The sequence below is a fragment of the Alexandromys fortis genome, unplaced genomic scaffold, assembly GCF_014885135.2.
Source record: "Alexandromys fortis isolate MF-2015 unplaced genomic scaffold, M_Fortis_MF-2015_v1.1 scaffold_12, whole genome shotgun sequence".
NCBI classification, from domain to species: domain Eukaryota; kingdom Metazoa; phylum Chordata; class Mammalia; order Rodentia; family Cricetidae; genus Alexandromys; species Alexandromys fortis.
Genome location: NW_026067937.1, coordinates 18,915,924 through 18,987,824, shown reverse-complemented (window position 1 = coordinate 18,987,824; position 71,901 = coordinate 18,915,924). Strand labels below are relative to the sequence as shown.

General features: G+C 47.3%; 1 protein-coding gene and 1 long non-coding RNA gene across 4 annotated transcripts; one reads left to right on the top strand and one right to left on the bottom strand.

Annotated features, from left to right (window-relative positions):
- Positions 1-20,736: 20,736 nt before the first annotated feature.
- On the bottom strand, positions 20,737-67,819 carry LOC126504601 (uncharacterized). 3 transcript variants are annotated; one of them, XR_007592664.1, is made up of 5 exons: positions 67,251-67,819; positions 62,693-62,751; positions 46,601-47,447; positions 37,391-37,568; positions 20,737-34,022 (listed from the first exon to the last, which is right to left on the bottom strand). It is a non-coding gene; the product is annotated as an uncharacterized lncRNA (long non-coding RNA). The 3 variants fall into 3 exon arrangements; XR_007592665.1 differs by lacking the exon at positions 62,693-62,751; XR_007592663.1 differs by lacking the exon at positions 62,693-62,751 and having other exon boundaries at positions 46,601-46,674.
- On the top strand, positions 39,858-46,605 carry Map10 (microtubule associated protein 10). Its single transcript, XM_050146996.1, has one exon. It carries the CDS (start codon positions 40,755-40,757, stop codon positions 43,365-43,367), a length of 2,613 nt encoding a protein of 870 aa, XP_050002953.1. The 5' UTR covers positions 39,858-40,754; the 3' UTR covers positions 43,368-46,605.
- Positions 67,820-71,901: the final 4,082 nt, after the last annotated feature.

Sequence of the window (71,901 nt, the reverse complement as noted above, 5' to 3'; positions counted from 1 at the left end):
TATTTTGGGTAATTGTAGTTTCAGGATATTTATTCTCAGAAGTCTTCAGCCAAATGTCACTGTTGATGTTTGGTTCAGGTACTCTCTGACCTGATAGTCTCAGGTCAGTCATCAAAAAGCCCTAAGTGGATCTGGTATTCTTTTCTAGCCTCTATGGGCACTGCATATGGGGTGCTTAGACACACACGCAGGCAAGACACACACATAAAAAAAAAAAAAACCAACCCAAAGAGCATGATAAAGACAGCAGGAAGCCTGTGGAGAGGCCAGTTCCTCACATCTGCTCTCAATGAAAGAGGGAAGAGTAGAGCGTGAGCTGAATGGATGATCTGTCAGCACCATTCAGGGAATTACTGGAAACACCATGAAAGAGACAAGTTCCCACTGGCACCGAGAGCAATAGCTGGCTGGCAGTGTGGAGAGAAGCGTTCTGCGGTTTGACTGAAAGTGTCAGCTTCCTCTGAGCATGCTCTCCCTTTAGCGAGCCATCCCCATATGCACTGAGCTGCCTCAGGAGCCCCATCGCTCCCAGCACCCAGGAAACTGGAGGTGTCCATGGAGCACGCGCCCAGCTCCAGCCCCACCTGAACTCAGATGCCTTATCTATTCACAGAGAAACACGCCCACTTTTCCCCGTGGGACAATATGGACGGTTCCACAGCTCTGCCCCTCACAGACTGCATGTGACCAGGGAGAAATAGAATGAAATGCTCGGAAATAGTGTCTTAAAAAATGACTGTTGTAGCTGCAGTGGTGACTCAGTCGGTAAGAGTGTCTGGCTGAGCAGTTGGTGGCGCATGCCTTTAATCCCAGCACTCTGGAGGCAGAGGCAGGTGGATCTCTGTGAGTCCAAGGCCAGCCTCCTCTACAAGAGCTAGTTCCAGGACAGGTTCCAAAGCTACAGCAAAATCCTGTCTCGAAAAACAAAACAAAACAAAAACGAGTGTCTGCTGAACAAGCCTAAGGGCCTGAGTTCAGATGCAGCGTTCCTGTAAAAAGCTGGGACAGGGAAGCAAGAGCCACCAGGAAAGGTGCAGAACCCCAGCAGAGTGTGTACGTGAGAGCCAGGATGGGACGGGGTGGGGCGGGGCAGGGGCCGGGAGTGACTGGTGACAGGAAGAAGGCCACCAACCTAGTTCAATATTCAGTGTGAAACTCTGTCGCAAGGGAATAAAGCAGCGGATGAAAGAGCATCATCACACATGTATAAACAAACATGGACCACAACATGCAAAAACAATTAGTGTCATCATAGAAGTTAATTTTATGATTCGAGTGTTCAAAGATGAATTTGGTGACAAAGGCCACCACCTTGGGTATACTAGAAATTCAGGAAATAGAAACAAGACAGATGGAAGGTTCTGGAAATGTTTATGAACAGTTGAGGCAGAGGTAGCCTGACCTGTGTCACAGCTCTTGTCCTGTCTCTAGGGTGTGCATGACCACAGGAACATGGCTTGGCTGTTGTGTGCCTCAGATTCTTACAGAGATGGTTTCCGAGGAGATGTAGGAGGGCAGGCAGCCCGCTTTTGAAAATGTCCCGTCCAGGTCGGGAAGATGAAACCTGTGTGGAAACCGGTGCCTGTGACAGCAGTCAGTCTGGGGCTCTCTCAACCTTTGCACACATTCCAGGAGACTCCAGGGCCAAATATGCAGGGTTTCCCATGCAAGTGAGTCAGCGCCTGACCTGAGCGATGGCCTTTCCGCCTTTCCCCGGTAACTGTCTTGTGCATTTTCCTGCTTCCTGGCAAGGTCACTGTGGAGGGTGCTGGGAGAGAGTTAAGGCCTTCTTCCAGGAAGACTGAGTCACTACAGCCAGGTGTATCCCATGGTGACAGCTGCTGCAGAGAACAGCTGGACCCCACAGGAGGGAGGGGGAGCTCCTGGGCAGGCCAGGCAGGTGAATGGGGAAGGGGGTATCCTCAGTCACCCCAGATGTAGAGGGAGGTTGTTGGGAAGCCTGGGTAGGATGTTCCCATACATCACATTCCAGATGACAACTTACAACCCCACGGAGCATTCTCTTCTCCCACTTTCCAGCATCTGGCTCTGGGCCTCTGAGCTGGAATGGTCCAGCAGCTTACCCCAGCTTCAGCTCAGTAAGGGAGAGTCCATAGGGAAACACCCTGCACTGGGCAAAGCTGTTCGCTCATCACCCTCTAAACACAGAGCCCAGCGCTTCTGACCCATGTCATAAGTCCAGTTCTTACATGGCCCTGAGGAGTCCAACATGAACATTTCATGTGCAGATTAACCACAAACTTCCAGTCCTAGATTTTATTGTATACTGTGGAACAAAGTTATCCCCGTGATAGAAAAACACAGCAAGGGACTTGAAAACACAAACCTCTTCCACTGCGTTCCTTACTTAGTACCACATGCCTGATTTGTCCTTATTGAACCTTTCAGTGTTTTATTTGATCCACTCTAAATTGTCTCCTGGGGATGAAGCAATGGCCACCGTGGTTCACAGCACTGAAATCTCACTTAGGCTTAAGAGAAATGGCTGTGCTGAAATTCAGAGCGTGTGTGCACACGTGTCGTGTGCGCAGGGGTTCACATGCATGTATGTGTGTGTGAAGACGAGAAGACAGCCTTGATTGTTGTTCTTCAGGTACCATCCACCCTGCTGTTTTTAAAAAATATTTATTTATTCCTTCATTTATTTTTATGTATGCACACACATGCATGGCACTCGTGTGCAGGTCAAATGCCAGCTTGTGGGAATTGGTTCTCTCCTTCCACCTTGTGGGTCCTGGGAAGCAAAGGAAACTGAACTCAAGTCATTGGGTTTAGCAGCCTGCACCTTCATGTGCTGGGTCATCTTGTTGGACCCACCTTGTGTTTGGGACAGTCCGTCACTGGCCTGCAGTTTTGTCCTGATGAGCTCCAGGGAGCCTCCGATCTTCACCTTCCCAGCATTGGGATTATAGCCTGTATCACAGAGTCCATCCCCCCCCCCCCCCCCGTAAAGTGGGTTCTGGGGATTGAACTCGGGTCCTCATGCTTACAAGGCAAGTTCTTTATCAACTAAACTATTTCCCCATGCCAGTGTATTTATTCTTTATCTTATCCTTTGTTGAAAAGACTGTCTTCAAATGTCTACTATTATTTGTCTTCCTTTAAGAGCGCAGAATCAAAGGCTGAAGGTTCGGTCTGTTGTGGGTGTGTGTTGGCTGACGAATTTTACTGACAGATAGCCTCATACACAAACTTCACTTCTTCATACAGTGGTCTCAGGATGCCCGCATGTGGCTCTGGCAAAAGTTGGGCACCTAAATGCCCACATCTAGCTCCGGCGGATGTCGGGCACCTGGATGCTTGCATGTGGCTCTGGCGGAGGTCAGGCACCTGGATGACCGCATGTGAAGGTGGCTCTCTTGTATGCTTCCTCTCCCACTTCCATTCTCCATTCCTGTCTTTGGGGTGAGTGTCTTGAGATCCCACTGGGATGGGTGTACTACTGGCTTGCTGTCACACACATAATGCTCTTTGCTAACCTCCCTGGGCTTGATGTGAACTTACTGCGTGTCTCAAGTCCCTGAGTGACCTGGTTCCCATTTGCTTTTAGGTTTTCCTCTCTAAGCTCCTGCAAGTGCTGCCTTCTGACCTCTCAAATGCATTGTCTTTCCCTGCTCCTCAACACTCGTGATCTGTTTCATCTTCCAGGAATGTAGTTCCCTTCCTCTCCTCTCCAGGGAAAGTCACTCAGCCTTCAGACCTCAGATGACTGTTACTTCCTCTGGGAAGTCAACCTGTGTTGACCCTGCCCCTCAAAGCTTTTGTGTTCCCTTCTCAGTAATATTTTATGATTCTATATTAGCCTCTTTTTTGTTGCTGTAACAAAATGCCAGAGGCTGTGTAACTTATTGTTATTATATAGTTCAATATTATAGAGGTTAAAGATCACCATGCTTCTGGTAAGAGTGTTATTACAGAAGAGAAAATGGAAATGAACAAAAGAGAAGCATTATGTGTGATAAAGACAGAGGGTAAATGCTATGCTTCTCTTTTGTTCAACTCTCTGAATATATATGTGCATGTGTAGTGGCATCTGTGGATGGCACACTCATTTAGACCCATGAGTCCCACTATCTGTCATGGTTAATCTTGACTGTCATCTGATGCTACTTAGAATCACCTAGGAGACACACCTCTGGCCTTGTCTGCAGGGGCATTTAAAGCGAGGTTTAACTAAGTGGGATGATCTACCCTACACATGGGTGCCCCATTTCATGGGATGAGCACTGGCGCACATCTCTCTCAGCTTCCTGACTGTGGTGGCCATGAGGCCAGCTATCTCTGCTCTTTCCATTGTGCCTTCCAAGTCACAATGGACTGTTCCCTCAAACTGCGAGCCAACATAAACCCTTTCTTCTTTAAGTGGCGTTTTGGGGGGGGGGGTAATTTGTGCCAACAAGACCAGAACCTAATACAACAAGAAAAATAATCAAGACACCACGTATTGCTCTGTGCTTGTGACTGGCATGTCTTAAAAACATGATTCGGCCCATGGTGTGTGAAAAGCACCAATGAAAGCATATCAAAAATTCTCCTACCTAGTAACTTACAAGGGAAACTGACGAAACAGCCTGTAAAACTTGGACTTGGGGAAGTAGCAAGTGCTATCAAGGCAGGAGAGATGAGTCACTTGACAGCAGGATCAAGGATGAAACACAGAGCAGCAATGAGTGAGTGTAAGAGGCCAGGGGAGGAAGAGAGGGACCGTGGTCAGGTCAGGCCATCCTTCCCTCAGGAGAAGTGGCCTTCTACACACACCTGCCAGGCATTTGTAGGCAGAAGTCCATTGGACTAGGAAGCTAACCGGACAATGAGAAGAAGGTAAGCCAAAGAGACACTGCTGCTGAGGAAACTCCTGTTTCTAGTCACATGCATTTGTCTAAAGGCGCCAATAGAGGCCAGAAGGGGGTGCTGGAGCCCCTGAAGCTGGAGTTATAGGCAGTTGTGAGCTCCAGCATGTGGGCTCTGGAAACGGAGCTTGGCTCCTCTGAAAGAACCACCCCTTTAGCCACGCCCCTTACTCTTTTGAGATAGGGTCTTGTAGTTGAGGCTAACCTCTAACTCTGGGTAGCTCAGGGTGACCATTCCTGATCCTGTTGCTTCTGAAAGCTTCTGAGTGCTGGGATTTACACATGTTCGCTGCCCAGTTTATGCAGTGCTGGGAATGGAACCCAGGGCTTTGCCCATGTTAGGCCAGTGCTCTACCCATTGAGCCATGTCTCCAGTCCTGAGGAGGAAACTCCTCCCGTGGTTGCAGAGGACTGAATCAGGTCAGGATCACTGAATCTGCATGTGCCGGAATTAGAAGGAACACCTGAAGAGAGTCCAAAGCTCCTCAGAGAGTGAGAGGGAGATGTACTTGCTCACACACTTCAGATGCCCTTGGCACAAATGCCGGCCTGGAGTATGCATGCTTGGCATTTGTGCCCCACAGCTGGTACTCAGGCCATGGGAGTGGCAATGTATCTGTCTAGGGCTTGCAAATTTAAAATTCATTGCCCAGTATTTACTTAGCTGTGTATTCCTTCTCCTGGTCTAAAGTGCCAGGTCAAGAATCCATTGGCCTCTGCAGATCCCCCAGTGTCTGGGATTCTTCAAACTCCTTCAAACTGTGTGTGGACCCTTCTGTGTGGGAATTTTGTTTTCCAGAGGTGAGACTTCACAGTGTCCCTGCTGCACTCAGAGAGGCCCGCAGAGCCTAGAGATGGGAAACATATGTTCACTCGGCTCCCTTGTCTTCATGACATCCCACGAGACTCTGCAGCTTCACCCCCAGAAACGAGAATAAGCCCTGTCCGTCTGGGAGTATCGGGAGCGGGGGTGTCTTGTCATACCTAGGCTTGCTGCAGAAGGTACTAGCAGTTCTGCAGCTGGTACAGCACACCCCCACTCGGCATGATTAATGATTTCCAGAAACTTCTGAGGTTTGCTGGGTGGTACCACAAATCATTTTCTGCTTTTACAATAACTGCCTTGATAAGAGAAATCCGTCTGGACCCTGGAGATTTCACAAAGGCTTCCTAAACTCCTCCCCGGTCCTGCCCTACACCCATCCCCATCTGGAAAGGGCAGGACTGTTTCCAGCTGGCAAAGGGACGTGCATCCTGTGAAGGCTTGCTCCGAAGTGTAGGAGAACCCTCTACCTGAACCATGCAGATGGCCGGAGGTAGTGACTACGGAAGACCCTTCACATGACAGCCTCACAGATCAGGTGGCATCTGGCCCCAGTGCCCTCTCCCTACTTTTATTGAGACTTAAATGCCCAACCCGCATTGTAGGACAGTGTCCACTCACCAACACCTCCTCAGTCCAGACCCACGTCTGACTTCGGCTTGATGTCATCTTAGGTATCACTTGGATTTCTAACCAACAAACCATACTCACGCCACCAACGCCCCATCCCCAGATTAATCTCTCTCCTGAATTCTTTGTCTGCATACATGTTGTCCCTCCTTCCAGTGGGTCGCACTAAGAGCCTGGGTCATCCTCCCCCCCCCCCCCGGTCCTCCATGAGCAGAATGTAACTAAGAACCTGGACCATTCTTTCCTCCTCCCCCTGGTCCTCCATGAGCAGAAGGTGTTAGCTGTTTTCACTGCCATCCCAAAACGCCAACAGAGGAATGCAAGGAGGAAGCATCCTTGGGCTTACAGCTTCACAGGGCGGTCTGGCAAGGAAGGCGTGGCAGAGTTCACGATGGTGATGATGCCACCTAGAGCCGCAGGAATGTTCTGCTTTCTCCACAGATTAAAGCATTAAAACTCAGGAAGGAAGAGTCACTGAAGATTGTGAGTCTAAGGGATTATGAGTCTGATCCGGGAATCAGGGTTCCCATCTCTGTGACTCCTTCCCTCTAGCTAGATTCCACCCACTAGAGGTTCTACAACTTCCCCCAAATAGCATCTTCATCATTAGATGGGGACTGCATTCAAACACATGAGCCTAAGGGGACATTTCACACTGTTGTGCAGCCATTGTGTTGAAACTGAAATAGTTCCTTACAGCAGGAAGAGGGGGGTTTAAAATTTATAAGGCCTGGGAAGCACTTGAGAGTCGCAGGATTCACAAGGCCCCTCCCCATGGTTATGACAACCGTAAACAGTCGCCACAGAGGGGAGGGTCTGGTAAAGCCACCTGGCAGTCATGCAGGGAGCCCCAGGGATGCAAGCCTTTAGTGATCACTGGTGCTGGCCTAGGCCTTTCAATCACACAGCTGCTGAGTCATCTACACTCCTAACTGTAACCCCAATAAACTCACTGACTCCCCAAGCTAGACTTGGAACGGGATTGTTTCTTTTGTCTGTAGTTGATGCTGAATCTGGGGAAAATAGATAATAGCTCCTGTCTCCTTAGGGCAAGTCATACAGCCCACACCCAAACCATCCTTGGCACTTCCACAAGCTTTGCAAATGCCTCCACAAATAGACCCTATGTCTGCCTGTCCATCTGTCTGTCTGTCTCTCCGTTTCCCTCCGTTTCACCCCCTGCTTCTCTCATACTGTTCATGTGTGTGTGAAGTGTGCATGTGTGTGCATATGCCAGAGGTTGACTTTGAACATCTTTCTCAATCACTCTCCACTTTATTTATCTTGAGACAACGTCCCTCACTGAACTTAGAACTCACTAATTCAATAGACTGACTGGCCAGCGTGTCCCAGGGTCATCCTGTCTCCGTTTCACTGCAGTCTCAGGCTGTCATGCCCATGTTGTATGTGGGTACTGGGATCCAAACTTAGGTCCTTAGGCTTGTGTCAGGCATGTCACCTTCTGAGCCACCTAGCTCCCTAGCCCCGCTATCTCCAAGAGACTTCTCTTATTTGCAATGTTACATCTCATCCTGTCTATTTCCTGAACAAGTCTGAAGCAATCACTTCTCTAAAAAGAAATTTTTGTTGGTTTGTTTTGGGGTCAATTTTAAGACAGTGTCCTTTTCTTGCCCAGGTTGGTCTTGAAGCTAAGGCTTTTCTGTCTCTACCTCCTAAACGCTGGGAATAGAGGTCTCTGTCACCACACCAGGTTTCCAAGGAGCCTTTGGAAATGAAACCAGGTCACAATCTGGACCCTGCACATGGCACAAGCTCACTGCTTGTCATGGTCACTGTTCTGTTGCTGAGAAGAGACAGCAAAGCCACGGGAACTCATGGAAGGAAGCGCTTAATTGGGGACCTGCTTACAATGTGAGAGCTTACAACTTTAGTCCATTATCAACAAGGCAGGGCACATAGCAATGCACAGAGGGCTGCAGGAGCAGCAGCTGAGATTTTACATATTGATTTGCAGGTAGATGATGTGGGGAGGGGCTTGGCATGGGCTTTTGAAACCTCAAAGTCACTCCCAGTAACATGATTGCTCCAGGAAAGCCACACCTCCTGAACCTTCTAATCCTTTAAGCAGTTCCACTCTTTGGTGGCCAAGCATTCAAATATAGTAGCCTATGGTGGCTGTTCTCATTCAAACCCCCACACTGCCCCTTGGCGTTAGCCCTTTCCCCACTTCAGAGGATAGGGCTACAAACTATGCTTTTTTAAAAAAAAAAAAAAAAAAGAAAAGAAAAAGAAAAAGGAAAGAAAAATCATACCTCATTCTTTCAGGCTTATTCTTTTAGGCCACCAATGAGTTCCCAAATCAGGACACAGAGACTTATTACTTGGTTTCGAGTGCTTGGCCTAGCTTAGGCTAGTTTTTTGGCTAGCTCTTTTAACTTACATTAACCCATTTCTCTTATCTACCTTTTGTCTCAGGGCTTTTGGCCTTTCTTTCTGTGCATCCTATTGTGTCTGTTCGTTGATGGCTGCCTCTCTTCTTCCCTCATTCTCCCTTCTCTTCTCCTTCCTCTTGTTCTACTCTCAAGCCTAACGTTCTCTTCCTATATATTCTCTGTGCCTGCCAGCCCCACCTCTCTCTGCTTAGCTATTGGCTGTTCAGCATTTTTTAGACCAATCAGGTGCCTTAGGCAGGCAAAGTGAAACAGCAACACATCTTTTTGTAATTAAACAAATGCAGCATAAACAAAAGCAACACACCTTTACACAGTTAAAGCACTATTCCGCAGCATAAACAAGCATCATAATCTTTGCCTAGTTAAAATAATATTCCACAACACCCCATGAGTATCATGACATAGTTAATTGAAACAGAAGTTAAGAGTCTGGAGAGATGGCTCAGCAGTTAGGAGTATTTGCTGTTCTCACAGAGGACCTGGGTTTGACTCCCAGCACCCACAAGACAGTTCACAACCATCCATAACTCCAGTTCTGGGGGATCTGATGTGCTCTTCTGACCTTCATGGGCACCAGGCATACACGAGGCACACACACATACATGCAACCAAAACAGGCACATGCATTCAGCAGTGTGGGCCTGCCATGTGTCATGCCTGCTCTAGATATAGAGAGAAAAACAACAGTTAATAAGGGTTTTTCTTTGGCAGGACTTAAGCTCTAGTGAAAGAAAGTCAGTTGATAAATAGGACGGGTGTAGAAAATGGTGGGGTTAGAAAGGCATGATATAAATGGCCTGTTGGGGGGGGGGTGCTGGAGAGATGGCTCAGCGGTTAAGAGCATTGCCTGCTCTTCCAAAGGTCCTGAGTTCAATTCTCAGCAACCACATGGTGGCTCACAACCATCTGTAATGAGGTCTGGTGCCCTCTTCTGGCTTGCAGGCATACGCGCAGAAAGAATATTGTATACATAATAAATAAATAAATAAATAAATAAATAAATAAATAAATAAATAAATAAATAAATAAATAAATATTAAAAAAACCACACTGTACCTTAAAAAAAATGGCCTGTTGGTGGATGGGGCTCACACCCAGTGCTTCTCCTCAGGGCAGGGCCAGCTCTCCAAGGACACACTGTAGACCTGGAGCGAGGAGGAGAGGTGGCAGAGAAGACAAAGTACAAATTGAAGACCAGGAGAATCAACTCACGGAGTCTGAGGGCAGCAAAGGGCCTGCAAGTCCAAGTCTGTCTGCAGGAGCCGGCAGTGAGAAGACACCAAGCCGAATCTCACTGGAGGTTTTACTTGCATCAGTGGGTGCTTCACAGATGGCCTTTAAGGCATGGAAGAGAGTTCATCTTCTGACTATGTGATGCTGTGAAGGAAGGAGCCAAGGACACCAGTGGTAGGTAGTCCAGGGACGCCAGATCACGGCAGTGGCCATGGGGAGATGTGGACAGATGCAAGGGGTAATATGGAGGCAGGACTCATAAAATTTAGGAGTGGACCCAGTGGTGGGGTGTGGTCGGCAGGGTTTGAGTGGCCCCCATGCATTCCCCTATCAATATTTATGCCCTTGTGAAGTCCCTTCTGAATATGGCAGGCCTGCGACTTGCTGCTAAGAACCCCGTGATGGAACGGCAATGGCACGGCCATGATTACATTACATAAGCTCATACTCTGTCTCGCCAGCTGTCTTTCTGTTTGCTGTCACCTTGCTCATTTTCATCAGGGCGGCTGCCATATGGAGAGGCCCTTGTGGCAAGGAGTGGGGTTTGGCCGGTAGCCAGCAAGGAGTCGGTGCTTCAGTCCAATAACCCACAGGGATCTGAACCTTGCCAAGAACCATGGGGAATGGTAGCCTGAGGCTCAGCTGGGCCCTCGGCCAGGCAGGGCCTTGTCTGCAGCTCGTTAAGAGATGGTTTAGCAGAGGAGGACATGGTATGTGTCTGACCCCTGGAGCCTCTCAGGTCAGGAGGTTCCAATAACATCCTCAGGCAGCCGCAGGTAAGCATGGCCCGGGATGAACAGAGAGGAGGGCCCAGGGTGGTGTCTAGGCCTGAGCTGCTAGGTAGAGGTGATACGGCTGTTCACTGAAGTGGGGATGCCTAGGGCAGACAGGGTCACGGATGACCAAGAACAGAGATTTCCAGTAGGTGGCTGGATAGGCATGAGTAGAGTATAATGAGATCTGGTAGCCAGCGCCCTGTGGGCATGGTTCAGTCTACTAAGGTGCTTAACATCAAAAGGTCATCACCAGATCCCCCTTCAGGGGTGCTGTGGCAGTGGGGGATGGACTCTGCTCTTGTGCTTCCTGCTTCCACTTCCTGACTTATCTTCCACGCTGGGTACTCCTCATGGTTCATCCCTAATGGGCCTCGACTTTTTTTTTTTTTTCCATCCTTTTCCTGACATTCTTGTCCAGTCAAAAATACATCCCTAGCCTTCCACCCTGGCTCCTGCAGCTGATGCTACGCATGGTCTGGGAGCTCTTGGGGGAGAAGAAATGGAAGGGGACTGGGATTGAGCTACGGATCTGCAGTTTATCAGCTACAGAGGAGCTGTACCACCTTCATGGTCTCATGAGTTGGCACATTCTAACTGCTGTACAGCCATGGGCTTGATGTGGTCTCTTTCGGTCCCAGATGGATATCTCTAGCCCATTTCCCTGTCATAGAAGTTCTTATTTTGCTGCGCTGGCACCCAGTTGCGAGCTTCGGGCAAGGGGGCTGAAGGTTAAAACACACAGACACACACAGAGAGACAGCAACACGGATCATCCTTGAATTCCCCAAGAATGCCCCCTTTATTGTGTTCAGGGGCAGATTATATAGAGATAGCCACGCCCCAGCCAAACCCACCAGAAACCACTCTCCTGCCATCAGGAACTCCTGAAGGTCTCGTGCTCAGAGCAGCTGTAGGCACTCAGATCAGGGGAAAACAAGTTGTTTACAAGAAATTCAGGATCTGGGGGCTCACTGCTCCTAACATTATTTGATCTTGCATAACCTGCCCCTTTCCTTTCTCTTGATTCAACTCAGGTGACACCACGGCGTGGATATTTTCTGATCTCCACGAAACACCAAGTACTAGCGGTGACTGTCTTACTTACTTATTAATTATAGAAAGATCCCAGTCCTCTGTCTGGACTCCAACATCCACAGGAGGACTCATTTTACTGACTTTGGGTCTTTTAGCCTCATTCTTCATTATTTCCACAGGTCAGAAGATATGCCTGGAGCATGAGGGGTTGTGCTCAGAAAATAAATGAGTATAACTTGGACCTCGGAATGGTGACGTGCCCCTGTGATACCAGCACTTGGGGGGTGGAGGCGGAAGGGTCAGAGTTCAAAGCCAAGCTGGGATACTTGAGACTGGGTTAGAGAGGGAGAGAGAGGAAAGGGCAAGGGACAGAGAGAACGGATGGCTGGAATACATCAGTGAAAGGGGTTGGTGCTCACTAACAAAAAGATGCTTGTGGGGTTAGGTTGGGAAAGAAAGGAATGCATTCATGACTAAGAGAGAGAACTGACATTTATTAGGTATTAAGGAAGGAGAGGAGAGAAACTATGAGAGAGATGCTGAGCTGAACCATCCTTCAGGCAAAGGGTTTTTCAGCACCACAAGCAGTATCTTGGAGGTCTGACGTAAGAATGGGGGGCCATGCTACTCCAAGCAGGTGCCTTCTTTTAAAGGGTCCCAAGGGAAGGGAATGCCTGCCACTCTGAGGAAGCAGGCTCAGTTAATGTGTGATCTGTCTGTGTTGCCTGACCGAGGCAGGAGAGCAGGACACACATGGTTTAGGCTATGTGACAGGGCCACTCTTTCTCTGGGTAGGTGAGCAGGGCTTCATGCAATATGGTGGTAGTCAGGCAGCTTCTGATCCACACTGGTTGGGGAGTGAGGAGTGGGGCATGTTCTTGCCTTGCTTGCCACCTTCTCTGCTTAGGGTCCAGTTTCCTCCAGGGTCTGGGCTCTCACGAAATTCACACCCTACAGTGGGAAAATCCTGACAAGGTCTTAAGGATATAGCAATGGAGGGCAGATAAACACAAAAGAAGCCACATACTAGTGCACTGTCGATATGATTTTTATTAACAATGTGACAATTACTTATACACAATGGATAGGTTGAGACTCAAGCAGAGATTTGCACTGATGTGTAGGCTTTTTATGTTCATGGTTACATCATCAAAAGACAGTTTGCTTTTGGTTTGGAAGGGTCTGTGTTAGTCTATATGCTCTTGAGTATAGACATGTGTGCGTGTGTGTATGTGTGCATGTATAAGCACATACATGTGTTTGTATGTATATGTCAGACTTCTGTCACTGTGTCTACATAACTTATGGAACATACTTCAGGAGAGCAAGACAGCTTCGCTCATGGTTTCAGAAGCGTCAGTCCACAGTGGAAGGGAAGGCATGAGGGCACAGAGCAGCTCCCAAGATGTCAGACAGAAACAGAGTGCAGCCACAACAGCAAGACGCCAGGGCGAGAAGTCCAGCTCTAAGATGCATCTCATGGTCTGCTTCCTCCAAGTAGAATTTTAAACCCATCAGTGAGCTGCCATGATCTCACTCTCTCTGGGAACACCCGCCTGGGCACACACAGAGGCCTGCTTTACAAATTTCTGAGTTGTCTCTCAATCCAACCAGGTGGACAAGATATACAATTATCTGTGTATACAATTATCATAGAATGTTTATAGACTATAAATATAGAATATACCATGTGTGTCTCTTTACCCAACAATGAGGCTGCCAGGAAGAAAAGTCCTATCTGTCAGGGTGCGACTCCTGGTGAATGCTCTTCCATCCAGAGAGAAATTAGGGCCTAGGATCAGCCATGACCTCCACTTGCCTGGACAATTTTATAGAAAAGCACCATCAAGTCGGTCTCTTGTCCCTGGTCTCGGCCGCAATTATCAAAGCATGTATTTCTGTGACAAGCTTTGCCATGTGGTTCCCAATTTCACCAAAATCCAGTGGTGGAGAGCTTCAAAGAAACAAAGATGACATCAGATGCCACTAAATTCAGAGCAGAAAAGCCACTTGATGCAGCTAAAGGAATGGGGGGGGGTGTCAAGCTCACTATTCCCACCCAGAAGGGGACACAGGGAGCTTACAATCCAGTGCCAACACATGGTTAACCGTGTTAAGGACTTTCAATGTAGGAAACGAGAGAAAAGAATAAACACATCTCTATACATGTTTATACCAAAGCAGCTGAGTTATTGAAGCTTTTCCCTTTGACTAGGCAGGATTTAGTTCATCACAAAATTTGCTGGTGGGGGAGAAATACTTGAAACAGAAATGCGAGGGGGATGGGCTGTAGGTCTCCTGGCATGGCCGTGGAAGTGGGCCCTACTCTACCACCCAACTCCTCACGGTACCACGGAGATCCTCAGCGGCCGGAAAAAGGCATCTTTAATAGGCGAAACTCATGGCATCATGGGAAGAGTAGGGGTGACATTGAGATGTCCTGAGATGATGAAGCAGTTTTGGAAGACAGAAAGCAGATGGGATTATGTTGACAGGAACGAAGGAAACCTCAGCCCAACATGTGTTCAGACAATGCCTCAGATGCTAAGATCAGCTGCAGAGAAACCCCCAAGCCCACTGCCAGCCATTACAGAAGCAGAAGGGAGCCCTTTGGCGAAGAGGAAGGCAATTACAGAGCTGCCAACAGAACCGCTGAGCTAGTGGCTATGACTCCGCCGCAGCCCAAGACTAAACCCACACCAGCTACCATGTGATACTCATTAATCAGCGTATTCATTCTGAGGTATAAATGGGCATGCAACGTCCCCAGATATCTGGAGGGAAGCTATTTTAAAATGGGCTAGGGAGACAAGTCAGTTGGTAAAATGCTTGTGTGGCAAGCAAATAGATCCACATCCGATCCCCAGAACCCACCTAAAACGCTGGGCACGGCAGTAGGAACCTGTAATCCCAGCACTGGGATCTCAAGAACAGGAGGATTTGAGAGACTCACTGGTCAGCCTGTCTAGCCAAATCAGTGAACTCTAGGTTCAATGAGAGACTCTGTCCCCAAAATAAGATAGATGGAGCCGAAAAGATGGCTCAGCAGTTAAGAGCGAGCATTGTTTGCTCTTACAGAGGACACAGGTTTAATTCTCAGCACTCACATGGCCGCTCACAACTCCCTATCATTCCAGCTCCAGGGGACCCAATAACCTCTTCCGGCCTCCTGGGTACCAGGGACACAAGTAGAACATACATGTAGACAAAACACCTATTACATAAAATAAAAGGAACAGGCTTAGCAGTTAAAAATATAGACCACAGTTGGGTTGGGTTCCAAGCACTCATGTCGATGGCTAACAACCGCCTGCAGCTCCAGATCCAGGGGATGCAATATCCTTTATTGACCTCTGCACGCATCTGCACTCCCCAAACACATAATTAAAATACAAACAAATCTTTTTTGTTTGTTTCTTGTTTGTTTTTATTTTTCAAGACAAGGTTTCTCTGTGTAGCCTTTGCTGGCCTTGAACTCAGATCTGCTTCACTCTGCCTCTCAAATACTGGGATTAAAGGTATGTGTCACCACCATTTGTGGCAAAACAAATCTTTCTTTAAAACAACAAAAATACCTGCAATTTGTTTTTTGACTTTTCGAGACAGGGTTTCTCTGTGGCTTTGGAGCCTGTCCTGGAACTAGCTCTATAGACCAGGCTGGTCTCAAGCTCACAGAGATCCGCCTGCCTCTGCCTCCCGAGTGCTGGGATTAAAGGCGTGCGCTACCACCACCCAGCTACCTGCAAAATTTTTAATAAAAGTAAGGTAAGGACAGATTGCTTGCGGAAGACACTTGATGTTGCCCTCTGGGATCCACATGCACAGGTCATCTGGTTTGATATTCTACTTTTCAGATTGATCCATTTTCCTGTAGGTTCTATTCATTTTTCTTCAGAGTACTACACAGATGACCTGATATTAGATGCACTCAGCATACACCCCACTTCTCCTCAACAGTCAATCTCCCTCCTCTTACACGTAAACAAGAGGGGACTGGCTTCCCTGCTAATGGTGTCTGCCCAGCTAGAGCTAGTACAGAAAACTAGATTACTGACCTCTGACCTTAAGCTCTGTCTCAGGGTACAAAGTCACACAAGCTCAGGTCAAGGGCATTGTGTGTGAACTTGCCTAAACCCATCCCTGTGTGTGGCACACCTACTCTGATGACGTTCCTTTGTGGACATCATTATGTGTCTTAGTATCTTCTCTTCTGCATTAAGTATCTCAGGACTCTTTCCCCTCATCCAGAGCCCCATTTCAATTCCTGTCTTTTCCCTGGTTGATCTTTGAGTGGATTTGTCAAGGTCAGCTTCTCTGAGTGCCGTGTTTATGTGATACTCCAATGCCAAGGGTGCGGCCCAGGTGCTGTGCTGATCTTCCATCAAACTGACCGTCTGTTTCTGATCACAGGCCAGGAGAAAGGCTAGCAAGGGTGTTGTGTCCTGTGTCTAAGCAGCAGTAGATAGAGGTCCACGTGTAGCTGAGCCGCTGCTAGAGCATCCTGGACCCCTAGGATCCCAGATCATGTGTTCAATGCTGTAACTGCAAACAGTAATTCAGAGACATCTGCCATCCCCCGTGCTTCTGAATTGTATCGCTATGTTTTCTTTCATTGTTTTTAATTTCAAGACATGAGGCAAAAAAGATTATTTTCCACACACAGTTAAATAAGACCTTGGAAAATCCTGCTTATGAAGTTGACAAATATTTGGAAACAGAGCAGATTTTCTTGGTGGATCCCATTCCAACTTAGTCTGTCCTTAATGGAGGAAAATCGTCTTCAGATTCAGGGGTCCAGCTTCCTGCCAGCCACACAGTTAGATTCACCAAAACCCCAATAGCCTCACGGGCTCTAATGGGAATTCCCAATTGGACAACCAGCAAACAGAGCTCTTCTGGGGGCTCAGGCACACCTGCCTGCTGTGTTCAGTTATTGCTTGCTTGGCCTATGTGTCATTTCTGCAAGCTCTGCGAAGGACAGGGAAATGATCAGCATTCTTCCTGCTGTGTGGAGGCAGCAGAGGCATCTGCCAGGACTGGAGAGGGAGCTTGGAGGATTCAGAGTGTTAATGAAGACATCTTCCTGGGGACTTGCACTTAGGGCTGTAAATGTTTCTTCAGAGTAATTTCTAATGTTGATACCTCTCTCTCTCTCTCTCTCTCTCTCTCTCTCTCTCTCTCTCTCTCTCTCNATACCTCTCTCTCTCTCTCTCTCTCTCTCTCTCTCTCTCTCTCTCTCGCCAAAAAAAAAAAAAAAAAAAAACCAGCTATGTCAGGGTCACTTAGGAATTTTTAGTTCTCCAAGCATCTGAACCTGCAGCAACCTCTAAGAAAGACCGTTAATGGCTTGTTAGAAACACTTGTGTCGGTTGTTGGTTCTGGCATGGTGCAGTCCCTGAATGTTGGCATAGTTAAGGGTCACTGAGCTTCTCCTGGTTCAAGAGCTGGCCTCAGCAAGGCAAAGTCATCTGAGATGCAAACAGTCTGAGTTACAGCGGGGTTGTCTACAGCCTTGACTTCAGGGCAGTTACTTCCTGCTCAGCGCGGTGCACAGGTGCCTCCAGGATCACAGGAAGCATGGGAGCTAGGGCCGTGCTTGCTGTAACAGAGAGATCCTTAGAAACACAGACAGCGATAGCATTGGCCACCATCCTCCCCACCACCACCACTGAAACCATCTCTCGAGTTCCTGGACTTCCTGGGCCACCCACCTTCAACCAGCAGCAACCCAACTTCAAAGGGTTTCTTACCGAAACTCTCTCTCAATCTGTTACCCTTCACCGCTGGGGATCAGGACCACATCATGAAGAGGGTAAGGACCGTCAGAGAAAAGAGAAATGATGGTTGCAAGCAGACATTTAGAATACACCCCACAGTGTGCTGATCACATACACTTAATACCCATGAAAGCTCATGAAACGGATGCCTAGTGCGGTCCTGATTTCAGATGAGGAAATGGTTTCCAGGGATGGACATGCGTGAAGCTCTGGGGATGGATACAGCAGATACCTGAATGGCATTTAGCTCCCACACATGCTTCCCAACAGCAGATTCTGGGAAGGACAGAGAGGAGGCTTGTGAGGACTTCAGTTAGGATGGGACTGCACAGACAGCATGTCCCAGGGGTACGGACCACGACTCAAACAGTGGAGATGCTGGGAGAAGGGAGTAGTCAGGTCATGGGAACTGGAGCAGACAGCAGGCTGGGGGTCTGTCTTTGTCTTGGGGGACGACAGCAAGAGCACCTCATCCGATCTGCAGGCAGTCAGCATAAGTCGAATGTGGTGATTTCCCATTCACTGATGTAACAAAGCCAACACAATTCCATACACATTGTTTATCTTGAGCTTAAAAGGTATCAGAGAGTTGGGGATGTGAGTTTGATAATAAGGTGCTTGGCTAACGTCTGGGAAATCCTGGGTTCAGTCTCTAGTACCACATACACCAGGTGAGCTGTTGCACCTGTAATCGCAGCACTCAGGATGGGACACAGGAGGCTCCAAAGTTCAAGGTCATTGTGAGGCTATCTGGGAAGGTTAAGGCCATCCTGGGCTACATGAGACACTGTCTAAAAACAAACAGATAGACAGACAAAATGAATACAAGACATAAAGATAGCACAGAGCTGGGGACGTGGCTTGTTGGGGGAAAGCATGACTACTGTGTGTGATGCCCTACTGTGTGATGCTCTACTGTGTGTGATGCCCTACTGTGTGTGATGCCCTACTGTGTGATGCTCTACTGTATGTGATGTCCTACTGTGTGTGATGCTCTACTGTATGTGATGCCCTACTGTGTGTGATGCCCTACTGTGTGTGATGCCCTGGGTTATACCCCCAGCACTGCAAAATTAAAAATAAAAACAAAGATTCTACACATATTTTCAGTTTCTATTAGATTTAGTTTTTATAGTATCTGTGTAAACATATGTCACGTGTGCACAGACACGCAGGAAAGCACAAGAAGATTCTGGACCTTGGATTTTGCATCCGGTGATTGTAAAATGTCTGATGTGAGAGCTAGGAATCGAGCCCAGGTCCTTTGGAAGAGAAGTGGGTGCTCTTAACTGCTGAGCATCCCTTCAGCCCCTGCAGTTTCTTCTTCCTCCTCTTCTTCCCTCTTCTCCCCCTCTTCCTCCCCTCCTCCCTCTCCTCGGCCTCCCTCCTCTTCCTTCTTGGCAAGAAGTGACTCTGGGTTTAAACTGCTTTTCAGTTTCTTAGTTTCCACCTCGGTCTTTGTACTTGATTCAGCAAATCTTGTAGAGCAGACACATCAAGTTCAACGAAACCACATTTTACTTAAACATCAGTTAGCTCTTGTCTAACTGGAAGAAGATATAGCCCCGTGCAGCCGGCAAGTTTCTACATGTGTTATAGAGAAGTGCTGTACCACTCAGGACATAGCCGGCTCTATCAGGAGGCCGGCGACCCTTAGGAGATGTCCGTCTGCATCAGGGGACGAGACTAGCCTACATTTTCCTCCACTGTTTTCTTTACCAGGAGCCTTTGAAAGGAAAGCAGGATTAGCGTATTGAGGCAACTGCATTCTTGTGGGATGGAAATCCAATTCTCTGTAACTCACCAGGCTTACACGCACCCTCTACAAACGCAACTCCTGTAACAAGCATCCACACGATTCCCAAAGCATGTTAGCACTCTGAAGTTATAGTTTATTATCCATCACGATCTAGGCCTGATCCCTCCTTCACTGCAGCCCCTGTTGCTTCTGGGAGCAATGTCTAGGCACCAGTGTCTGCAGATTCCTCTGGAGCTGGCCCGCCATGCTGGACAGTGGCTGTCCCAGGCTATGTATGATGTTTTGCCTTATCTGCTTTCCATCTTCTGCTTGGCTCAGCCCTAACCCATTTTGCACCTTTTTGGGTCTCTCTGGCTAGTTATGTCCCCATTTTCACAATTCCCTCAACCATTCTATATACTTTCAAGGCAGGGCTGAGGTGCTTAAGAATTGGTTCTTGCCAGGTGGTGGTGGTACATGCCTTTAATCTCAGCACTCGGGAGGCAGAGGCAGGAGGATCTCCAAGAGTTCAAGGCCAGTATGGTCTACAGAGTGAGATCCATGACAGGCTCTAAATCTACAAAGAAACCTTGTCTTGAAAAACCATTAAAAAAAATTGGTTCTCAATCGCCTTAGAAGATGCAGCTCCTCCACCTGCCTTCTGCCTGCTTCCCGGGGTCGATGGGGTTTCTTGATCTCGGGGTGCTGAGCTGAGGGAACTAGCAGACCGGGTGTGCTTAAGGAAAGCATACGCGCTGTGAGTCTTTGGTGCGTCTTCCTGCAAACTCCAGGGCACAGGGATTCAGGATGGTTATGTCAATCATCGTGTCCCTGGTACCTTCTAGAACAGGGCCTGGAAGAGAGTTGGCACGAAATACAAATATGCTGAACAAAGGACTAGGGACATTGCTCGGTTATAGCAAAGGGCTTTGCCACATAAGCACCCTTGTTTATAAAAGGAAAAAGATGGTTGTGAGGGCACAGGCTTGCAATCCCAACCAGCAAGAATATGGGGGAAGGATCCCTGGGCAAGTCAGCCAGCTAGACCAGCCAAATCGGCACACTCTCAGCTTAAATGATATGTTTGTCTTGACATACAATGTAGAAAACAATCAAGGAATGCACATGACATTAACTCTAGCCTCCACATGCATGTGTTTATATGTGCATGTGCACTGGCACACACATACAAAACCACACACACACGTCCAGACAAATCACACACAGACAGACAGACCAAGCACATACATCTCACACACATATCCATATACACAGGCACACACACACATAGATACACAGACAAGTCACACATGCACTATACGCATACACCACAGATACACCGCACACATACATCCCCACATCCATGAGCAGGGGATCAGTAGCTCTCTTAATAAGTCTTAAGTGGCGTATTAACCTTAAACATATTGGGAATACAAATGTTGGGAAAATGTATTTTATTGGGAATATATATATAGGGAATAAACATATAGGAATATATACATACATATGCAAAATATAAATATGTTGGAAAATATATCCTTTTGTACAAGTACAAGGTCACTGACTGCCACGTGCTACAGAATACAGGGGACAAGTTCAAAGCAGTCTCCATGGGAACATGGGGTTCTCTAGCTTCTCCTCACCCCTTGGTGTTCCCTGGGCCCCGAGGGATGGAGCTGGGATTTCAGTCTAAGAAGATGGCTGCCTCCCCTGCGCTGCCTTACAGTGCCCATGTGAAACCTATCTCACGTTTGGATGGGACCAAAGTTTCTCCTTTCTTCCTTCTCCACGGCAACAGGAGAAGAAAACCATGCCAGACCCAACAGTTCACCCGATGGGTCAGCCATTACACCGGAGACACAGAGTGACAACTGGGTTGCTGAGGAGCCCATAAGCAGCAGGTCACCTAGCCGCAGAGCAGGATGGGTCTTCTCGATTGCTGTCCTGATAGGCTTTACTTTGCTCTGGATTCTTCTCATGGAGAGGGGGTAGCTGCTGGGAAGAACGGCTCTAGGGTGGGGCTAAGGCATGGTTTCCACACTTAGTACCCTTCCGTTGGATTTTCATTTTAACATGTACATATCTTGATTCTTAGACGATGAAGATGGTGTAATGCATTTTTGGTACGGGAAGAAAGGTTTCAACATTTTATTAGTTGAAGGAAAATACAGAGAACGGTCTGGGTATGAAGTCACCAGACTGCGGGGCTCGACATTCTTCCAGTAGTACGCACCGCTCTGCCACGTTAGAACACACGCTGGGAGCGGGGCTGGCAGCACAGATGGTGCTTTCATGTTATTTTAGTAACAGTAATACCTATGATTAAAGGGAGCGTGGAATGTGAGAAGTACCCAGAACAAAGGAAGCCCCGCTGCACGTCTGCATCTGCAGCCAGGTCCTATTAACGTTTTATTGGATCATCTAGTAATACTGTGATTTGGGGGGCGGGCTGCTGGGCTCGGTACTAGAGACTGAACCGGACTCACACATGCCTGGCAAGCACTCTACCACGGAATTACCTCCCAGCCCTTTTTTCTACTTTCTAGTCTGAGGCAGATGCTCACCATCCTCCTGTTTCGTTGTGACCACAAGCCTGCTGGAGCAGGCTGGGCAATAGAGCATGTAACCTTCTGGGTCACCTCTCCTCACTCGGTCACACATCAGGAACGTGTTTCAAACACGTCACCACAGTCTGAATCGTGCTGGTCTCATTAATCCAGTGGTTGAATCCCTATAGTGGACTTTACCTGTCCTCATCGGAAGCAACCTGTTTTTCCTTTCTCCCCGTTACTGTAGCGGGTTTTGAGTGGGGGTGGCTGGTGTCTGTCTAACGCATTTGGTACACTTCAGCAAAGCTGAGATAAGAGTTACCCACTAGCTTTGGGGGAGAGGGGTACTGTCAGATGGCCCAGTGGGTTTAAGTACTTGCAGACAAGCCTGACAGCTGAAGTTCTAATCCCAGGACCTGTGTACTGGAAGGAGGAAACTGACTCCCAGAGGTTGTCTTTTGATTTTCACATGCCTGCTCTGGTGGATGCACACCCTGCCCCCCCCCCCAAACAAGAGCAGCCAAACAAAAATACTAGGGGCTGGAGAAAAAATGCACGAACTAATGTGCTTGTCTCGCACTCAGATAAAAAGGCCAGGCGCAGTGGGGCATGCAAAACTCTCAGCTCTGGGGAGTTGGAGACAGGTAGACACAAGAGGGTCCCTGGTCCTCACGGGCCAGCCACACTAGCCTAACTGGTGGGCTCCAGGCCAAGGAGAGACCCTGCCTCAAATGAGGTGGACACATTCCTGGAACTAACACCGAGTTGCCCTCTGAACTTGTACACATGTGCACCCCTGTGCACCCTCATTCTCGTGCACCTGCTCACACATAAGCAAAAGTAGAGTTTTGGAATAGAATAGCAGCTGTCATGTAGAAGCAGTGACTGTAAGTTGGCTGTGTTTTTCAAGAAAACACTGGTGTGAATGTACTCAGATTTCTGGGCAGACTCGCAGTGGGTTTTGTGGTTTGTTTGTTTGTTTGGATGGATGGATGGATGGATGGATGGATGGATGGAATCTTAGATGCACCATAGCTGAATCACAAACAGACTCATAGGCTTGCTCTAGGCATGCTGTCCCTAGGCAATGTCAGCTCTGAGCCACGGCCTGTGGTGCAGCGCCCAAGGTGGGCCTGCTCCCTTTTCCTACCTGCTTTGGGTAATTTATTTTAATTGGCCATTACAGAGAAAGCACAAGCTCACCTTAACTTAGTTCTTTAGTTACCAGTGAGGTCAAATGGCTTGTGTGTGATACAAATATTGCGTCTTTAGTGCCTCTTTTGAGAATTCTTATTTTTCTTTTTTCCCCCTCAGTTGTATTTGTACTCTTTAAACATTTCTAATATTTTCACATCACCAAAAAGTCAGTGTTTTTATAGTTATGTTGAAATTTTTAACCATTAGCTGGAGTGTTTTGGGTGTTTGGGTTGGTGAACTTCATTTTCCTAACTAGTGTATTCTGCAAGGGTCTCTACTACCATGTAGCATGCAGTAGATATGACAAGGTGGGCCCTAAGGGTTTTCAATCCAACTCTAAACACCATGTCACACAGTGGGGTTTAGTCAGTCATCAGAACTGATGTCATAAAAAATAAAATAAATTCCTTTGAGTCTACACTTAACTGAATCAATAGGACAATATTTTTTTTCACTTGGAAACTACTTTTTCAGGTTCTTCAACTCATGAAGGTCAACAAAGAAGTTCCAGGTCCCAGACTTGCAAGTGAGGAAAAAAAACGTTGCTTCTCAAACATAATGTACCATTTAAAAGATTCCAGCACTGATGGCCTCAGGGGCGTAAGGGTGCTTGCTGTCAAGCCTGAAGACACTCCAATCCATGGGTTCACGTGGCATAAGGAGAGGAAGGTCTCCTACAAGTTGTCCTCTGACCTCCACACAAATACATCATCCATATGAATAAATGTAATACAATTTATGAAAAATGTCAACACTGATTGTAGCATTAAAAGATATCTAATTTCTCAGTGACAGGATTAAATTTTATGGGAGGTGACCTGATTGCGGCGAATGATCAGGTCCATCAGTTACGGAGCACAGTATTTTCTTGTGACTGCGGAACTCCGCAGGCAGTCAGGGAACCCTCTTGCTAGTTAAAGGGATGAAATACGCAAGTACGCTTTAGGAACAGCATGTGCACACTTAGGTATCTGATGCATGCATTATTTCTCAAACATTAAGAACCCAGCGCAATATAAGTGCAATAAGTCTGCAAAAGAAGAAATTCATGTGGAAGACAATGACCTCTAAATATCTGAGCCTCACCATCTTAAGATTGTGCTAGCAATTGCTAGTCAGGGCCACCACACCTGGTTAGTTACTGTGTTTTAGAGGGCAGAGTACACACTAAATTGTCAGGGAGAATCAGCATCCTTAGATAAGTTAGTGTCCTGCCTCCTTGCTCCAGTGGGTCATCCGAGCCCTCACAACACACACACACACACACACACACACACACACACGCACGCACGCACGCACGCATGCACGCATGCATGCAAGCATGCACATATGCATGCACGCACGCACACACACATGCAAGCAAGCACACATGCACACACACACACATGCATACACTCACGCACACACACACAGTTTGAAGTAACCCACTTAGAGATTCTGGCTCACTTAGCCATTGTCCTATGAGGCCCAAAACTGCAGCATGGCCACTGTCTAACTCCAGGATGTCATCGCTATGATGTCCTGCTCAAGGTATCCTAGAATGTGGCCAAGGTCAACTGGGCGGATAGTTTCACCCCTGTAAAATCTCATGCTTTGAACTGTCTTATAACCACAAATAAATTAGCTTCAATTAAGGTTAATGTCAAAGTCACATTTGTGCTTAGAATGCTCCAAATTGGCTTCAAGGTTTCATCTGTGGAAAAGTTCCAAATTGTTAATTCCCTGCTTTCTGGTACAACCCTGTCTTAACCCTGCGGTGTATTCTTGGAAAGTCTCCCCACCCCTACCACAGGGCATGGGACCCTTCCTTTAAATTCTAAAATTATCACGCAAAGACATTTAACTTTGTCCTTTTGCTCTTAGAATGGGGAGGGAACTCTAAACCTCATGATTTCAGATAACTGAAAATTTTTACAACCCAACAAAGGAAACTTTTGAGAAGCATCTAATTTGCCAAGCCCAGAGCTCTCCACAGCACAACCATCTAAAATGAAGCCTTCAAACCTGACAAAGAGTCAAGCAGCAGAGAAGCCACCGGTGTCAGGTGCATTGCTTGAGGTGGGTGGACTGTCACAGGCTTCCTTCTACAGGGAAGAGAAGCCTCGTTACAGCTCAGGCTCACCACAGCCACGCGGGCATGCTCAGAGGCCTGTTAGTGCCATGTGTACAACATGGGCCTGTATCTTTGTGGCAATAACAACCCCCAAGACAATCACTTTTCAAGGAGAAGAGTTGGGGGGAATTGCTTCTGTTGTTTGCTTAGTTTTCAGAGACAGGATCTTATGTAGCCCACAATGGTTTTGAACTCACTATGGGGTGAGGATGGCCTTGAACTCCTGATCCTTCTTCCTCCACCGGCTGAGAGCCGGGATCACAGATGTGGGTCACCACATCTAACCAAGGAAAGGCTGTTTTGCTCCACGTTTCTATAGGTTCTGAGCCTTGATCAGGAGGCCCCTGTGCTATGGACCTGAGGTGATGCAGCAGGTCATGAAGGGAGAACATGGGAGGTAGTGTGTGTGTGTGGTGTGTGTGTGTGTGTGTGAGTGTATGTGTATGTGTGTGATGTGAGTGTGTGTGGTGTGTGTGTGCATGTGTGTGTGTGTGGAGTGTGTGTGGTGTGTGTATGTGTGTGTTGGGTGTGGCTAACTCACCGTGTTGGGAAGCAAATGAGAGAAAGAGAAAAAGGTGTGTGAAGAGCAACTATCCTGGGACACACTCCCAATGATGTAACTTCCATCCTCTAGGCTCCACCCCTCAAAGATTTCTTTACCTCCCGGTAGACCTAAGAACCAAGCCATTGACCCCGAGGCATTAGAGAGATATTTAAGATCCAGCTATGGCACCGGAGATGGGTTCGGCTATTTGAGTCTGTGTTGGCTACTTGCTCAGCCACATGGGCAGAAGGAATGAATGTTATGAGGGCCGAGTCTAGAACAGCGGTGGCTGCTTGAGATGGTGAGGGCCTTCTCTTTGTTGCTGGTCACTGCTCAGGAGGTAGAGGACAGTCATTTTATGTGTGTGTGTGGGTGTGTGTGTTTTAGAGTCATGGTCAGTTTTAATGCCAGTTTGACACAATCTACGATTATCTGGGAAGAGAATCTCAGTTGAGGAGTTGCCTAGATCAGACTGGCCTGTGGGTGCATGTGTAAGCATGTGTGTACGTGTATGCATGTGTGTGTTGTGTAGGTTTGTCTTGATTGTTAATTGGTATAGGACAGTGAAGCCCCTGGGCAGCACTATTCCTTAGGCAGGTAGCTGTTTAAGAACGCTAGCTAACTTCTTATTGTTGCCTAGGAAGAACCTGGGTTCAATTCCCAGCACCCACGTGGAGGCCTGTCACCTCCTTGGGCACCAGGTATAAATGTGGTACACAAATATACATGCAGGCAAAACATTCATACACATAAAATGGTAAAAATAAATCCAAAATAAAATCCAAAAAAGCTAGCTGGGTTTAAGCCAGCCTGTGAGCCAGCCAGCAAGGAGCATCCTCAGTGTTCCTGCCACACTTCATTGGCTCTGAAGAGTGACTTCCTTGGTCAGAGGTAAGGCACTGTGTAGCAACAAGCAGGCAGGCATGACTTCCCTCGATAATGGACTGTGACCTAGAATTACAGGTCATCGACTTTCTCCCCCACTGTTGATTTTGGTCAGAGTATCTGTCACAACAACAGAAATGCGCTGAGAACAACCAGCCACAAGGGAATCGGCTCCTTCTGTATCTACGGGCAGAGACGAGAGCAGAACAGACTGTACACACGAGCCATGACTTTGACCTAATGCGTTGCCAGGCAGCGGGCAGGGCGATTCATAATTAAAGACTTCACAGTAGCTGGACCAGGAAGAGTTGTGGCAAAATTTTGGGATCTATCTCATGGCCAAGGAGGTGGCGTGCCAACTTAAGAACAGTGGTTTGCTTGCATCTGTGCCAGGCTCATGCTGTGAACGTGACAGAGAGCTGTCGAGAGCACTGGTATCACAGTAAGTCAAGGCGATGGCGCCGGCTCACATAGACTCTCCCTGTGTTTCATTAATAGAGCCTCATTTCATCTTCGTTTGCTAACCATACACCTCATGTGAGACTTTATGGATTTTACCAATGTAGTAAAACTGTGTTAGGCAATACGGGTGACTCATCGTCTTTTGGGAGGGAGCCACGCAGGCAGCTCGCTCTGAAAACCATGCTGACTTATCTTTCACCCGAACACGGCTCTTCCCTCCTTGGTTCGACACTGGAATTCTTCTGCTTGTTGCACATGATACAGTGCTGAGTCCTTTGGAGAGCAGTTCCCGGATGAGGAGCAGGGTTCTTCAGCAGGGGCATGTCTCTGGTCAGCTCCATCTGTTAAGAAGTATGGACAGGGTGGTCTCTTCAACCCAGAGTATCTGGTGGACTCAAGAGGGCCAGGGCAGAGCGGTGGAGATGGCTCAGTCAGTAAAGTGCTTGCCTTGCAAGCCTGGGGACCTAAATTTAGTCCCGAAAACCTGTTTTGTGTTTTTAAGTGCTTGTAATCCCAGTACCAGTGAAGCAGAGCTGGATACATCCCTGGCCAGCCTAGCCTGCTTGATGGGCATCAAGGTTAAAATAAAAAGATGGGAGGTACCTAAGGAATGACACCCAAAGTTTTTGTTTTCCTGGCCTCAGCACACACACACGCACACACATGCACGCACAGTTGACTATAAGTACACCCCCATAAACATACACATCCATATACTCAAGAGGAACAAGTTGGATAAAAATAAAATCCATGAATCTAGGGGCCGAAGAGATAGTTCAGCACCTGGCTGCCGCTCCACAAGATCCAGATTCAACTCTCAGCACCCACATGGCAGGTCACAATCATCGAACCATGTAACTCTAGTCCCGGGGAGTATGACACCCTCTTCTGCCCTCCATGGACATTATATATGTGTGGTACACACACATACATGCAGGCAAAACACCCATACACACACAATAAAATAAATAAAATTTCAAGAGGTAATTGCTACCGATCCATTGAGTCTTAACATTCCATCCTGAACCAAGGAGGGTCTTTGAGGGCCCATTCTCCTTTGAGAAGCTATTGGCAGTTAACAGATGCTGGGGGAAGGGGAGGCATTTTCTTAGGGGCGCAGCCACTGGCAAATTGCTCTGCTCCAGTCAGTGACCCCTCTCCCCTCTGCATACCCACAACTCCAGTTAAACTCAGTAGGTCCCAAGAAAACAAAAACACAAAGGCATTAAAATAAGAGAGGGACTTGTTGGGAAGAAGGAATTGGGGGGCCATGGGGTAGGGAACGACGTGCGTTATATACATGTACCAAATCATCTAAGAATAATAAACATCAAAAAAGAAAAAAGGATGGTACCAGGATCCAAGAGTGATCTTCGGTGTTTGGTCTGGTTGCTAAAAGGCAAAGAGAAGTCTCCTACCCCATTGGCTCTCCATCTTAGCCACAGCCTTTCTGGGGACTTCCTCTCTCTCTAGTTTGCATCTTCCCATGCTGACTGTAGTAGGCAGGAAGTGAGCCATCCAGATCCTCCTCCAAGGATGAACCGATACCCAACTTACTTAGAAACTGCCTGCCACGTCTCAGAGGCTACCTGGCCTGAGGGCCACGGCCCTCCTGGGGAACTGGCACCTGGTGATCACGGGGCCAGCTGGGGGACACCGATGGGGCTTCCCACTAAGCTGGTGATCCCTGGGTCTACCCTCCAGGCCTGCCACTGCTCCCTCACAGGTGCCGGCCTCTAATCGAATGCCCCTCACCCCAGGCGGCATCTGCTCCTGGATGCCAACTTCAATGCTCCCTTGATCCTGAGACCCAGGGTGCTTTCCAGCTATCCATGCGTGAGAATGCGCCTGACAGGCTGCACAGCTCCGCTGCTCCCCAGCGTCGAGACCCCACTCTGCTGCCTCCGCTGTCACACTCACCAGACGACTCCAAACAGATCCCTTTGACACAGCAGAACAAGATGCAATTCTCAAACATCAACCTCTTGAGCATCGCTTTCACCCTGAAAGTTTCTGAGCCACCACCTCCCTTGCTCACCGTTCAGTGTGCTCACATCGGTGCTGAGTAGCCAATTCCTGCCACGACAAACATTCCCTTATGATGTGGGATTCCTCCCTGGATGCTGTGAATACTGCTGGCTAATCAAGTAACTGCCTTGGCCTGTTGATAGGGTAGAGCAGAGCTAGGTGGGGCGGGGGTGGGGTGGGGCAAACCGAATGCTGGGAGAAAGGAGTCAAAGAGAAGCCGTGTAGCCCCTCCGAGACAGATGCCTGAACTTTACCAAGTAAGCCACTGCCTTGTGGCGATACACAGATTAATAGAAATGGCTTAAATTAATATGTAAGAGTTAGTGGATAAGAAGTTAGAGCTAATAGAGCCAGCAGTGTTTGAAATAATATAGTTTCTGTGTGCTTATTTTGGGGCTGAGCAGCCGAGAACCAACAACTGGCCTCCTTACAATACCATTGAGGTTCTAGATGAAAGTAAATCAAGCCTCAGGAAGGTCCTGAAGCTACAAGACTCACAACGACCCCTCCTGGGGGTCTATAAGCAGTAACAGTTACAATGGGAGATGAGACTATTAGCTAAGCTGCCTGAAAACTCCAGGATGTAGCTGTCCTGAGTTGTCTTCCATGCTAGGATGACCTTTCCAGTGACGTAGCTGCCTTCAAGGCACCATGTTTCTCTAAATAACCCCCATAAACTCTGATTTAGTTGTTATGCCTAAGTTTCTGGTTCCCGAATGAATTCACAGTCGGATTTCCGATGCAAATTACATGAGGGTTTTTTAAAAATAATATCCATAATATTATTTTAATAATATTCTAAACTTGAGTTTAGACTCCACCTCCACCACATCAACGCAGTAACTGAGGGAAGTGCAGCCCTGAGCCCGGGGAAGGGGAGAACTTTTAAAGGGAAATGCCATAGTTAAGGGGGTTCAAGTTTTATCGTCTTGGGATTGGGTGAGGACTACATAGGATAAGGTAGTTTCTGAAACCATTGGTCAGTTTTTGGGCACAAAAAGCTAACAAAGAGTCATAAATTACCGACAAGGTAACTTCAAGGACAGGATGTCTCCCAAGAACATCTGGACCTCATTAAATTTTATGGTCCTGCTCCCTATCTTAATTGGCCATTTTTAGGGTATCTGTTCAAGTTTCTGTTACAGCAGCACATTTCTGGAGCTGAGATCATCCACCCCCAGCTCATTATATGGCTTAGGTGAAGCCCCTTCTTTAAAATGGAGTTTACAAAGTCAGGTCCTCACCTTAGTAAGCTAGACTTGGGTGCATTCACTTTTTGGTCTACTGTGGGTGCCCTGTCATTTGTTTTAATATGTGCATCAATTCATCTAACCCTTTTGTGGGTATTATTTCTCTGGTTCTACAGAAGAAATGGAAACAGAGGAAGGTACCCCATTTGCGAGGTGGGGGGACTGGATTTAGACTTGTGCTTTGCAGCCAGAAAGGAGTTGCTCCCCAAGTTATTTAGGACTAGAATCCCTGGAAGGTCTTCTACAGACCACAGTCCCTACTCAAGGAGTTTCAGATGCAGAAAAGTCAGAGATAGGATTTGAACCCCTGTACCTCCAAAGGCTTCCGTCTGGTACTGAGGCAGCTGCTCCAGGGACGCCTCTTCCTTGGCTATCACTGGGATAAACCACTCAATTCCTAAGTAGAGTTACAGCTGCCACCATGTGAGACACAGCCTGTTTCCCACACATAGAATCTTAAGTTTTCAAACACTGTCTGTAAACAGAGACTGCTCCTTTGTTTCCGGGCCGCCCTGACCCAAATAATCACATAAAACTCTGGCCTTCATAAGTGTGCTATAGGAATGCATGCACCTGTACTCACACAGTGACGGCAAAAATAAAAACTAACAGGAAATCTGCCTGCAGTAAAGTCTGCTAGGAAAGGCTCCACACAGCCTCCCACGGCACTCAGAAGTTGCTAACCAGATATAGAGACGGCACCCACAATTAAAACAGCAGTGACGGTGCCTGTCATCACTTCCAGTATTGAAAAGCATAAAGTAATCTGTTGGAAATGTTTTAGGGTGAATCTTCTATCTGCTCATTAATTCATCGATAATATTTACCTATTTAATATTTAACAGGACCACAGTTTGCACTGGCAGAAACAGACACCATCCTAATTGCTGTAATGTCAATCACTGATGGTTTTACCATCCATCCATTCCCGGGGAACTGCAGTCTTTCCTGCCCGTTTAGCAGTTGGTTTTTGCATCATCTCTGTGAAGTAAGATGATCCAGTGAGCCACTGTGGCCAGGATGGACCCTGGAGCACAAGGACCCGAAGGTCGGCTCTGCCCCAAGCAGAACTCACACCCTGGGCCTCTTCCAAATTGTTCTGTGAAACAGCTTTGTCTCTCAGGGACTGTGTGTTCTAGGCTAATATGGCAAAATACTTACCTGTAATTTTACTTCGCACAGAGAGAAAATAACAATAAGGAAGTTAAAAGTGACTATCTGCTTTGGTTCTCTGAGGATTGCAGACAGGATGTCTGCTGCTCGGACCTGGAGTCTTGAGCAGGGGAGCTGGAATTCGTCTCTAAGGACGCTGGAATAGACGACACCTGGAAGACGATATTCCAGTCTGTGAGTGGTGAGGGGACCGTGTGCACTGTGGGGCTGTAATGCTATCATTCATTTTCCTTAGTGTGCTGAGACTCTGGACTGATGGACAGACCTGTGCTTGGCTTCTTACCAGGACCACCCTTCGGCTGGGCTTGTCCTTGCCCACTCGAGCACTACCGGAGCCAAGGTGGCGCCTGACCTCATGCCAGGTGGATGATGACCTCATGCCAGTTGGAAGGTGTCAATCTACAATTGCATTGACCGTGCTATGGCACTGGTCAGATATCAGAAATGCAGTCTGATCAACAGAAGACAGCACCAAAAACAAATGAAGACAAACAAAACAGGAAACCTAAAAAGAGTAATTTAATCCTATGAGGTTTGTCATAGGTGTTCACAACGCCCAAATTTATGCAAATACAATTCACTTTACACATGCAAACTTTACCTTTTCAACATATTGAATATTCATCTCGCTGCTCAGAGAGCCAGCTTCTGCACTGACTGTCACTTAAATATGAAAAGCCAGTGAAGCCACTATTTGGTGCAGTCTATAAGTTACCTGTTGTGGAGGAGGCTGCCCCAGTTCTAAGTGTGTAGCAGGTTTATGTCGAGCAATTAAGCAGTTTGTAACACGCTGCTTACAAACCCCATTTAAATGCTTGGCCTCCTGAAAGAGCCAGAGCTCATGCTAGCAGTGTGACCCATGGTTGGGAAGCCACCGTTTCAAAGCCACGCATCTTTTATTGCACCTCTTTTAAAGTAGCCCGCCCCTGCTCGCCATGGGCCCATCTAGAAAAAAAAATTGTGGCTACCAAAAGCCATGCTTAACTCTGTTCTTTTGTGTCTAGAATTCCTTTTAAAGCTTTCTTAAAAAAAAAAAAAAAAAAAAAGCTTTCTCAGAGCCTGGCGGTGGTGGCGCACGCCTTTAATCCCAGCACTCGGGAGGCAGAGGCAGGCAGATCTCTGTGAGTTCGAGGCCAGCTTGGTCTACAAGAGCTAGTTCCAGGACAGGAACCAAAAAGCTATGGAGAAACCCTGTCTCGAAAATAAAAAAAAAAAAAGCTTTCTCAGGTTTTATGTGGATGTAGTTACCCATGTTGACAGTGTCAACTTGTTGTGGAGGAGGCTGCTTGTTTTCTTCCTGGCTGCTTAGCCCCGAAATAATCACACAGAAACTGTGAAACTGTGTTAATTAAATCACCACTTGGCCCATTGGCTCTAGCTTCTTAATGGCTAATGCTTACTTATTAATTTAACCCATTTCTATTTATCTGTGTATTGCTACATGTCTGTGGCTTACCAGGTAAAGTTTCGGTGTCTGTCTCCGGTTGGGGTACATGGCTTCTCTCTGACTCCACTTCTCTCTCCTAGCATTCAGTTTAGTTTTCCCCTGCCTAGCTCTGTTCCCCTACAGCTCTGTTATAGGCCGAAAGCAGTTCCTTTATTTACCAGTGGTAATCATAGCATACAGAGGGGAATCCCACATCAGTTACCTAGGGATTGTAGAGAAGCACCAGTTTGGAGAGCCTAACCTTGTGGCTTTGATCCAATTAAGCATCCAGTGTGGTTTATTAGAGATAATAGAAGCAAGAAAGAGAGCAGACAGAACTAATGTCCCAGCATTTGCAAGGCTGAGGTTGGAGGACAGTGATGACTGTAGCCAGCCTGGAATACACAGTGAGTCTGCGTTGAAGAAATAAAGTACCAATGAAATAAAAGCCTGTGGAGGCCCCAAAATGTGAGCCTATTTTCACCTTGTCTGAAGGCCAGAGAGTTTCAGCTTGTTCAAAATCGTGGCTACACATCCTGACCTATGTTGTGGTTATTTGGTCTCTTGATGTTAGCTGACCCATACAGGTAGATCAATGGCTGGGAAAATCAAGCATACTTGCTCTGCTCCTTCTTTTGAGATGGGGGTTTGACCTTGGGAATGGCTGCCTTCAGGATACTTGGTCTAGGGTGGGTTCACTGCCTAAACAACAGAATGCTAATGACTTGACGTCTCAAGGTATTGAAGCAAGTAACTGTGCTGGTTGTCTTTGGTATCATGTTAAAGTAATCCTTTGTCTTCTTCCCCCTGTGGTATGAAATTGTGTGGAAAATTAAATGCGGGGATTTCAGTATTCGTTGGAACTCCCTCCCAATACTATCTTATGTTTCTGTTTTATTATTTTCACTCATGTCTTTGTTTGCTTTATATTTTTCTAATACTCATGCCCCTATCCTGGTAAGTGTTGAAGCATGGTCCCAGAGAAAGCCTAAAAATGGAAATGACAGTTTTCACGTCATCTGTAATTCATCTTGCTTAGAACAAACTTGAATTCCTGATTTGTGCGCCATAAAGTTTGAGAAGTCAGTAAGATCACAGCTGAAATAAAAAAAAAACTGTACAGAACCTAAATTGCAATTCAGATTTATAGTAAACATTTTCATAAGAACATACACACTATTGGGGAAAAGGTGTCTAAAAGTAGGTCATACAAATTTTTCTAGGGAAGATCAGGAAATAAAAAAAACAGAGCAAAATATCTATGCAAAAATATTCATGAGCAATATGACTTCAAGGTGAGGACGGGAAGATCTAGGATGGTGTGAGGAAAGGAAATACGTGAGCTTCATCTCACAGAAGAGGCGTTTGCAAGCTCTTACACATGCTTTGGCTTTTGAGAGGAAGAAGATTTATTCACAAACAAATCAAAAATTAACTACTGTTTACCTAAAAACATTTTAAGAGATTGCTAAAAAAAATTAAGCTAAGAGTGTCTTTAAAAGATACAGGAAAAAGCCGGGCGATGGTGGCACATACCTTTAATTACAGCATGTAGGAGACAGAGGCAGGTAGATCTTCATGAGTTCGAGGCCAGCCTGGCCTACAAGAGTTAGTTCCAGGACAGCTAGGACTGTTACATAGAGAAACCCTGTCTCAAAAACAAACAAACAAAATACAGGAAAGAGAAGAGGCAGATGGAGGAGCATGGTGGAGGGTGACCCATCAGCATGAGGAGCATGGTGGAGGGTGTCCCATCAGTGTAGGGAGGATGGTGAGGAGAGTGTCCCATCAGTGTGGGGAGCATGGTGAAGGGTGTCCCATCAGTGTGAGGAGCTTGGTGGAGAGGGTGACATCATCATAGAAGATCATGGTGAGTTGGGGATCCACCATCATGGAGGAACACAGTGATTGGAAAGATCCACCAGCATGAAGGAAGGAGCATGGTGTGGGGAGGACAGCCATTATTTCTGTGTGTCTTTTGTATGCACGTTATTCTTCTATCCTCCATTGAAGCCAATCCTTACACTATTCTTATACACTAATTACCTTTAACTTCCAAATACCTTCCCACTGGCCCCTCCCCCTGTACTCCAATGTATGGATTCTAGAAGGACAAAATTCAGCCCCTGCAGCTAATTCATCTCCACAGCAGTGGCAGCATTTCAAACTCCCACCAGAACGCCAACTTCTCTACATCTTGTCAGTTGTTATTGGTGTTTTGAGTCACCATCTAATGGGTGGGAGATGTGACTATGCCCCTCCCTGTGAAGCCTGGGAAATGTGGCTAGGGTCACCCGTGTGCATGTTGCTTTTCTCAGTACTGTCAGTATGCCAGCTGGTGCAAATGGGAGGTGGGAAACAAAAACCCCGACCTTGGATTCAAGAAGAGGGAAAAACCTGAGTGACAGACCAGAGCAGGCTGGTTTTCACTCTTATCGGGATGGATGGCAGCCCCTCCCCAGGTCATCTGCTAAGCTGGGTGGACTGGACTGTGCCCCTTCTGCTAAGAATCATTTGAAAGGTGTAGAGCTTCCCAATGCCTGGGGCTCACTTGCAGCCTCCCCTCCAGCTGTCTTACAGGCACTGTGCACCATTGCAGTTGTTATCCTGTAGAGAATCTTGCTTGTGGAGAAACAGACCCAAGGATGGGGAATTTACCTGTTTACTTTGATCCTACTACCTGGGTCCTGGATCCAGACAAAATAACTGCAAAACTGAAAGTCAACAGAACACAGTAGGGTCCCTTTGAAAAGGCCCATGCATTCTTGAAAGGACGTGGTTTTCTGTGAAACCTGGTTCTGCACAACAACATCTCAAACTGAAGGGTATCACAGATTCCTTCTAGATGTTTTAAGTTTGTAGCTCGGGATATTTTCTGCACTACCGTGCTTCACCCAGCAGGTCCCACAGAGGACGGCATGCTTCCTTCATTAGTCCAGTAAATGCAGATGAGCATCATGTAGGGAAACGAGTCAGTAGGTCAGCTGCTGTATATAGGCAAAATACCAGCGGACAAACAAGCTGAGCATGGCAGAGCCTATAGTTCCAGCACTCAGGAGTCTGACGCAGGAGGATTGCTGTGAGTTTGAAGTGAGTCTATGCTATTCAGAAAGACACTCTGTGTGTGTGTGTGTGTGTGTGTGTGTGTGTGTGTGTGTGTGTGGTGTGTACACATGCTTAAGAGACAGCTTAGCTGGTAAAAGTACTTGCCTTGCAAACATGAGGACCCTAGTATAATTTCTAGAACCCATGTGAAAAATGCCAGGCATGATGCCATGTGTTTGTAATCCCAGGGCTGGGGAGGCAGAGGCAGTAAGATCCCTGGAGGCTCAGCAGCCTGCCAGTCTAGAGTCACTGGTGAGATCCTGGCCAGTGAGAGAGCCTGTCCCAAAGAAGGTGGCAATGCTCCTGAGGATGACACTGAGGTTGTCCTCTGCGCTCCACACACGCTTGTGCACCTGTATGTATGTACATACATGCGTATGTATGTACAGGTGCACAAGCATGTAATGAAGAGAGGGAGGGAGGGGAGGAGGGGAGGAGCGCTGAAAGGAAGGGAAGAATGTTAAACTAAGGGGCTCACAGGCAAGCTAGCAAGCATAAGAGGCAGAAAAACCCAAGACAAGCAGGAGTCAGTGGGAGAGAGGGTGCAGCATCTCCTGCTGTTCGGGACTCCTTGATTAGCTACACGCACACCCGTCCTGAAAGTGGACCACAAGGACTTAGTTCTTACATTCAGAGGGACACTTGGTACGCTAGTCCTCACCTTCTATTCTGTTTTAAGATGGGATAGTCACTGCTTCTTATTCCTAGCTTAACTTGCAAAGCAGTTAGGTACAAGGAGGAAAGAAAGGTCACTTTTAGGCAGAGCTTCCAGGAGATACTTGAGCAGATAGGGGTTGTGAGATGGGGGGGGGGGCATACTTGGTGGAGGGTCCTAAACCACCAGCAGCAGTGCTGCAGGAAGGGGAAGGGAACAGGGGCCAGCCAAGGGTAGACACAGAGGCGCAGAAGGCTGGCCAGGTCTGAGGTCCTATCACTAAGGAGATGGATCCTTGCTATTGTAATTTAAAGCCATTGCGTACTCAGCATTTACATTTGCTGTGGGTAAAGCTTGGGATGGCTGAGCCAAATCTCTTTTTGAAGTTCCAGCTGGAGAAGTCTCAATACACACATGCAGACTTTTAAAGGCAAAATAAACTTTTAAATGCAAATTGCAGCTATCAACTTAAAATAGTTGGTGGGAAGTTTGGGTGAATCAAAGGGCTGCCTGTGCACCAGAGAGGAGAGCTGGGGAGGGGCTCCTGTTGCTATATTTACACAGACCCGCCCCTCTTCCTCAAGTGGCTGGCACTAAGAAATGAGCAAGGCAAGAATTCCAGATATGCTTGGCCTTTCAGATCTATAAATGGATGTTGGCTATTTATATGTGGCCTACTTACAAACACCCTTTATGGAGTGCCTACCTGGGGCAGTCGGCACAATCGGATAGGCCAGATCTTCACAGCTCCTGCCGGGAAAGGAAATGTCCTAATGCTGAGAGGATGGCCCAGTGGGTAGAGCACCTGCTACACAAAGCCTGATGCCCTCGGTTCGACTTCTCAGAACACGCAGAGGTCAGATCTGGGCTGCCTGGACCCTGCCCTACAACAAAAGATAGATCATTCCTCTTAAAATCAAAAACTGAAAGGATATCATCACATTTGCATTCTCTCTGCCATTTTTGTCTTCATCCTAAAGCAATTATAAAGCAAGTCCCAAGCAGAGTGTAGTGGTGGTGATGACTGTAATCCCATTTGGGAGGTGGAGACAGGAGGATGAAAATTTAAGGCCATTGCTTGGGGCCTGGCCTGGGCTTCCTGAGACCCTGTCTCAAGAAAAAATTCAGGCTGTCATTTTCTCCCAACCAACTTCTTCCTTTTTTGTCTTTTATGTCTGAGAATGTCTTCTTAGATAACCTTCACGGCACTTACACGCTTAACCTTAATAATTCTTTCACATCGTCATCCGATACTAGTTTCTTACCAAACTCTCTCATTGCTGCAAACGTCTTTTTGCTTATCTGGGTTGTTCAAGCCAAAGGACAAGGAAGGTGTCAGGCTACACTTCACAGCTGTATCTCTTATTAACACCAAGCCTGGGGCATTCTCCTGTACACCTGCCCTTCGCTATGCTTTTGAATTTCTGTTTGACAGGGATCAAGCTAGGTGTGATGGCAGATGCTGAGATCCTAGTCCTGGAGGCTGAGATGGGTGGATCACAAGTCGAACCTGGGAGGCGAAGGAGACCCTGCTGTCTCAAAGACAAACATCAGGTTGATTTTCTTGTAGGATAAACCATGCCCTGCATTTGTCTTTTTGCTTCCTCTGAGGGGTTTTTAAATGGTCTCTTTGTGTCCCAAGCCATCTTTTTGAGACGGGTGTTGTTCGTTTCCTACATGTATCCACCTTCCTAAAGATGGGAAGAACACTACTGCAGCCTAAGCACCTGTTGCCATGTGAACACAATTATTCCATTATCCTCTCCAGGTCGGCTTCCTTAGTGTTCTCCTGAATCAACCAGCAATTGACGGGGCTGTCAAAGAATCTGGTAAGGACCTGCATCTCCTGGACACCGGTGCTTCACAGTTGATGGTCACCTGCATCCTCCTTTCCACGTCACCTTGAGAATGCAATGGAGGGAGCAAGGACTGTGTGATTGCATGGATAGTTTTCTACTCTATCCAGGATACCATTCTGCTCCTCAAAAACTTCTCCCAGCAATACGGTCACTGACAATGAGCCAGTGGCCTGAGGGTGATAAGCACAGGGTGTAGCAGGCTTTTTTCGTTTTGGGTCACCAACCAGCTCCCATATCATGACATGGAGACTTATTATTGGTTACGAATGGTTGGCCTAGCTTAAGCTAATTTCTGGCTAGCTCTTTTAACCTAAATTAACTTCTCTTTATCTACCTTTTGCTTTCTGGATTTTTACTTTTCTTTCCTTCTGTATATCTTACTTTCTCTGTTTCTTGTGTCTGTCTGTCTGATGGTTCCCTGGCTTCTTGCCCTGGACATGTCCCTATCTTTCTCCCTCTTTCTATTCTCCTTCTTCCTTCTTGTTTTTTCCTCTCCTATTTATTCTCTCTGCCTGACAGCCCTGCCTATCCTTCTCCTATTAACTGTCCAGCTTTTTATTAGACAAATCAGGTGCCTTAGACAGGCAAGGTGAAACAAATGGGACACATCTTACGTAATCAAACACACGTCCTTCCATCATTAAGCAAATGCAGCATAAACAAATGTTACAATCTTTATATAGTTAAAATAACATTCCACAACACAAGGAATGTCTGCCTCAGAATCACCCACAACACGAGTGACCCACAACGTGTGGGCTTTGCCTTAGTAAATAGGAAGGGAGACTCGGAATCTGCATATTATGTGAGACACAGGTTGGCAATCTGCGAAACAGCCTGGAAGCTGTGGCGCTTGGGAACTTGGACCTGAATGGCAAACATATCACAAACTAAGCTGCCCTGACTTCCTTGGTGTGCAGCCTGTACACTATAGGATTCCAGTGGCCAAGGTCTCTTTCACTGACTGCTCCTCCCCGTCATACACATACATATACATACCATTTGCCTACTGATGGAACCAATAGCTTCCTCCCCTCTCACGGTGGCGGTATTGAGGACTGCACGCAGGACTTGGGTCTGTGAAGCAAGCACTCTACTGCGGAGCTGATCCCCAGCCCAGACCCTGTACTTTTCAATGCCTTAAGTTATTTCATGATGCCTCTCCCTGCCCCCTTGTCAGTTCCCTGTATTATACAGTCAGCTCTGCAGTTTGTGGGTTCCCATCTGTCTTAGTTTGGGTGTTTATTGCTGTGAAGAGGCACTATGACCACAGCAACTCTTACAACGAAAACATTTAATTAATTGAGGGGGTGCTCGCTTACAGTTTCAGAGGTTCAGTCCATTATGATCGTGAAGGGGAGCGTGGCTGCATGCAGGCAGACCTGGTGCTGGAGCTGAGTGCTCTATCTTGCAAGCAACAGGAAGTCGACCGACAGCCACACTGAGGGAAGTTTGAGAAAAAGATTTCAAAGTCCACCCCCATAGTGACACATTTCCTCCAACAAGGCCATACTGCCTAATAGTGTCACTCTCTTTGGGGGCCGTTTTCTTTCAAGAGCATTCTGGATAGACTAATATGCCAGACTCTTTCTGAAGACAAACCAGGGCGGTCAGAAGTCAGGATGGGAGATGAGGACTTTGGTCAGGGTTAGGGTGTGATGTTCCAGATACATTCAGAGTCTTTCTGCGCCTGGGCGATGCAAGGTTGTCAGGGTGGGGGCCGAGGTCAAACTTTCTGAGAAGAAGGCTTCAAGGAAGAAGTTTAGTGAGGGCAGTGTGGCCTGATAGTAATCACTGTGTGGCAGGACCAAGAAGAGACAAAGGAGACAGTGATAGAGAACATCGCACCGTCTCTGATAGGTCAGTGTTTTCTTTGCGTGCACTGCAACCACAAAGAAGGCTGCCTTGGACACTGGTCAGCGGGCTCTGAGACTTGGAATGGGCAGAATGGTCCATTTATTCCCAGTATATGATCCATAATGATGTGGATCTGCAGTGATACAATATAAAATTTAAAAAAAAAAAACTGTTTTGCCACATCTAATCTCTTAGCGTCTTCCAGTTGCCCCAGCTAAAGTCTGAGGCAAAGGAGCTCAAAGGCGCATCCCAGGAGCAGCCAATCAAATCTCGCGAGAGAGCAATCGTCCACGGGACTCTCGCTCTGGCTTCCGGCTGGCAGGTGGGCTGGTGGCGTCGCCCAGGGCAACGGCGATGGCGGCCACAGCGGCCGGGCGGCTGTTCTCGCTGGAGCTGCTGGTGGACTGGGTGCGGCTGGAGTTCGGGCTGGCGCCGTGCGCCGGGGATCCCGCTGTGGCGTTTCGCCTGCTGGACTTCCCGCCGCTGCTCGTCCTCCCTCCTGCCGCTTCAGCCCGGGAGCCCCGGAGCGGCACCATCGACTTCGGACGCGGCAAGGCCTGCCTATTACGCCTGCGCCCTGCCGCCCTGCGTCGCCCGCGCCTGCGCGCAGCGGTGCTGCAGCTACCCGAGGGTCCAGCGTCTGCACCGTGCATGCTGGGTGCTTGCGACATCCTGCTCGTCGCCTCCCAGGGCCGACGCGGTAAATACACCCTGCGCGGTCCGGCGGCCGAGCGCGTCGGGGAATTGGCGCTCTTCTACCGCCTAACTGACCTGGGACGCTTTCCCCCGGGGGTTCCGGAGCTGCAGGGCCCTCTGAACCCTGAGAGTATCACCTCCGAGGCCATGGAGCTGTGGGAGCCACCTACCCAGGAGACCTCGAAGCCATGCGCCAGAGAAGCCACTGTCAGATGCCGACAGTGTGCCTCAGTTGTACGCCGCTTGGAGGCCTCAGAGCCATGCCCCAAGGATACCAATAGCTGGTCTGCAGGGGACTCAGACCCCTCAGCTGTCCAGAAGACCTGGGAAGAAGCAGTCTTACACAGCAAGGCCAGCTCTGGGGACATGGCTTCTGCCCCTTGTTCACCGGCTCCCAGTGGGAGGACTGCCAGCCCCCTCAGCCCGGAGGTCACCGAGCTGGACTTTGAAACCAACACCTTTTGCCCTCCTCCTCTGTATTACACTCACCTGATTCAGGAAAAGACACCCCCTGCCAGGGTTGAAATCACTATTGAGCCTCAGAGAAACGGACCTGAGGAGCCGGATGGCATTTACCCCGAAACTAAACCTGTAGTTCCTCCCGTACACCCGGTGAAACATACAAGATCTGCAATGGAGGAGAGCCCTCCAGTGCTTCTCAATCCTCCCCAGACGCAGGGTCCAGGTGCAGTGGATGAGGTTGCATGTCCCCAGACTGAACAGAATACAGCCAATGCAATAAGACAGCTGCCGCTCTTGAACGCTTTGCTGATTGAGCTGTCCTTGCTGTGCAACCAGCCCGTGGCAAGTCCCGCTCAGGTTCACCCCCACTTGGCCTGGTTGTACAGAGGTGAACACAAGGGGCCAGAGCCTTCTGCCAAGTCCACATCTCGGTCAGAATTAAAGAGCAGCAAACTTTCTGTGAGAGAAAGTGAAAAGCTCCTGAGTCTTCAGCCTAAAAAGAACCCTAAAGGTAAGCGTTCAGAGATCAGTGGGAGCCCTCCCCCGAGAGCCGCGAAGGGGAGGCTGCTCTATGGCTTAACGAACACCCTAAGACTGCGTCTAAAGCAGACAAACCCCGACATGCTGGTTGTCCATGAAAAGAGAGAACAGTATAGAAAATCACAAATACAAACTGGGGGACCAAAATTCCGGGTCCCATCGTGGAAAGGGAAAGTACCAAGCTTGGCAACACAAAGCCAGATGCCACCACAGCCGCCCGAGAAGCCTTCCGACTCCAGTGGGTCTTTTGCTGAAGGTAGTGATACTTCAAGGCAAATCAGTGAATGCTTTGATGAGCCAAGTACAAATACATCTAAAGCAGTGAAACGGCGCCAGGCTGCTAGACAAGAAACAGGGGGGCAGAGTGAGAACAGAGCCAGCGACACTTGGTTGGAAGCAGGTGTGGGTCCCATAGAGTCCATCATCCCAGCGAGAGTCCCTCCTTCACATATCCTGGAAGGAGCATCCAAAATGCTGGTCCAAAGCCCAGGGCTTTCCCGACAGGATCCTGCAGTTGACCAAACTGTGGAGGAGGGGAAAGATGATAGCCACGTCAAAGTCACGGACCTTGTGACTTCTGATGCAGGGATCAACAGAGCAGCCAGTAGAGACAGTTCCTGCAAGAGCATCTCAGAGCTAGAGTACCAGGAAGAGCTAGCCAGCCCTTGCTATTCTGAAGACTTCTGCGTGACTGAGAATAACAGCAGAAGTCTGCTGGCTCCTGGCTCCAGCACAGGGGCAGAAAATGCCCAGCACGGTTCACAAGCAAGCAAGTCCAGCGAGGCAGGGCTGTTTACAAGGAAAACCAGCAGCGAGCTGAGCGTGCTCAGCCCTCCCTTCTCTGCTGGCTCCCCAGTGTGCTCCCATAAGCGATCTCACGTACTGAAGACTCCCTGTAGGAGTCTGGAGGAAGCCTCCAGTAGCTCCACCAGCGACTTCTCATCACAGTGGACAAATGAAAAGGAGAACCAGGCAGATGCTCTGAGTACAGGTAGTTCAAAGGTCATGAGGACAGGTCGGGACAGCTCCACTAAACTTAGAGGAGGAGCTGGTCGCAGGTCCTCTGAGAAAAGCCAGTCACCAAGGACATCACAAGTGAGTTCTTATGAACCGTCCAATCTGTCTGAGCTGGAACTCAAGGGCTTTGACAACAGCGAGTCAGCTGACTTCCAAGAGGAGGAAGATGATCTTGGGCCACTGAACTTCTCCAAACAGTGCAGAGACATCTGTGAATTAGTAATAAATAAACTTCCAGGATACACCGTGTGAAGTTTGCTGCTTTTGAAAGCTAGTTTCTAACTGATAAGCGCTGATCATGAAGAAACGTTCTAACTCCTACACGACGTTAGGGCGTAACGTCCGTGGTGGTAGGTCTTTAGGAGATGTATATAGTTTGTCATTGATGTTTAGTGCCTTACCCTTCAAGCCGATCCTACTCTTGAGTCACTGTTAAGCTTAGAATGATTCTTTTGTGAGATGTTCAAGATTAAAAGTATGTCTATATATTCTGTGGAAGTGTCGGCCTCACAGTGCAGATTAATCTAAAGTCGGCGTTCTAGGCACCATTTTAGAAAGAAGCACTCGTGTGTGATCTCAGCACCGGTTCTTAATGGGAATAAATCTGGTAACAGATGGATGTGTTAGGGTGTGAGGTGCAGAGGGGGATTGTGATCGTCTGCTGCGAGGCGTTTTTGGCTTATAGATCTTCGTGACACCCTGTCCTCTTATTGTTTAGTCTTCCTTTTGTATGAATATACTCCATTTGCACTGATTTGAACTTAGGTTTCTTGATAAATCCTGTCTTACTGTACACACCAATATTACCTTTTTTTTATTTATGTAGTTGCTGAATAAAAGCCTTGGCAGTTAAAATCTTACTAAAGGATGTAGCACAAACACTTAACAAGAAGCATGGACTCTCCCTAATGGAAACGTATTTGGGTAATATTTTAATTTCACTGAGTTTAAACAGCCTTCAAGTATACTCAAGCATTTAGGAGAACAAAGTCAGGCTTCATCCCATATAGTTGTGTGAACAGGAGTTTAGTTTATGCCGTGTTTTCTGGTTGCTCAGTGTTCATTTGTAACATGGAAAAGCTGACTACCATAAACCCTCGTCATCAGTTCTGCGGGATGTCCTTCATTGATTTCAGATTTCACGCTGTGTTCAGATACTTGTAGGCATTGTAGTATAATACATGTAAACTGTTATACTGTAACTTTTAGACTTTTTAATATCGCTGATGCTTTGGGACCTGTGAGACAAAGCCCTGGTTTTTCTTTTATTACATAAATTATTATAAACAATTACACAGTTATATGAGCATATTCGGAGCGATTGATCCTAGAAAGGATTTACAGTGATGATGATTAGGGGCCATTGTGGATACTTGAGTGGAGACGGGCGTGAGCTTGGCATTCCTGGGAGAGAGAATGGCATCTGGATGGTGATGTTATGTTCATGTCACAGTGGCATAAAGTCAGTTTGCTGCACAAGGAAAGTTTCAGATTGTAGAGAGACTCAGACTCCAAGTACACTGTCCAGCAATGGGAGGTGGGACCAGGACAGCCATGGGAGATGGGGCTAGGACAGGGATTGTTGTGAGTGAGCATGAGTAAGTCATGGCCTTGGAGTGTTGTAAAATACCGGAAATAATTACTCAGAGCTACAGAAGTTAAGTCTGGAAATGGAAAAGGATTTTATGCTACAGACTGATTTCTCCTTGTCTGTAAATATAAAATCTATGCTGTATTTTAAATCCATAAGACATAGCTTGGTACTCAGACACGAACTGTGCAAATGTTTAATGTCATTTTTCCCATGGAAAAGGCAACATATAAGTACTAAAAGAATCATCAAAGATAGTGTAGTGGTTTGAATGAGAAACATCTCCCCTAAGTTGTATTTGACACTTGGTCCTTGGTCTGTGGCATTATTTGGGGAGGTTGTGGAACCTTTTGGAGGTGGAGCCTTGTGGAAGGAAGTACATCACAGCATGGAATGCTTTGCAGATGTTTAGCTCTGTTCCACCTCTTGTTCTCTCTCTCTCCTGCCCCGGGGGGAAAATGTGACTGGTTAGCTTCCTGCTCCCACAGCTCTGCTTTCCCTGCCTCTGGGATGGGAACAGGTGAGGGAGGTGATGCCCCAGGGTGAAAGGAGAAGGTTTAAGAGCTGAGACAGTGGGGCAGGGCCAGACCAGGGAGCCTGTCTCTAAAATTGTGTGGCTCATAGGGCTGTTCTAAGGAAGATGCTGTGACCATGTATTTAAATCACCTGCTACAGTCTGGCCTCCAATATGGCCTTGTGTTTTAATTCTTTAAGTTGTTGGCTTAGTTTTTAAATACCTTCGTACTTGGTATTACTTATGAAGCCTGATTTTATTTTATATGGTTAAAATTACTGAAACATGAGATCTGGTTTTAGGGTCATGAATAGCAGGCTCTGTCATTTCACATTAGAACTGGTCTGTTGCAGCTCAACTTTTCAAACAGGCTGGATAGCAAAACTGATCGAGGCAACAGGGGTACAGCAGTACTGAGCATGGTACCCAGTGCCTTGGACATGCCCTGCAAGTGCTCTGTCACTGAGCTGCACACGCAGCCCCAGCCCTTGGGACAGAGAAGCAAAGTGAGCCACAAAAACAGTGCTGGTCCTGCCTCTGTATGCAGCTGAGGAGGTGGCTGTCTGTTCAGTCCTTTGAACCGTTGCTGTAGATACAGAGGCCTGGACAGAGACACACCATGTGTCTACCCCTCGTTCACATGCCCATTGGTGGTGACTTCGCCGGGTAGGAGGAGCATCTGTCATGAACTTCTGTGGCGCCCAGTAGCTCCCGATTGAGAGTCGCCCTTCACGTCCTGGTTTGTGTTTTTTCTTCATGTACAGAGTGCATTGTTACAGAATTAGATTTAGGGACTAGACTTTTGTTTGCAACAAACGAACAGGTCAAGACTGGAAATTGAAAATGACTTTTTAATTATGACATTTTTGTTGGCAAGGTGAAGAGATGTCATAGCAAAGCAAAATAAATAAGATACAGTATTTAAATATGTTGAGTTAAACTGTCCTTGGTGCCAAAGAGCAATCGCTCAGGCTGTTCGTGTTTTCATTTGCGTTAAAGCACACAGAGCTATGCAGAATGGCACTTTGTGAGCCAAGACTTGTGAGATGGTTCTCATTTCAACCCCAGAGCAGTTCTGTGAGAAGTTGCTTGGTCAAGGACCAACATTCTCTCTGCCTGACTTTCCCCCTGCCTGTGCCCGGCACAAACACCTTGGGAGGATTGCCATTGGGCAGCAGTGCCAAGCCTTAAGGAGCCCTGCTTCCTTGTTCTTTAATCGGTACTTATATCTATCAATGCATATCCAATGTAGAGAAAAAAAGGCCCAGAAAACTCAAGAGTTTTGCTCTCATTGTAGAGAAAAGGGGATATGTCTTCAAATTCCATTGAACTAGCAGAAGTATGAAATTAAGAATTAACCCAGAAAATTAGTGAAAATACCAGGGGCAGGAGTAGCCGCTCGGTGGTAAAATGTCTGCCTCGTGTCTGCAGGGAGATCAGTTTGGTCCTGAGCCCTGAAACAAAAATAATAGGAACAGCGTTTTAAAAATAGAAAATAAAGAGTTTCCGAAAATGAGGATGGCTGCTCCCTGCTTCTGTCGCGTCTTTAATGCTGGACTCCAGCAAAGACAGTTATCAGGCTCCTTTCTGTATGTCCTGACCTAATCATATGCCTTTTCTTTAGTCTGTTAGGCTGTTGACTGAAGTAGGGGACTTTCTGATGGTGACCACCATCTACATTCCTGTCTTGATTGTCCTGTCTTGTACTATCTTTAGGTTGTAGAACTTTCTCCTGGTTCCCCACCTTCTCATGTGTGTGTGTGTGTGTGTGTGTGCGCGCGCGCGCACGCGCGCACAATGTAGCACTGCAGCAATGCATAGAGTTCAGAGGAAAACTTGAGGTGTGGGCCCTCAGCTTGTTGGAGGCGAGGTCTCTTTTGCTCCAGGCTAAGCTGGCCAGGAAGCTTCCAGGAGTTTTCCTGTTTCCCTCCTTTCTTGCTGTAGGTGTGCCGAGTGTACAGGCAGACTCCGTCCTGGCTCCAAACTCAGGCACTCCACTCGCATGGCCAGCGCTGTCACGGATCGTCTGTCTCCACAGCCCTCCTCCCGAATCTGTCCTCTCCACAGTCCCTCATCTCTGCCAAGGGCTCCGGCCTCTTCTGTGTGGCTCTGATGCTCTGTAATAGAATTGCTTTGAGTGTCTGTAGATCTGGTTTTATCTGGCTGGAGATGCCGAGTGGATCCGTGCTTCCAATATTTTAAAGTTGAGAGCCTTTCATGTTGTAGTCTGCATAGAATGAGGAAAGCTTAAAGCTTTAAAATAAAACATTTAAAAGCAAAAAGGTTGTTGAGGTTTGGTATTAGCCACTCTGCTCCAGGGCTTAGAGCCACCTCTGTATCTGTCTTCCTCCGCTCCACATCTCAGGTATCGGGTGGGAGGGTTCACTCGCCCACCCACCTTCCCTCCTGCTCTCTCCCGAACTGTCCTGACCGTGCACTCCCCTGGCTTCTCTCCCAGGGAAGCCCTCAGACCCTGACTTCTGGCCTCCGTTGTTTTCGCTCTGCAGCAAACACTCCACTCCAGTTCTCTCTCCTGCTCTTGCACACGACACGAGTCTAGACTGCCCAGTCATCCCACCCCCTGAGAGCGACAGAGAAACCAGTGACTGCCTTCCCCAACATTTCAGTCTATTCCATCAGTGTCCCAAGATTAATGGATATAAAACGTGTTCCCGCTCCACCAAGCAACTCCTTGTCATTCTCTCCATACCTTAATGTTCATTCTTTTTCTTGTCCCACCCTGCTTTGTGCCTGGGCGTTGCCTTTAGTACACACAGTTGCACTCAATAAATGCTCACTTAAATGCATGAGTACTTAAATATGCACAAAATCAAATGGTGCTTCCTTAAAAGGGTTACAGCAAATGGAATCTAAGTGGAGGAAGCAATTGTAGAACGTGTACACAGACACACACACACACACACACACACACCCCTACCTATCTCCCCCTGCCCCCCACCTGTCTCTTCCCCATGGGAGTGACCAGCATTTATGCTCCGGGTTTGCTGAGGATCCAGAAAACCACTTTGCTGCCGAGAAAAAATTCAATTACACAGTGGAGATGAAAGTTTCAGCACTTGGGAATAATCACAAAGATGGTTTCCATTATATGTGTTCAAGAAGAAAAGGGAAGAGGAAAAACAAAGGCATGAAAACCCAACGGAAAAGCCTTTCAAATGCTAATCAAATTATTACCTTTATTTCCGTCCCAGGAAAACTATTTCGAAACCTCAGATCCCCGAGACTGAGTTCCCAAAACCAATGGGGCTGAGTGATGTGGTTAAAAGTCAAGAATTCTGGGACTGTAGAGATGGCTCAGCAGCTAAGAACACCGGCTGCTGCTGCAGAGCCGTGGAGTTTGATTCCCAGCACCCTCTGGGGAAGACTCATAACCACCTGCAACTCCAGGTCCAAGGAATCTGACCCAACTCTCTGGCTTCCCTGGATACTTGTGCTTGTACATACACACACACACACACACACACACACACACACACACACACACACACAACTTTAAAAAAAGCTACAAGAATTCCAAAAGTGTGGGTTGAAGAGGAAAACGTTAAAAGATCCTGTTTTAGAACCATATTTGAAGGAAGGGGGAGTGTCCTACTAATCATACACACTGTGATGTTTCCTCCCAGGTGAATGTGATTGCCAGGTGCTGTGAGTTCTGAGTCCTGCAATCATTTTGTCTCTGGTTTATTTCTTTTCTTTTTTTTTTTTTTTTTTTATTCTTTTTGGTTTTTCGAGACAGGGTTTCTCTGTGGCTTTGGAGCCTGTCCTGGAACTAGCTCTGTAGACCAGGCTGGTCTCGAACTCACAGAGATCCGCCTGCCTCTGCCTCCCGAGTGCTGGGATTAAAGGCGTGTGCCACCATTGCCTGGCCTCTGGTTTATTTCTTGCTGCTCTGGGAGGGGTGCCCTGGCCAGGGATGTCTTCTAAACATCTTTTTTGATCTTCATTTACTCATCATCTTCTGGAATGAGAGCATCTTTGTGGCTTGTCACCAAGAATCCTTGCGCTCTCCCCAGCTGAAATAGTTCCCCACTATTTTCCTCTGGGGAAGCCCCTCACCTTCTCCCTGAGCATCATGATGCTGTGGGTCTAATCTCTTCCCTGATTTAACAATCGTGTGTTCCCTGGGAATAGTGATTGGATGGGCATGGGATTCCTCTTCAGGAATATTTTAAGATGTTCAGGGGAAGCCCCTCTCTGTCTCAGGGTTCAAGTGATGGAGGACATTGGATGTCACCATGGAAACGCTTGGAAGAGGGAGTTCCCTGAAGATGGGGCCAACACTGGGAGGGAGATGAGAAAATGAGGTTCTGAGTCCAAGGGCTGAGTCTAAGTTTCGCGTCTGAAACATGGTAATTCCTGAGCTCTTCAGTTATGCAAGAAAACCCATGTCTTCATTTCATTTCTGTGATAAAATACCTCAACAAAATCAGCCTTAAGGGAGAGAGGGTACACTCAGGTTAGAACTCCAGGTTACATACGGTCCGTCACTGGAGAAGTCAAGACAGGAACTTGAAGCAGCTGGTCACATCTCATCCATGGTCAAGAGCAGCAAGAGAACGAATGCATGCGTGTCTATCCGTGCTCAGGCCATGCTCTACACTCACACGATCCAGCATCTTCTGCCTAGGGAGCAGTGCTGCCTACAGTGGGCTGCATCTTCTGATGTCATTAACATAACAAAGGTAATAACCTACAGACGTGCTCACAGGCCAACCTGATGTAGACGGTCCCTCACAGGACTCTTTCCAGGCAATTCTAGATTGTGTTTTGTCAACAGTTAGAACTAGACATCATGCAGTTTAATTGTGATGCGCGCCTTTAATGGGAGCACTCCAGAGACAGAAGAAAGCAGATTTCTATGAGTTCTAGGCCAACCTGGTCCACATAGCAAGTTTCAGGCCAGCTGGAGTTACCTAGTGAGCCTTCATCTCATAAAACAAGATCAAACTAGCCATCACAACCCACTTTTAAACAAAGCACTGAGTGTAGGCTCCAGGGAGGTGGTATAGTTGGTAATGTGCCCACTGTCCAAGTATGAAGACCTGAGTTGAATCCCCAGCACTAAGTCATATGAGAAGCTGGGCATGACGATGGGCACCTGTGACCGCAGTGCTGGGGATTCAGAAACAGGAGGATCCCAGGGGCTTGTTGGTCAGTGGGGTTAGCCTTGTCAACGAGCTCCAGGTTCAGTGAGAGACCCTGTCTCAAAAAGGTGGCGGGCAATAAATGATGACACCCTGTATCAGTCTCTGGTCTTCACACCCACAAACACACACAGGCACACACACACACACACACACACACCGCACAGACGAGAGAGAGAGAGAGAGAGAGAGAGAGAGAGAGAGAGAGAGAGAGAGAGAGAGAGATGGAGATGTAGTGGGAGGCTGCTTGTTGGTTCCTGGCTGCTTAGCCCCGAAATAACCACACAGAAACTGTATTAATTAAATTACTGCTTGGCCCATTAGCTCTAGCTTCTTATGGGCTAACTCTTACATATTAATTTAACCCATTTCTATTAATCTATATCACCACATGGTCATGGCCTACCAGCAAAGTTTCAGCATGTCTATCTCCAGCGGCAGCTCCATGGCATCTCTCTGACTCCGCCCTTCTTTCTCCCAGCATTCAGGGGTGGGTGGGGACTCTTTTGGATTTGTAAGTCTCTTAGTTTCAACCAAAATAATTCATTTTGGAGCTCTGATTAATTTTTAACTTCCCCCTTTTATTCGGTGAAAGATCTGAAAGGGTTCTCTTGATTTGAATGAACAGCTGGGGAGAACGCAAGGATTCTCGGTGACTAGCCACAAAAATACAGACAATAGATGATCTCACAGGAGCAAATCCCAAAGAAGGAAAAACACAACACAATAAAATCACCAATAATGAAAACTAAAATAACAGGAACTAGCAATCACTGGTCATTAAGATACCTTAATATAAATGGGCTGAACTCACCTATAAAAAGGCACAGGCTAACAGATTGGATACAAAAACAGAATCCATCCTTCTGCTGCATACAAGAAACACACTTCAACCTCAAAGACAGACATTACCTCAGAGTAAAGGGTTGGGGAAAAAAATCCAATCAAATGGACCTAAGAAACAAGCTGGTGTAGCTATCCTAATATCTAACAAAATAGACTTCAAACCAAAATCAATCAAAAGAGATAAAGAAGGACATTCGTATTTGTCACAGGAAAAATCCATCAAGAGGAAATCTCAATACTGAACATCTATGTGCCAAATACAAGGGCACCCTCATATGTCAAAGAAACACTTCTAAAGCTGGATAAGGAAAATGTGGCACATTTACACAATGGAGTGCTTACTACACAGAGGAAAAAAATAATTACATCTTGAAATTTGCGGGCAAATGGATGGATCTAGCAAACATCATATTGGGTGAGGTAACCCAGACCCAGAAAGACAAATATAATATTTACTCACTCATAAGTGGCTTTTAGACATAAAGCAAAGAAAATCAACTGACAATTCACAATCCCAGAGAACCTGGACAACAGTGAGGACCCTAAGAGAGACATACATGGTCTAATCTACATGGGAAGAAAAAGACAAGATCTCCTGAGTAAATTGGGAGCATGGGGACCATGGGAAAGGAAGGGAAGGGTGCAGAAAAAAATACATAGCTCAATAAAAACAATAAAAAATACTATTATAGAAAAAATACACAGATACACAAAGAAGAAAATCCAGGGAAGGCAACAACTGCCACACTGCAACTTTTGTGCTCCATCACCAGAGCACCTGCCTGAAGGTCACGGCATTTCAGCATCCCGTGGGATGTAAGCCCCGAGGATGAACGGCCGTGTTTGTTTTTGTACACCTCCTGGGTAGGGAATGGTCCTGCTGTGCTGTGTGGTTTCCATTTATTTTCTAACAGATCAGGTGGCATGTTTTCTTATAAGTGAACTATCATTTTTATTTTATGTTTTCTTTTTATTGCTATAAGAATCTATCTGTCCTTAGTGGGAATTCTTGAATCCTCAAGGTTCCAGGCACCCGCAAGATGCCTCTGCCCTGTTGCCAGGGTTCCTGGGGTATCTGCATGGCGCACCCTTGCTTCCACGGCCAGCTGTAGGTCAGGAGGGGCCTGCACCATGTCCCGATGAGCTCCAGCACCAAATTGAAGGGCTAAGCCAGTTCTGGTGGGGACAGGTTGTTCCTGAGAAGGGACTGGCTGTGCAAAGCCTCTCTGTGTTGTGTTGCATTCAATACAGTGGCTGCATCTTAAGTAACTGTTCTCCCAAACGGCAATTGCAACTCTGCAGTTCAACCACATGGGCTGCATTGCAGCCGCTAAAGAAAACTATCTAAATATTTATCCTTCTATATAGAGAACTCAGGGTTCAAAGGTTAAGGTGAAATCCTCCTAGCTCAGAGAGGCTGGATAGCAAGTAGCTAACCTCCTCTCCTTGCTGGCATCTCCAGAAAAAGAGGTGCATCCTTCTGGTCAACCCCTATAAAAAGCCCTCCCTACACCTAGTTCCTCCCTACCGCTTCCTATCAGCTAGTTGCTGACTCAGCCTCCTGATCCCAGGTTAATTTTATTTAATCAAACAAATGTAAATATGTCTCAACATTGTTAACAAAAGCAGCAGAAACAAGTGTAACACACCTTTACCCAGTTACAATAATGTTCCACCTCATCTGGCTATTAGTCCCCAACTGGCCTGGCTTGTCACCGGCCTCGTTTTGTTTTGTCAGAGAAAGTCCAGGGGCCGGTGAGACTCCAGGGTGGAGAAGAGATTCACATCTGTGCCCCAGTCCTCAGACTCACGCCGACAGGAGTGCGGACCAGAAATCAGCACAACCAGAACCATTTCCAAACTACCACGCAGGCCTCCAGATCACCGTACCCTAAGTCTATGGAAACTCGAAGCTCTTAGGAAATGAACTGATAGTTTACAGTTCATCCTGGTTCAAACAGGTGCAGGAATGCAGATTCGAGTGTCCTCTAGGCCACGAATCACTGTGGAAGAGCACATGAGGTTTTGTGGTCACAGAACAAAGGAACCTTATAAATCGAGGCATTTCTCAGTGACATACATCATCGGGGCAGGTAGGTGGCCCACGTCAAAGCAGAGCTGCCTCTTCTGTGGCTCGCACATGCGGCCCTACACTATTCTTAGCTTTAGGATCAGTGGCTGTTAGAGGTCGGCCGAGCTCAGCGAGGCATTCCGAGAAGGTAGGTCAGACACAAAAGTCAAGGTAATTGGAAAGCCATTAAAGGGCTCAAGATGGCTCAAGCTAATTTTGTCTCTGGACACAGAAGAGTCACTCCACAGTCGCAACGTGTCAGCTGGCCAAGGTCAGATGGATTAACAGAGGTGCAGCTCCTTCAGAGAACATCAGGTCACAGTACAGCACGTGGACTTCACTACAGGTCACACGTGGCCCTGCTGTGCCCCCCTCAGTGCTGTCTGAGGACCCAGCCTTCATGAAGTTCCCAGTGTTTGACCACCATGCCTTTTCTGCTGTTTCGGAAGCATGTTGTTTTAGTAACATAACCCCCCGGGCCGGGACCAAACGAATGAGCTGGATCACAGGGTCGGCTTGACCTTCTGTCTTGCTTAATAGGAACATCTATTTCGAGAAACCAAATGCACAATGACCTTCCTCAAAGAGCTTTATCTGTATTGAGATTTAAAACACATTTATTTTCTAAGAAGACAGTAAATTTCTCCAAATTCCCTCTTCTAAAAGCTTCCAGTTTTTTTTATAGTAAAAAATAACCTCCAAGTTCCCGTTGCCTGCCTCCCAGCACCTAATCACAGCACCTAATAATGCTCAAGAAATCTAACCCATAATAGGCTTGCCCTGAGAGTCCTGGGTGGAAGCCAAGTATATGTAATGTTCTGTACAGCAGCTGGCAGCAAAGGCCAGGTTGTTATCCTCTGGAAGCGCGGCAGGGGCTCCAGTCACTTGTTTTTTTTTTTTTTTAAGCTGATTTTAGATTTTGCCACTGAAGTTTAGAATTCTCCCGAGCTCAGTTAGTTTCCTGGGCATCAAGTATTGACAACTACAAGCTGAAATCAATAAGGCAGGCTACAGAGACAGGATTCTTGTCGTTTATAAGTAAAAGCAAATTATTTTTAACCCAATAAAAAAGCAAAAGAAAAATGAATTGAGTAAACAAATAGGAACACGCAGACAAATTATTCACCAAGGCCAGAGCTAATGCACCAATGTAGTTCAGTCTAAATTACCAGAGGGAAGGCAAGACTTTCAGAGAAACCTTGCATGGTTTTGCTTTTTCTAGGTCCTGCATTAAATCTGTTTTGGTAAGCCCCCTTCTTACTTTTTAGAGACAGAGTTTCTCTTTGTAGCACAGGCTATCCTGGGACTCACTTTGTAGACCAAGCTAGCCCTGAACTCACAGAGATCTGCCTGCCTCTGCCTCCTGAGTACTGGGATTAAAGGCGTGAACCACCATCCAATTCTTCTGTTGCTTCTTAATGATGCTTGATAAAGAGGTTTGAAGTACATGGAAGATACTGAGTTGGATACTTATTAATAGAGTTATTTATGATGCAGACAGACAGACCTCTAAAATTAATTGTTAAAAGTGAAGTCCCAGGGCTGGAGAGATGGGCCATAGGTAAGAGCATATGCTGTGCCCTAAGACCTGGTATCAGTTCCCAGCACTCAAGTCTGATAGCTCACAACTGCCTGTAACTCCAAATCCTGGAGTTTCCCTTTTCTGCCCAGCATGGTATCCACTTTCATGTACACACACACAACAACAACAACAACAACAACAACAACAACAACAATATAATCACTAATACATCTAGAGAATAAAAGTGAAAACCCTATGGTGCACCCAAGGCTTTGGGGTGATGTGCAGCCACAACTCAAGACAGTACAGGGTGTTGGTAACCTAGCAACATGAACTGGCTTGGTCGTGCCATCTGGCCACATTGTTACTGACTCAAGCAACTTGATCTGTGTTGGAGACAACATGTTTCAGCAGGGTGCCGTATGGTTCCAATGTGTTCCACTGCATCCGAGTAGCACACACATGGCCTCAAAGGCAGAGGCATACACCTGGGGGAAGTCTGTGAAGATGACTAACAGAACCAGATGCTCAACAGAGTGTGTGTACATCTGAGTGCAGTGCCATGGAAGCCAAAAGAGGGCGCCGGGCCCCTGGGACTGGAGCTACACGCAGCTGTGATCCACCCTATGGGGATGCTGGCGGAAGAGCAGAAAGCATTCTTAAGTGCTAAACCATCTCTCTGGCCCCTGTATCATAATGATTGATGTTTCTAAGTTTTTGTGATTTGAACACTCTCATATCTTGCTAGGGCTGAGGATTATACAAAAGATTATATAATCTTTTTTAGAAAGTTGCCCAGAATCTATCTCTGTAATACATATTTGCTATCCCTGCACTCCGTAGGCTATAGTGGGTAGAGCTAGACTCTGAAGCCAGCCTGGGATACAGAGTAGGACCTTGTTTAAAAATATAAGAAAGAAAGGAGAAAAGATGGAAGGGAGGGAAGGGAGGGAGGAAGGGAGGGAAGAAGGGAAGAAAGGAAGGGAGGGAGGGAGAAAGAGAGGGAGGGAGGGAGGGAGGGAGGGAGGGAGGGAGGGAGGAGGAAAGAGGGGCAGGGGGATGAAAACTTATTGGTAAACTCCACATCTCTATAACATTTATTGTCTGGGAACTCAAAGTATTCGTTTGCTTGTAATTGCGTTTTGAGAAGACAATCCAAAGCACGGAAAGAGGCATGCATACTGGAGATTTGACCCAGCACAGTAAAGAGTCTTTAATAGGAAGCATAGGGACAACAAAGCTCTCCTCACTCTGACCCCTGCTTCCTAAGACCTGCGTGATCTGCACCCTGTGCTCACCCATAGCCGACTTTCTCCCGGAAGTTAGGCACTCCAGAAGGTCAATTTGCTCAGCCTGACAGGTGATGTGAAATTTGCCTACTGAATGTCCTCCTATAGGACAGACTAAGACAACGTGAAGATAGAGAATTGAAATCCCTCCAAGGGAAGCCCAGAGTGATTGGGAGAGTCTGGGACTGCCAGAAATCACAGGACCCTGTGTTGTTGGCTGCTTATTTATGTGGTAGGGGTGAGTAAGTGTGTGTGGGTGCACCTGCGTGTGCTTGTTGTGTGGATGCACACTGGTGTGAGTGTGGGGAGGTGCACCCGTGTGTGTGTTGTGTGGATGCACACTGGTGTGAGTGGGGGGGTGCACCCGTGTGTGTGTGTGTGTGTTGTGTGGATGCATGCTGGTGTGAGTGTGGGTGCACCCGTGTGTGTGTGTGTTGTGTGGACGCTGGTTTGTGCATTGGCAGGTTGAGGACAGAGAACAACCTTAGTTATCATTCTTCGGGTGCCGGGTGCCACCACCTTGTTTTTGAGCTCTCTCTCTCTCTCTCTCTCTCTCTCTCTGTGTGTGTGTGTGTGTGTGAGAGAGAGAGAGAGAGAGAGAGAGAGAGAGAGAGAGAGAGATCAGAGCCACTCACATTGTGTTTGAAAAATCCCTCTAGAACTTCAAGAAAGTGAACCAGGAGCTACGCAGGGAACAGAAGCAAGTGTTAAGATGTATACATATTATATACATCCCAAGAACACACCACAGTGGGCCTGGAACAGGTGACAGCCACCCTCCTTACCTAGACATAAATGAAGTCTTCAGAGGCCCAGGCTCCTGCTAGAGAAGGCTCCCTGCATCAGATGTGACTTGTGTGCACATATTTCTGATTCAAAGTGCACTCACACTCCTCACACACAGAGATACACACCCCATCTGAACACTCACAGGCACTGAGACTCTTACGTGGGAGTGGCAAGATGGCACAGTGGGTGGAGAGACCCAAGACTGGTGGCCTGAGTTCCATCCCTGGAACCCATGCAAAGACAGCAAGAGATAGAAAGAGAGAATGGACCCCACAAAGGCGTCCTGTGAACTCCACACACAAGCTGTGGAACATACATTACACAAAATCATAATAAACAGAAAAAGAGACTGGATATGAGATCTTCAGAGACCATTAGAGACTTCTATGTCCCAATCTATGTCACCGTGTGGATGTGTGGGAATGTCACCGTGAAACCCATTACTTTGTACAATTATTATAGCCAATTAAATAAGGTCTTTATGCAATAAAAGCAGTACACACTGGTATCAGTAAAATAACACATCAGTCGGAACACTTTGAACAGCCACTTTAAAGATGTTCTTTTGAAAAGAAGCAATTACATTTCTTAAAAATGTAGAAATTGGGCCTCTTCTCAGGGGCAGGCTCATTCGCAGGTACAAGATGCTGTCAGGTATGCGGGTGGCCGCTCCCTCCAGCAATGTTCTCTCTCCCACTTGCTTCTAGAACAGACCTCCTCAGAACAACCACGGACCTCAACTCCCTCTCCCCAACACCCAGCTAAAACCTCCTGCAGGGGCTGGCTGGCTCCAGGGCTCGAGCAGAACCCCTTAGATCATGCAAAGCACTTCTCAGAGTCCAGGGCACTCGCACAAGCTCCCCCCACTTTCCCTGGGCTGAGCACCTTCCTCCAGGCCTCTGCCCCTTTGTGTGTTTGCTTTTGCTGGGGATATTTTTATCTCCTCCTTCTGCCTGAAGCATTTGCACACACCCCACCCACCCACATTTCTGCCTGAGGCATTTGCACACACACTTCTGCCTGAGGCGTTTGCACACACCCCATCCACCCACATTTCTGCCTGATGCATTTGCACATACCCCCCCATTTCTGCCTGAGGCATTTGCACACACACTTCTGCCTGAGGCGTTTGCACACACCCCATCCACCCACATTTCTGCCTGAGGCATTTGCACACACCTCACCCACACACATTTCTGCCTGAGGCATTTGCACACACCCCACCCACAAGCATTTCTGCCTGAGGCATTTGCACACACCCCACCCACAAGCATTTCTGCCCGAGGCGTTTGCACACGCCCCAACCACACACAGCTCTCGCATCAGATTCTCAGATTTTTCCAGGGATTGCATCCACACGGCCAGCCTCAGAGCTGGTGTTTCCCATCACAGCTGCAGACCCTTTCTGTCTGTGTTGAAGTTTTGATACTACGCCATAAAGATCTGCAGATGCCAGGAGTTCATTTCCCATCCGGTCAGGGCCAGACCGACTGGCCCAGCCACTGTCCATCCCTCCTATCTCCTGCCTAAGACCAGGTAGGAACTCAGTAAAGTCGGTGAAAGAGATAGAGAAGGCAGGTGATGGCATCCCAGAGAACACATCCTGAGACTTTAGCCACTTTGTCTGTTTCTGTTTCTGTTCTTCCTTATTCTTCTCTTTCCTTCCCCCTTCTATCTCTTGCTCTACGGTACTGCAGATGCTGAAACCTGGGCCCTCTCAATGCTAGACACACACTCTGACATGTCCTGATGCCCCGACCTTCTAAACTCCTAGTGTGACAAAGTCACAAGGGAAATGAATGAAGACAGGTGACGAAGATCATTTGTTCTCTTTTCACCATTTCCTCTTTTTAAGGGTCTCATTATGTGGCCCTGGCTGGCCTGGAATTCATGATGTAGGTCAGACTTGCCTTGAACTTACAGCCATATTCTTGCCCCAGCCTCCAAAGTGCTGAAGTTACAGGTCAGAGCCACCATGATCAGCTCCTCCCTGGACTCCCTTACCAAGAGAATGACCTCACTCTTCTGGCTGGACCACAGCTGCTCTGTCTGCATCGTCTTGTTTTCAGTAATATGTGTTGATGATAACGATTGTAATTCAGATTGCAAAAGATCATGAATGACTGAACAGTATTTTAAACACCCGATCTTAAACGAGAAGTTTTAAAAAAAAGATTCTGCCCAAATCTTAAGCAGTATTTATGATGGTGTCAGTGGTAAAACTGAGAGTATGGGTTACAATTAAGAAAGGAAAATTGTTGGAGAAAGAGAAAAAGTCTCTAGACAGCGAGACCCACCAGACTGTGAAATAGGTTTTCAACTGTGTGATGGAAACACTCCCCGGGACATCCTCGTAGAGATGGGGGTGAGGATGGACTTTGCAAAGAGAGTTCTGCACTGGTGACTGGAGCTGGGGGTCAGGAGATGGGCTGGGGACCAGCTGTGGGCCAAGGAAGCGCGTTAGGAAGGACGGTGGCTGGGGTCCTGGGAGGGGAAAAGCAGAAGGCAGCAAGGGAGCAGCAGGCAAAGCTGTGCTGATAGAAGGGGAACATGGGGACACACATAGTGGTATCTAAAGGTGGGCGAGAGAGACCACAGGAACCAGTTGGTGGCTGTGGCAAATGTGCCTGGGTGGGCAAACTACCTAAAGGGGGGCTGCATGATCAGGAGGACTTCAGTGACTGCTGGTGTTATGGAAAGAGAGGGTGAAGTGTGACTCCTGAGCACCAGTTACTGTCCCTAACTGTCCCTTTCCTCAGTGGAGTGGTGAAACCGGACAGAGAGAATTTCTTCCGCTAAATCTAGCCTTGGAAGAGAATGGATATTCTCAACATTTGTAGAATGAAGGAAAGAAGGATGGATAACACCTACAAGGCTGTGATAGCTGGGAGGGGGAGAAGGAAGGGGGGAAGGAGAGGGAGGGAAGGAGGGATTGGTGGAGTGTAGATGGAAGTTTCTGTCTTGCCTGGTCCCACAGCTGTTCAGTTCCAAAGAAACACACAGAGGCTTATATTAATTATAAACTGGCTGTCCTATTAGCTCGGGCTTATTATTAACTAGCTCTTACAACTTAAATTAACCTATAATTCTTATCTATGTTTAGCCATGTGACTTTGTACCTTACTCAGTGAGGCATTCTCATCTTACTTCCTCTGCATCTGGTTGGTGACTGCAAACTGAGCCTTTCCTCTTCCCAGAATTCTCCTATTCTGGTCTCCCTGCCTAAATTGGCTACTGGACAATCAACATTTTATTGAATCAACACAAGTGACAAATCTTTACATGGGACAAGCATTATCCCTCAGCAGTGGAGGAAGAGAGGAAGAGGAGAGGAAATGAAGAGAGGAAGGGAAGCGGAGAGAAAGGCCAGGCACTGTAGACCTGGTCCAGTCTCCAAGGGTGCACTCCAAGAATCCATTCCCTTCATCCAGCACCCACATCCAATTTTCCACACCTTCCAACAGCCCGTCCAATTATAAGCCAAACCAGAGCCCTCCTCAGTCAGCCACTTCGCCCAGGCCCGGCAGCTGCCCCCCAAGCCTTTAGCATACAGTCTCTTGGGGGGCATTTTAGATGCCAGCCACGCACAGTAGTCAAAGCATAACTGTGAAGACAGGCACTTTACAACAGGTTGTGAGAAATTAGAAGAGACACTCTGGAACCAGGACACTCACAGCAAAAGAGCTTAGAAGAACACAGATTCTTAGTTTCCATACATTCTGTGTAAACAAGTATGTGTACATGCTGATGCTCACTCTCACAAACACAACTATCACAGAACAAAACATGTGTGTGTGTGCGTGCATGTGTGCTCATGTATGTGCATACATGTGGAGGCCAGAGGTTGCTGTCAGGTGTCTTACTCAATAGCTCTTTACCTAATCCTTTCAAACAGGGTTTCTCACTGAATTTGAGGCCCATTGATTTGACTAGACAAGCTAGCTATTGAGCCCCAGGGATCACTCACCTTTGGTCACCCCAGTACTGGGGTTACAGGTACAGATCACCATACCTGGCTCTTATATGATTCAAACTCAGGTCTTCATGCTCAAGCATCACGCACCCTATGGAGCCGTCTCCCCAGCTGCTAAGCCTGCATCTTAAGTAGGATTTGCTTTGAAAGTATTTCTTGTACCCTATTTCATTTTTTTCCCCCAAATGCTAGCTGAGATGTGCTAAATTGGTCACACGGCCTGCTAATGTCAACGGGCCAAAGCCTACAGTGTGAAAAGCATTGACATGGAGGCTGTAATCCAATTACCGCATAACCACAGGCAACACTCAGTGTTTCTTAAAGGAGGGAATTCATGACAGTGGTCTGATCTCCGGACCCCGGAGACGCAGCTTGGTCTCTGCTACTACGGGAGGGGCAGATGACTACAGCTGCTGGGGGCTAAACCTTAGGGTTGAACACTGACCCATCGGGCTTTTCCTCGTCTGTTGTCCCTCTCTGCAACGTGCAGTGTTCTTGTTTTCAGAGTTCCTTCTGGTCCAAATCGCTCAGATAAAAGATAAAACTATTCCAGCCCCTTACTCCCCGCACTGGCAGACACAGAAAACCACTTCACTGTCTTTAAGTCCCAGCAGGCCATTAATCTGCTTCTTTCTCCCCTTCTTAGCAGGTTTAGGATGGGCCTCTGCCATTCCTTTCTTTCTCAGTGCACTGGCCAAAGTCCATCTTCCTCCTCCCACTGATGCTCAGGATATCAGTAATGTGTCTTTTTTCTTGTCCTTAGTGGACATGGCCAGCACTCACAGGGATTCTTCATCTCTTCCCCGAGAGCCTGAAAATCCACCTATGGCTAGTCACACCTCATCTGTCTGACAGCACGTGCCACCAAGACCAGGACCCTGGGACATTCCTTTCCAATCCTGGCCTCCTCTCCTGTTTCTGAAACTTTTCGCAATAGGTTTTAATTAGGGGGTCCTGCAGGCATGAATAATTTAATAATCCATTTGATTTTATTTCATTTTACTTGTGTGTGCGTGGATCTTTGTGTGCACAGGCATAGGTGTACATATGTGTGTGGGGGGGCAAAGTGTCATTCTGTCATTGAGGGTCATTGAATGTGTCATTGAGAGTTGTTTCCTAGATATCATCCACCGCTTTTCAGGGAAGGGTCTCTCCCTGCACCATGAAGCTTAAAGTAAGTAGAGGCTGGAGACCAGCAAGCCCCAGGGATCCCCCTGTCTCTGCCTTTCCCCTGTTGGGATTCCCAGAGTATGCTACTATGTCTGATTTTTGTATGTGAGCTTGGGGATCTAATTCAGGCTCTCATGTTTGTACAGACCAAACCATCTCCCCTGCCCTGTCTTTTATTTTTTTATAAAACAAAATAAAACAATCTTTGCAAGCCTTGGGGAGCAGTGCTGATTGCTGTATGGTCTCAGCGGGGAGATGGCCATCTTGTGCAGAGAGTGCTGTGGGAGGGGAGGGGCGTGCCCAAAAGAATAAGAGTTCGGAGAGAGTGCACTAGGTTTTAGTCCCAGGCTGACATTTTCCTGCTTAGGGTCTCTTAGTCTCTCCAATCCTAAGTTTCTCCACCAACAAAGTAAGGCTAGCACTATTTACTTCAGCAAACTAACAGTTTCACCCTCAGCGAGCGACTGGGGATGCTGACAAGGCAAGGTACCAGCCAGGTTGCTGGGGTGGGGGTGGGGAGTCTAAACGAGTGGTCTGTACACCAATCTCCTGGACAGTAATACACGTGGGTGTGTGAGGGGGCTCCTCTCTACAACACCAAGATTCCCATGTGAACTGACAGACACCAGTGTTTGAGAGACACCCACCTGCATGCACCCTGCAGAGTCTCAAAGTTTCCAGTACACCCAGAACAGTCCACAGCAACCTGAAAAGACTCAAAGGTAATTAATTTATTTGGACTTGACCTTGAGTTTCAACAGCCAGAGAACTGGAAATGGGGAGAGTGGTGTCGAGTATTAATCTCATGTGTGTCCCCAGCAGCGGCAGCTCTGCTCTCTGGCCAGAGCCTTCACTTGAGACCACAATTCCAGAGTGGCCATGGGCATCCTTTCTCCGTCAGTAGAGGAGTGCGCTATAAAACCAGGAGGCTTTACACGCTTCTCAGCTAAAAGCTGAACATGCAAACTGACTTTTAAAACATGAACTTTTACTTTCTTTTTTTATATTTTAGCCTTAAGTGCATCATGCAGCTCATGTGTGATAGTTTTAGAATACAGCCTCTCCTTTCTGTTACCAAACCACCTTATGTTATCGAATCTTTGGCACCAGTATCACGTTGTTTATCTCTTCATTCCCTTCATATGTGTCCCTGTCCATGGACACCCATTCTATGGCTGTCCCCATAGAGGGACACCAATGGGCTTATTGAGTTGCCAAGGGACTACGGCTTCTGAAGCTGGAGAAGTCCAGAAGGAGAAATGTCCCTTACCTAATAACACGAAAGAGTTAGATAACCCCACCACAGGGTCCTGGCTTGTCTGATCTATGAGGGGGCTGAAGCCACAGAACAACTAACTTCCTGAAACACTAGGGAGCTGGGGTACCTCCTAGAAATACTCCTGAGCCCAGTTTACCTGTGAGAGAGGAGCCACAGCTGCCATGGAAATGTCGGTAATTAGGGTTCTAAATGCCTTCCAAAGGCTGAACGTGAGAAGCCCAGACACCTGGGCACAGAGGCCTTTGCATAATCCAAGCATAGCCTCATCTACAGACCTCCTGAGCGCCAGGAAAGAGTTAGTATGTGGAGAACCAAGGACCTCCCCTTGGATGGCAGACTCAGAGGAGGCGGCAGCCCCCACTGTGGGGAAGGAGGAAGTCTCTGGCTTAGCTCTATTCTGCCCCACTCCTCCTATGGACAGAAGACATGGTGACTTAGGGAAGACTAGCAAAGAAGACTCATCTGGACCAAAGAGAAAAGACAAGATCTACACTTATGAGGAGGGAGGGTTCCCTCACACGCTCGTATCATTAGACATCGCCTCTCGTTGTGCCCAGCTGTCACAGATGTGCTCAACTCCGTGGGAGAGTATGCTTGCCACAGGGAGGGGCCCAGCATCCTTTAAATAGTCTGTTACTGCAGCCCAGTGAGTGACACGGCCCTCGGGAAGGGAAAGATGAGCTGAGAGGACAGGGAGCCTCACTCAGCAAGCAACAGTCAAGGCACATGTCACAGCAAGCCACCACTGGGAAGGGGCGTGACCACCAGGAAGGACAGAGCACACAGGAAACTTTGGCAAGGGTGGAACAGGAATAGGGGGGGGGGACCGCACAGCCCAAGACTGTCCTTGATGCACACACAGCCTTGCTAGAATAGTATCTGCAGTGCCTTGGCAGAAACCTTAGCAATAATCCCAGGTGCATTCCTCACTGGCTAACAGGCCCCCACCTCTCCCAGCACAAGAAGTCATGACCCCGATTCCAGACACAAATACTGCTTCTTTCAGCTTCTGGGTGTAAATGATGTTTGGATTTCAAATAAAAGTTACAGGATACTCACACATGCACACCACACACCTACACATGCACACACTCATACACCTATAGACATACAATATAAACACACCACACATGCATACATGCCGCACACACGCAGAGGAAAACAACCTGCTATGGAGAGGCAAGTCAATCAGCAGTCATGGCAGAAATGAGCCAAGGAAACTATCACACAGGATTAAATACTGATGATTAAGTGGTTCCCAGCAAGGCTAGGGCGTTGTGTGAGGGTGTGTGGTTCAAATCAATAGCAGTTGTAGAAGACACAGGGTGGAAATTCCAGACGTAAATACAGGAACAGCAATGAAGAATGCCTTCAATGGGCTCATCAATAAAATTGACCTACATAAGGAAATTGTCTGAGTGTTTCAAAGTAGGCTAATAGAAAAATGCCACATAACTAAACATATTTGCTCAGATAATAAAAATATCCAAGACCTGCAGGGCAGTACTGAGCATCCCAAATCTCAGAGGAGAGAAAAGATGTATTTGAAGAGATAACGGCTGATATTTTCCCAAATGAAATGAAACCTACAAAATATCAATCTTAAGCCCTTATAGAAGGGCTGGTGATGCCTCATTTGGGAGCACTTGCTGCTCTTGCAGAGGACCAGAGTTCTGGTCTCAGTTCCTGCATCGGGTGTCTCACAACCTCCTGTACCTCTAGCTTCAGGGAGTCCAGTGCCCTCTTTGCCTTCTGTGGACAACTGCATGCATGTGCAAATACCCCCATATATATAATATATATAATATTTAAAAACATGCCTACAAAAAGCAAGCACTATAAATAAAACACATAGACAGACAGAGAGAGAGAGAGAGAGAGAGAGAGAGAGAGAGAGAGAGAGACCTGGCTTAGTCATATTCAAATTACTGAAAATAAAACGTGAAGAAACAATTCTTGAAGGCAATCAAAGGAAACGAGAGCCTATGACACACAAAGAGAGGAAAAGACAAGGATTCCAGCAAACGTCTTGTGGAGAATTTTACACAACAGACGGCGGTGGAGTGGGATTTTTAAAGATCTGAGAGGAAAACATGTCATTGTGGAAATATGTGCTGGTAAAAGCAGAGAAGCAATCAAGATATATTCAGGAAAAACACTGGAAAGAATTCATTAGCAGCACACCTGCTCTCTGAGAACCATGAGGCGTATTTCATTGAGAGGAGAGAAAGCCAGGCGAGAGCTGCGATCCGCACAAAGGAATGCAGAGATGACATGACAGAAATGCACAGTTATCTCTGCCCATCGTGACTGCCGCAGGAAATAATTGACTACTATAAGTAAAAATTGTGGTTCTGTGTGTGCGCGTGCACTTGTGCACGCATGCGTGTGCAGTTTCATGCAAGCTGAATGTGCATGTCTGTACAAATACCTGCAGAGACCCTAGTGGGAGTCAGATCCCCAGGAGCTGAAGTTCCTGTGGTTGGAGTCACCTGGTTGGGGTGCTGGGAACTGAACTCCAGTCCTCTGTAAGAGCAGCAAAAGCTCTTCACCCCTGAGCCATGTCTCCAGTCGCTGGGGTAACGTATTCCAGGCTGACAGAGTGTGTAGAAGAATATGCCCAGCAGTAACAACAGCAAGAGCAAGAGCAAGAGCAAGAGCAAGAGCAAGAGCAAGAGGAGATGGAGTTAAAGCCATACATCTGCGGTGTGGGGTTGCAGCTTCTTAGCCATCACAGATGCTGGGCATCTTCCCATGTGCTTGTCAGCGTCTCTAGGAAAATGTCCATTCAACCCTTTCGCCCATTCCCACTGGGTCAGTTATTCTTAACGTTGATAAATTAGAAAATCCTTATCAAATGTCATTTGCAAATATTTTTCTTCCTTTCATGGGTGGCCATTTCATTTTCCCAGTGGCATTCTTGATTTTGGTAAGTAACAGTTATTCATTGTTTTCTCTTCATATAATCTACACTGGATGTCTGTGCTGGTTAGCTTTTTTTTTTTTTTTTTTTTTTGTCATCTTGACGCACACTAGGGTCATCTGGAAGAGGAGCTTTACTTAAGAAATGAGCTCCCTTAGATTAGTCTGTAGGCAAGTCTCTGGGGACATCTTCTTGACTGATGGTTGGTATGGGTGATGCCATCCTTAGGCAGGTGGTCCTGGGTCATCTAGGAAAGCAAGCTGAGCAAGCCATGAGGAGCAAGTGAACACACAGCATTCTTCCACGGTCACATCTTCAGTTCTTGTCTCTGTGTTCCTGCCCTGTTGGAGTTTTTTTTCCTCTCTCTGGATTCTCTCAATGATAGACTGTGATTATGATGTGTAAGCCAAATAAAGTCGTTTATTCCTAAATTGCTTTTGCTTGTTGCTTTATCATTGCAATAGGAAGCTAAGTAGAACAATGTCATAGGCAGGAAAATATTATCCCACCCAAAGGTTTAAAGAGTGTATTCATTTATTTCTATGTGGATGTGTGTGTGTGTGTGTGTTTATGGGTTTATGTGCACCACATGTATGCAGGTGCCTGTGGAAGCCAGACGAAGGTATCAGATTCCCTGAAATTAGAGTTACAGGAGGTTGTGGGTCACCCAATGTGGGTGCTGGGGACCAAATCCAGGTCTTCTGCAAGAGAAGTAAGTGTGCGTGACAGCTGGACCATGTCTCCTACCCCAACGCTAAGGATTATTCTTCTGTGCTCCTCTCAATAGCCTACGGTTAGAGGGGAGTTAGACAGATAACATCTTGAGTGATTGGCAGGCTGTCTTGTGTGACGTTTTTCCTGGGTGCTGACAGCACATACACCCATACATACAGAGAGACACACAGACAGACACACACAGACAGACACACACACACGAAGTCAGACAGACAGACAGACAGACAGACACACACACACACACACACACACACACACACCAACTTACCTTAAATAGGGATGACAGACAGATGACGATAATGATTCTCTCAAAGTTCAATGTGCTGAGCCTCTGAGCTCCGGGGCTGCTTGCAGGAAGAGTAGGGATAACTCAAATGCAGTTGCATCACCAACAAGCCCATCCCAACAGAGAGGGAGGCTCGTGAAAGCTGCCCCCTGCCCGACTCCGAGCCCTCTGCCAGGTATACAGTCAGCTCAAGGGGTCCAGATCTTTTCTCAACAGCTCAGCTGCCCAGCTCCTCGCCCCGCAGCTGTTTACTGACTCTAACCCTGGGGACAGGTCCCGGCAGCTTGAAAGTTTCTGCTTTCCCCTGCGTACGAGTTTCACAAACTTCCCCCCTCCTTCCTGGAAGGCAAGTTTCAGTTTGGAGGAGGTTTTGATACAATGCATGCCAATCTGCAGAAGTTGGCCGGTGTGATCCACAGCAAAACCAGACAGACACGGATGAAGGGAGAGGCTCCAGGCTTCCACGCTGCGTTCAGTTTCCTGTGGGCTCAGCTCACCTGTTGGTGCTTTTAGCCGAGGCAGCGTCTAGGTGCGTGCTTCAGCCTCGGAGTCTCAGCTGGGTGTTCACGTGCCCAGGACAAACTGTGTTTACAGTTATTTGTATGGCCCACATCCAGCTCACTTGTACTTTTTGGCAAACCCTTGTGTCTGTTCTCATAAAGGACCTGAGTTTATAGCTTTTCAGGGCTGGCTTTGTTTGTTCTGTTATTGGGATGCTTTGGACTCATGGGATGGCTTGGGGAGCCTTCCTTCATCATGCAAACTTTGTAAGCAATTGAGGAGGCTTGCATGGCTTCTTTTTTTAAACATTTGTTAGAGTTAATCAGGAGATAGCTGGAATCCATCTTTCCTCCACGGGAATTATTTATTTAAGAATATTTTTAGTTTATAGTTCTATAATGTTACTCGTTCTAGCTCTATTTAGACTTCTATTCTTCCTCCTCCTCCTCCTCCTCCTCCTCCTCCTCCTCTTCATATGTGGGTGGGATGGCTAATTCTAGTCACCAACATGACACACCTGGGGAAAGGGAACCTCAACTGAGCAACTGCCACCATCAGATTGACCTGTGTGTGTGCCTGTGATGGCAATTTCTTGATTGCTGATTAATGCAGGAGAGCCCAGCCCAGGGTGGACAGTATCATCCTTACATGGGCCTGGGTTATGGAAGGGGGTTTGCAGAAGCTGGCGTGTATTTACAGCTGTTGAAGATATTTAAATATGACCCTTGAGAAGCCTGTGTCCACGTGTGGATGTGCACGGTCCGTTAACACCTGTGCTGAAATTTATGTTGCAATGTCTTCTTGATAAACTCCAGTTCTGCTTCCTATGGGCTCGTCTTGACTTCATCTGAGTGGAGGTTTCTGAGCAGAGCTCCTTAGGCTGCTACAGCCAATAGCAGGGAGCTGTGTCTCCCCCTTCCATGCCAAATGGCACTGTGACAAACACAAGCAACTCTTTGGGAATACTGTCAGTAGACAAGGAGAGTAAGAACTTCTGAAACCCACCCAATTAACAAGAACCTCCCCCAAAACATCTAGAATCAAAAGCAACAGCTTGAACAGTATTCATTCAAGAGAAATGACCAACTCTAAAAACAGTGGGTGGGGGCTGGATAGAATGCTTGAGGTTAAAAGCACTCATTGCTCTTGCCGAGGACCTGAACTGGGTTCTCAGCACCACAGAGAGAGTCACAACTGCCTATAGCTCCACTTTCAGGGAATCCAGGGCCCTCTCTTGGCTTCCTTGGTCACTAGGCACACATGTGATACACAAATGTACATGTAGACAAACACACGCACATAAAATAAAATAAACAAATAAAATTAAAAGTCAGTTTTGTAATGGCGTGTTTGTCCCTTTCTTAGAACCATCTCCACAGCTCAATGGAACACAACTGTGAAGCCGGCCAGAGTGGGCAGCAATGGTTTCCATCCTATCTAATGCTTGGCTCTATGGGTACTCAGAAAATAATACTAAAGAAACAGTTTATGTCTTCTGAACTTGGAGGATGCATGGTTTCCCTGACCTGGAGAGCTGCAACAGTGGTCCCTTCTTATCCCGAACAGCTCAGTGCTGGGTTTGGCTCATGCCAAGTGCAGGGTAGAGAGCCACTCACTCTGTCTCCATGCAGACGAATAGCTCCCTGGTGCCTGCCCAGCGGCTTACACACCAACCGTAAGGGATGATTCCTACAAACAAGAGTGGACTGTGCCTGAATTACACTCCAAGGCTTTGTCACAAAGAGCTGCCAGCAGTCAGTTCTGAGTGGGACTTTCTTAGGCTCCTGGTCAGGAAAAGTGATTTCAAGAATTATTGATTTTGTCTACAATATCTACTTCAATATTGATTTAGCTCACTTTCCTAGATCTCTGAGCTACACATTTACATCCACAATCAATTTAACAATGAGACTGAAACCTTTTAGAAGCCCGAAATGCATTCCAAATAAAAGACCTAAAGCAACAATGAAGGAAAACTTTGCCCTCCAAGGCAGTTTACTGTGTTAGATTCTTTGGGAACTGTGGAACGATTCACTCTCTTGTTTATGAATATTTGTTGAGAACAAAGTCTGCTCCAGGCCTAGTGCAAAATGCCTGGGCTATAATAGCAATTAAGGTAAGCTTGGCTGCCTTTCCTCTTGGGAAGAACTCAAAACCAAAAGGACAGAGATCTAGGCCACCAGAATTGCCTCCCTCAGCCTTTCTGGATAAGCAGATACACACAGCAATCTCTGTTCACCTGCACCAGACGTGACTGTGGCCGTGGATTTGGTTAGCTCACTGTTCACCTGCACCAGACGTGACTGTGACCATGGATTTGGTTAGCTCACTGTTCACCTGCACCAGATGTGGCCATGGCCATGGATTTGGTTAGCTCACTATTCCCACATGCCTCCTTCAGTGCAGCGCTCATGGTGTGTCCCCCACTTCTTACTCACCCACCTGGGTGTTTCTGGACAAACAGTCCCACTCTCCTCAAAACCAGCTCAGCTTTGAATCATCAGTCATTCTTCCCATGATTCTAGGAGGGTTGGCACCATCATTTTCAGTCTTAACTGATTTGTTTTAATGACTGGTTTTACAGTCCTATTAGACTATAAGGTTTTTAATGTGAAAGAAATGTCTTCAACCGGCCCAGCACTTAAACAAATAGCAATTGCGTGAAATCAAGTGCAATAGCATCCAATGTAAAATATGTGGCCATAACAATTAGAGGCCATCTGTTAAGCTGGCATCTTGCTGTAAAGGAATGAAATTTCAATTAAGTTTTAATATGGGAAAGTGTAAGTGACAGACCCCATATGAAAGTGCACAGCCAGTGAACTGTGCAGTAGAGGAGGGGCTGTTGCACGGTTGATGGGTTGGATAGAGTCCCCTGATGGCAGGCTTCATAGAGAGCATGCCCGTCCGCCAGCACTTGGCTGCACGTACTGTTGGCGAGAACGGAGGCTTTGGAAGCGATGCCCATATGGAAGGTAAATCGGAATGGTTGTGTGGCACAGTCTAGAGTCATGTGGTTAGCGTGTGATTTGCCACTTCCGCTGGAGGCAGAAGGAAATCATGCCTGAGATAAAAGGATGGCTTGGGCTTGCCTCACGCGCAGGCGCCAGTTTGCATCCTCAGAGCCCATGGAAAAAGCTACCTGCAGCATTGCTTCTCTGTGATCCAAGCAGAGATAAGATGGAGGGGAGGAAGATCCTTGGAATCTCCTGGGTCAGAGAGCTGAGCCAACAGGGCACAGCTCCAGGCCAATGAGGAGCGTGTCTCAAAGCAAACAGACAAAAAAGGTAGAATGCACCTCTGACCTTTGTGTGGGTTCTTGCAGATATTCTCATGTGCAATGCATGTGCGCGTGCGAACACATCACACACACACACACACACACACACACACCACGAGGGATGATTTGGAAACAAAGAAATGAAAGTCATACGTCAGCATTCCCTAAGAGCTGTTTGATTGCCTGGAAGCTGCACAGCCGTGGCCCGTGGACCACTTCTCAGTCCTGGGGCCTGATGCCATGGCCCACCAGTGGTTCACCTGTGGCCTTGAGCAGACCCACCAGGGAGAGTGTCTAATGCTACAAAGTCCCAGGACAGGCACCTGAACTACTACTAGTGGGAACATCTGGGCTTATAGAGTTGTTGGCTGTGTGGTAATGGATTGGACAAGGCCCTTGTTTCTGAATTGTTACTGTTGTATCTATTATGGCCAGGGCTTGTAAGAAAGAAGGAGGACACCCAAATTCTAACTCCTCAAGTAGTAGCCCAGGGAGCTGTCAAAATGAAGCTTAGTTCTCTTCCCCATAACACAAGTTAAAAATAATCTAAAGCTGCTTCTCTTTCAAGTACTTCTGAAAAAAAGCCATGTAATTAAATAGAGCCCTCATACATCATAAGAGGCTCGGTCTGCAGCTGTGGACCTCAGGGAATTCTTTAAACTCGTCCAGGATTTTTGCTGACTAATGTCTGTGTGGGCTAACAGCCAGAACCCAGCACTGGGCACAATTTGCCAGAAGCATCTGTAGCTGGGTGAGGTGTCCCGCTGGGGATTGCCTTCCCAAAGGAAATTCTCCAACGTGGCCTTAACGATTGGTCACATCTTCCAGCTTTCAATGAAAAGGGATTCTTGT

What these genes read in the sequence shown, in the direction of transcription:
- Map10 (XM_050146996.1), top strand. Translation starts at nt 40,755, where the DNA reads ATGGCGGCCACAGCGGCCGGGCGGCTGTTCTCGCTGGAGCTGCTGGTG.